The 51,571-nt window shown below is 40.6% G+C and overlaps 3 protein-coding genes across 4 annotated transcripts; all 3 read left to right on the plus strand.

The window, feature by feature from the left end:
- Positions 1-16,517: 16,517 nt before the first annotated feature.
- ptger1a (prostaglandin E receptor 1a (subtype EP1)) lies at positions 16,518-27,082 on the plus strand (the record flags this gene model as incomplete). Its single annotated transcript, XM_079160043.1, has 3 exons — positions 16,518-16,559; positions 23,954-24,832; positions 26,816-27,082. The coding sequence occupies 3 exons, from the start codon at positions 16,518-16,520 to the stop codon at positions 27,080-27,082; spliced, it is 1,188 nt and encodes a 395-aa protein (XP_079016169.1).
- On the plus strand, positions 22,385-39,950 carry LOC306695581 (interleukin enhancer-binding factor 3-like). Of its 2 annotated transcripts, none has more exons than XM_079158852.1 (20): positions 22,385-22,521; positions 29,509-29,651; positions 30,159-30,270; positions 30,744-30,937; positions 31,062-31,230; positions 31,371-31,572; positions 33,348-33,439; positions 33,944-34,039; positions 34,190-34,301; positions 34,393-34,490; positions 34,572-34,680; positions 34,780-34,920; positions 37,054-37,244; positions 37,611-37,730; positions 37,874-38,005; positions 38,153-38,302; positions 38,542-38,668; positions 38,793-38,831; positions 38,988-39,314; positions 39,506-39,950. In XM_079158852.1, exons 2-20 carry the CDS (start codon positions 29,542-29,544, stop codon positions 39,610-39,612), a joined length of 2,628 nt encoding a protein of 875 aa, XP_079014978.1. In that variant the 5' UTR covers positions 22,385-22,521; positions 29,509-29,541; the 3' UTR covers positions 39,613-39,950. The 2 variants fall into 2 exon arrangements, with proteins under 2 accessions (XP_079014978.1, XP_079014977.1); XM_079158851.1 differs by lacking the exon at positions 22,385-22,521 and adding an exon at positions 28,934-29,033.
- Positions 39,951-42,184: 2,234 nt separating this feature from the next.
- Positions 42,185-43,780, plus strand: acp5a (acid phosphatase 5a, tartrate resistant; the record flags this gene model as incomplete). Its single annotated transcript, XM_079160047.1, has 5 exons — positions 42,185-42,275; positions 42,401-42,600; positions 42,694-42,818; positions 42,902-43,247; positions 43,331-43,780. The coding sequence occupies 5 exons, from the start codon at positions 42,185-42,187 to the stop codon at positions 43,568-43,570; spliced, it is 1,002 nt and encodes a 333-aa protein (XP_079016173.1). The 3' UTR covers positions 43,571-43,780.
- Between the last annotated feature and the right edge of the window lie 7,791 nt (positions 43,781-51,571).

The following is a 51,571-nucleotide window of genomic DNA, read 5'->3' on the forward strand; positions in this document are numbered from 1 at the left end:
AGATAATCATTACACACTAATTTGTCAGTAATGAATAGTGACTAAGATGGGGAGCTCTAATGAACATTGTAGCTGTTGATTTTTATGTTGTTTGGCCGCAGAAACAAGCTCTCTACATACATCCATGGCTGATATGGTGAAATTGTTGGCAAACAGTTGTCTCTTTACACATCAAGCAGACATGGAGCAACATGAGCATTAAGAGTCATGCGTGTAATGTCAAGCTAATATTATGTAAAATATTCATAATCTTTTAGCTCTGGTTTTGGTCTCCACCAATTCCTCCGTGAAATATCCGCTTCTAGCTGCTAAATGCTTCACCTGCAAGTGGATGCGGTTTTTTGGGGAAATGTTCCTCTTAAAACAGCTGAGAGCAGCAAGCGAAGCAGAACAAGTTAAGAGAACCAAAACAAATATCTGAAAGATGCTGAACAGCAGAGTTGTTTGTCACTACAAGCGACCTCTATATTTGATCAATTGAAATGCAAATATCTGAATTATATAGTCACTTTAGGAATTACAATTTCCCCTGTAATAGGATTAATATGGGATCAGTAAACACATCACATCATTCAACTCTACGTTAATGTTTAATTTATTCAAGAAGGGAAAATGCACATTCATTTACATGAGCCATCATGTAAATGTATCCAGATTCAGCCATACAGGCTAATTTTCTGCAGGTTGATGGCATTACAAGAAACACACAACAGGACATAAGCATAACCCCAGTGTCGTCAAAAGCAATAGTATATATACAAAAATTAATTTAAAAAAAGCTTGTGTTCCTTTTCTTTCCTGTAAAGAATGAATAATATGCATACATGTCAAATGAGAGCAAATCCAGATTAAGATGAAACAATCCTGCAATGTTTTTCCAAACAGTTTTCATCTGAGGAGAGACCTTTGTTCTGCAGCAGGGTAAAATACAGTAACTTTGGAGGGAATTCCTACATTTTGTGTCCAGCATGCTGCATAATATTATGCATAGTGTACTGTATATTCAGTGTGTCACAGCTCAGAGTGCTAATGACTCACCACCACTATCTTCACCAGTAATTAGGAAAATAAGTACAGATAAATGTGGCTAAATGAAGGCCAACTCTTACTTAAATAGGTGAGATTGATTGTTGTTCTTCTGAAGCAAAAGATGTCTAAATAGCGCTGTAATTTTCATTATCTTGTCACATAATACTCCTAATAACAGTACATGCCATTTATCAAACTATTTGGCATTACCATAGTAGGCAATTTTCATCACTGAGCTATTTTAATCAATGCGCATTTCTTTTAGGAAGTGGTTATTGGTTCCACAGATGAGTGCAGATCAAGCTTTTTCTTTTTTTCTCGACAACTGCATTCGATTTGTATTGACTGCAGAGAGGAACTTAACAAACTAAATCAATTCTACTGCCCATTTTCATTGAAGAGGAAACCATGTAAGTAATTGCAGTATTTGTAGGTCATTTCTCAGAAGCACATGAGAACAGTGAATGCTTTGGTTGCCTTATTTCACTCACTGGTGAGCTTAATACTGAGCAGCAACAGGATACCAAAACTGCATTTCTTAAATAAGCTGCCATGCCCAAATAGCCTGTGGTTGCTTTTCTGCTTTGAGTTTAGAACATGAACTTTTGTACCAGCACAAGAATATTATTTGGCCTACAGAATATATCCTCTCTGTCAGACGTGGCCTGGGCTGATGTTGACATTTTTACTCGGCAAATGCAAGAAAACAATCTGTGGCATTAAATTAGCGACTCGAGAGAGAGCCAGGGCAGATTGCCAGTACGTAACAGCACTGACACAGATGGACAGATATGACTCACATTCATATCCTCACATAATATAGAGAAAGGTGATGTGGCAGAGCACCACATTGCTTCTTTCAGGAGATAGGTGCTCGGCAAAAGTCACTCCACGCAAAATACCAGAGGATAGAGGAAATCGGCAACAACCCAGTATCACCTGAAACCACTTATATAAAAAAAAAGAGTCGCTGCTTTCCTCCTTTATGACACATTAATGCATTTAAGGGAATATAGAGACCCCAGTCCACCTGGTTTGTGGTTGGACCCCAGTTGTCCCTGTTGTTAATAACTGTTCTGAATGTCCAGGTTGACCATATAAACAGATGTTCTGCCAGAAGCTCAGAAACAGGTCTCAGTAGCTTTGAAACAATAAATATCTTCTGTATAATCCCTGACATTTTCCAATCTCTCTGTCCAACTCTCACTCCTGATTTATTCATGATTCTCCTCCCCTAGCACCCCTCTACATTAACCAAATACAGTATATATATGAACGGGCCCAGGGAGAATACTATATTTCAGATGAATGAGCTGAGAGATTTGATATTCAAAGCAAAAGGTCAAAGTCCCTCGATTTACACCCACTACTAATAGTTAAATGACACTAACACTGTATAATCTTACATGAACCATTTTTAACTTGGTAAGATACTGTGACAGGACACACTCAGACACTGTAGCTCTGCTCATTACAGAGGAGCGCCTCGGCCAAACAAAGCATGGAATGTGGGAAAGCAGTGAGCATTATGGTCTTGAAACCCCAACCAGTAGAACTTTTTTTTGTAGCAGACTTCTAAAAGAGTCCAAAATCATGTTTACAAGCAATTAGGAATAAAGAAAAGTCATGAAGAATTAAGGTGATAAAACAAGTTTGGCTTTTTGAGCTTGTTCAAAGCTGGAGGGCCTCCAACAGAAGGCTGAAACTAATGTGGCCAGCTGAAACTAATACTAATAAATGTCAATCAAACATATTTAGTACACGCCCACACGGTCGTGATACGAGGTCCAATAAGACGGAGAAGTGAATAAACCGGGGGGACCGTGAGTGTACAATAGGCTCTCTTTATCTTAGATTAGATATAAAATGTATTGATCGCACACAGGGAAATACAGGGTCACAGCAGCAGAAGTACAAGAACAGATAAATTACATTTAAACTCTGAAATACTATATATTGATCATCTACTATATACAACTAAAGCATAAAAAAACACCATAAATAACTGATGTGCGGTAAAGAGTAACTATATAGAGCATTATGACAAAAATAGTCACAAATAAAGTAAGAAGACATCGACGTTGCAATAAAATATTACATAAGAAAATGAGAGAAAGACATTGGCGGGTTAATAACGTAAAGCAGAAAAAGTAAAAAATGTCAAACTTGAGATAGGTACGGTCAAACAAAAATCAGGACAGCAATTCATTTAAATGCTGCAGATTTGTTTTTCCATGTGTTCTGTCATCCTGAGCTGAGTCTAAATCTGAGTTGACATACAAAATTATGTCTATGTCTGCTATTTATACTTAGATTAAAATCATCAGGGCTGTGCTGCACTGTGAACTCTCTGCCTGTAACTGATGCAAACTGAGCCTTTTTTTTTTTTAACCACAGGACAAGTAAACTGTACACACTGACTCAACCAAGTAATGCAAGTAAAGTCCAGGAAAGTCATACAGTACAGTACAATTGAGTGTTTAAACAATGATAGTTTTGCCTCTTGCACTCATCGACACCTCAGTATGGTTCATCAGAGAGGGAGTCAGCAGAGCGACACGCAGACGGTGAAGAAGGTCCAGACGCAGTCGATAAACACTGAGTGAACAAGTAACACATGCGTGGTATTTTGAGGTTAAGACCCAGCTTGAAATTTAATTTGTGTCTGAAAATAAACACTGTATTATACCTCATAATTATTCCAAATACAACTCCTAATTTATTTATAAGCATAGCAAAATCAAAATACCATCAGCGCAGTGTTACAGCAGTCCCACATTCCAGACACACCTTTTACACCAGGAGCCCTGTTTATGATAGATCAGATCAAAGTAATTTTGTGTAAAACTAAGCGTTAATCGTACTGAATAATAACAGCCATATTTGTAAGTTTGACATTAGTTGCTCTACATTACAGTAAAAGTACACATTTGGAGTTTGTAAATAACTCTCACCCCTCAATGTGTCACATAAACACATGACTCCTCCAGGGTGCTGTGATGCTCAGCAGGACAGCACAAGCTCCAAATATGGAACCAAAAATATTTGGGAGCGACCAAAATCTCTAAAAGCTGGCTGTATGATTTTGTCTCTGTGATGTTTACACTGATGCCTTGTTCAGCAGTGAGCACAGGCTAATGTGGCTGCCCGCCTCGTCTCGATCCCGCTGAGGGAACGAGCAGAGTTTGGCTCCTGAGCAGCATTTGACTCATGTTGTTTGGTAACAGATTGTTCACTCTCCTCTTTGATTTGTCTCACCGTGTTCAACGTCTGCGCTCTGTGGTCCTGGACCTCAAGGAGAGCCTTAAACAATCAAAGCATGTTAAAGCGGAACATATTTTTAAACACACCTTTTTATGTAAGATTTAAGCACAAGAATAAGCCTTCAGTTTGATTCCTTTTTCCATTAACAGCTTTATTTCCCACACTGACCATTATATGAGCAAACAAACCAATTGTGCACCATTGATAATCCTAAACATGTAAGTAACCAACACACAGGGACAGGGTAAGTCATGCCATAGATAACTCACTGCCACCAACTGACGAATGGTTTTTGAATCCCTGTGAGGTTGCAGGCAGACACTAATGACCTTTTCATGATGAATCTTGTTTACTCCCTGACGTCAGCTCTGTATCGGCAGACCTGTTGGTGGCATTTAAGTAATGGCTGGTAAGAAACGGTTCTATTTGTCCAAATTCAAGGCAGGACTGACTGCGTTCACAAACAAACAGGGTGGCTAACAGGTCAATTAGTCTCAATTTCTGACAGTGTCAACGCTGTCACACGCTGCTACTGCTACGCTTCAAAATCTCTCATGAGCTGTTTATAGACGGTCATGGAAGTCAGCCAGCAGACCCCACCCGCTCCCTTTGAGACTGGATGACAACAGTCCAATAATACAGTGTCCTCTCTTCGCCCACAGTACACAGAGGTCAGTCAACACATTTTTTTAATATCATGTCCTCGAGCTAGAAAGTATAACCGCCCCATTTCTGACCTGCAGACAGACAATGTTTTTGCCTGTGAAAGTTCCTATAAATTCCCACAAGCCACTTAAGGACATGCTGCACCTCCCAATGTGCAAGTGCTGAAAATATTAATGTGTATTGACTTATAAAAACAAAACCATCAAGCCTCATTCAAGCAAGAATCCACAGAAAAATAGAAAACACAATCTGAAATTGCGATACTGCAGATCTCATGTGGATTGTTTCAACAGAGTAGAGTGCAGCCAATGTGTCGGCCAAACTGCCAAACTGAATGAACACTGCTAACATCCATGAAACTTCCAGATTTTCAGCTTCACACCCACTGAATCATCCATGTAGTTTCTTGATTTTCACCATCTCTTTCACCTCTCTGCTTCCTCTCCCCTCTCCCCACTGGGATCTGTGATTCATGGGTTCAAGTATTTCAGAAGCCCGTGGAGAGCCGAGGTCCAGGGTGAAGCCATCAGTGTGGTTGAGAAATGCAGAGCTGCTGCCTCGGGTGTGAAATATTCTTACTGCGAAAACAAAGGACTGAAAATTCCCAGGAAGACAGAATAGAGAAAAAAAAACACTGTAGCCTACATTCATCCCTAGTGCACCTGTTGCACACCTTCATGTTAGCTGATCTAGCTTGACGGTTTAGTAAACCTTGTTTCTGTTGTCAAGCAAGGCATGCAGTTTACAAGGCATGCATTTTAAGAAAAGCTATAGTCATGTTTTGAACAATGGCTCCTTAATTTTAGGTAGACAAACATGGCCTCTTAATCTCCAGTCTGCGGCAAGTATGAAGGCAAATCAATGTCAAAATCCGTGAGCACAAATGAGGTCCCACGCCTGCATACTTGCAGCCTGCGTAGAGAGAACCATGCTTTGACATTGATTTTCCTTCATAGTCAAGAGTTAATGTTAGTTGTAGCGAGCTCGCTAATTTAAGCTAATGTTAGCTCACCAAATTTGGCTGTTTCAAAGTGTATCATTTAAAAACATAAAGAATCTTGCAAAAAGGTCTTTAATAAATGCACTTAGTGGTACATGATATCATGCAAAAAGGTTGAGGCTATAGCATGTCCCAGAGAAGAAGTTAGCATCTTCGCCAGTTGATTAACCACACAGGGAAAAAAAATAGAGAAAAGGATTTGTTCTTTTATTGCAATGTAATAGAACTTGTTAGTAGGCTACTATATATGACAAGAAATAATGGCAAGGTCAGACTGGTATTTCTTTCTAATACAAACCTGGTTGACTCCATAACTTTAGTTTTGTTTATATTTTCAAACACTATGTCAGCTTACTGCTATCTCGGCTAACGTTGACTGGGGTGGGGAAAAGCTGCTAACGTTATTCTCTAAAGTTTAGAGAAAGGGAAGCCAATCCTGGAAGAGTTTAGAGTCTAAACTCTTCCAGGATTGGCTTCCACGCAGTGAGGATTGGATACTACAAAGTGGATGTGTTAGTTGTGAACGTGTCTTTTTTTAACGTAACCCGTACGTAGCCTTACAAAATAATGTAGTTATTTTTCATGTACTCCTTGGTCTTAATTGGTAGTGGTAGTCAGCTAGTTAGCTGGACATGCTATATGCTCGTATTAGAACTGATAAACTTGTTTAATCCATTCCTTACCTCCAAACCTTTCAAATTCAGAGTCAACTGCATAATGAGGATACCATACTGAAGGACACATCTGTTTCCATCTTTAACTTCGAGTTCAGCCTCAAAGATTGTCAACACGGTCACATAAATTGGAAAATTTATATATAATATCTAATGGGTTTTCAATGGCTGTTGCAATAAGTGTGGATATTCAGCAAATGTGGGCCAGAAACTACCTCCATTACCTGTTTTGTTACAGCTGTAAAGTTAAAACAGTTGGTTCATTCATCCCTCCGTATTAGCTTCATTTAGATTCCAGATATTTCAATAAAACCAGCCAGGCACAAGAACATACAGAAATAGCCAACATTAGCTGTACAGGCCATTTCATAATGGTTGGCTGGTCACTATGAGGGTGATCGCTTTGCACTTCAATGCATGCTTTATTTTCACACTGCCTTTTTCCAAAGCTGAACACCAGAGCACAAAGATGGACCTGAGTTCAAAGGGAAACGATCCTGTCAGATTGGAAAGTGCTGTAATACAGATGTATATAAACAGCTGAGTTCAAAAGTCTGCTGAATGTCAAAGTCACTCTTCAGTTCCAGTTCCTGAGAATTATATTCAGAGTTTGTTTGGTATTTATTCTGACACAGTCCTAACAGCAACCATAAACATATTAAAGCCATTTGTTTTTAAGTTAGGATTTAAAAGAAGCTACTTTGAAAGGGCAGAGCTGAATGCAGTTTGGATAAAAGAGTTCACTGCTCTGTTGTTGTATTACCTCATCAACATTCATCCATATACTTAATCTAGCAGCATTTAATGTGGCATATAAGCCACAATGAACGACTTTCTATGCCAACGCATTGTTAAAATTACAGTAACTCAGACAGGACTGGCTCACCTGTGTCGAACCAGCGCTTGATCTACTTCGGACTGACTTGAACTTCACTGAGAATTGGAGAGTGACAGTTGGCACACAAGAACTAGAAATATTCACATTACAGTCATTTAGCAGACGCTTTTATACAAAGCAACTTACCTATCACATTTTTACACCATAGGCACAGCTACAGGAGCAATTTTGGGGTTAAGTCTCTTGCTCAAGGACACATCGACATGCAACTAGTGGAGCCGGGGATCGAACCGCCGATCCTTTGATGAAGGACTGCCCTGCTCTCCACTTATCCACAGTCACCCGGAATGTTGGGATATGGTAGGAGCGTTTTAGGTTATCAGCAAGTATGAAAACTAAATTATTGTCCTCAATAGAATTATTAATGTCAATAAGGTTATTAACAAATGTTAATAATAACGGGGCACCACCCGGAGATCAGGGACCAATAGCCAAACTATAAATTGACTCTCAAAATGGGTGTTCACTCAAAATGTCAATAGTCAAAGTACTATTCCACATTCAGAGTGAACAGTGAAGGTTTGAATTCGAGCACAGGCCACATATCCAGCTATAATTACAATACCTCACCGCCGCAGTAAAATACAAGAACTGTTTCTCTATCACACAGAAACCCGACTGGCGAACTGAGATTCGGCAGCCGCGGTTCTGGTCTTTTAACTGATAATTACAGTTCCCAACCTTACTCGCGGTGACTGATCTAGCCACAACACTATTACAGCAGCATGAAATACAACAGTAGTTTCATCACAGCACTAACGGAACTGGGCTATAACACAGCAACAGTACAGTAAACTTAGAACAAAACAAAACAAGGCAACAAAAACACTATGACCTATTCTCTGCCCAGACACAAGCCTCTTACTCTAAGATGACTCTGTAGCGGTCAATGTGGTTCATCAAACTTCTTCATTAAATTCGGGATCCGGAGCTTCAGGCTGCACGGCGAAAAACCCTCCGTATGGTAAGTAAAGGGAATTTTTCTTCCTTACGACCTTCTTCTGCAGGTTAAAGTTGTCTTCCTCTCTTTCGGGATCCAAAACAGTCTATCCAAAACAGTCGATTTTTATAGTCTCAGTAACACCACAGGGAGCCCCCTGTGGTGCCTGTGGCCCTTGTCCAATGAGACCTTAGTGTTTGGACCAAAACTCACACGTAGGTGAGACTTAACGTCTGGTGGGGCTAGGTGGGATTTTAACCCAAATCAGGCTGTTGACTACCATGTAGGCCCATGTAGACCCAACTCCCTTTGTTCCAACCACATGGTGAAGTCCCAACAGTAAGGTTTTTGTTTGAAACAGAGCTGTCACTGTGAGACTGATCATGTGCTCAGCAACTCCAGGAAGACCTTTATGCTCAAAGGATCATCATAGCCACACTGAATCACTTGTATTAATCACATTTACAAAGTCATTAATAGACAGATTCTCAATTCTGTCTCCTTCTTTATGATCAAAGGTTTGATGTTGGCATTCCGAGGGATTGTATATGGGTCATGATACTTTTCCCCTTATGTGAAATGCATTGAATGCCCAAATGATTTGGACTGCGTCCTTTTTTGTATGACTAAAATGTTTGTTGTTGCAAATATATTCCTTCCAAAAAAACATTTGTCCCTCAGCATGAACACATTTCAGCATGGCCAGATTCATTACAAGTGCTAATTCAATAGAAGAGATGATAACAGGGCTATTTATTATCATAATCTGGCAGAGTCACTGGCCATATCTGGTTTAGACTGAAACATACGAGTCAGCGGTACAGATCTTTTCCTTTGTCTTCATTCTTTTGCAAGTGTAATTTACTGCTTTAAATACAGTTTTCTATTATTTTGTGAAGCCAGTGTTGATTTTGTTTATATAGTTGTAATCTAAAAACTGTTTGGTTTGCTTCTATGTTTTAAAGGTTTTATAGATTACGTCGCTACATTCAATCTACAATATACATTTGTTGATTGGTTTGTCACGCAATAACCTATATCATGAGGCAAAATATATTCGTACAATCTCAAACTTCAACATTACCATTGCAAACTATCAGTACTTACGATTGAATACCCCCAAAACTGGCCATATTATAATCCTTTCCCAAACAAGGTGGAGGATACACATGGATGTAACTTTAAAATGAATGTGTAAGTGGAACAACAGACAGGGTTTTTAATAATGATAGCATTTCGCCTCAAATATGAATGGAAGAAGAGAATGAGTAATGGCACTGCTGTAGTGAAATCCCAAAACACCATTCATAAAATAATCTATAGCTAAAGATACGTCACAGCGCCTAGAGCCATCTGATTACGTGCCCACTGAGAGTACGAATGGAGGCCAACGTCTGGAGGACGTCTGATGCATCCTTTGTCTTCACGTTTGTGAAGTTAATCTTTTGAAGTTTTAAATTTAAGACCTTTCTAACTGTGTTTGGACTATTATCCATTTTAATATGTATTTATCACAGACACCTGCTCACAGTATGTGTGAAATGTGAAAAATCTCAAATTTTACCCAGATCTTGTAAACGAAACATTTGTTCCAGATGTTTTGAAGTATGGGTCACTTTGTGAGCACTCTGTGTTTTTAACAACCATCTGACCTGTGTGTGTTTTAAAACCACCCATCCTCTACTCATAAACTATTTATCCTGACCCATGGAAATATGAAATATGTATGTAAGATGTATATTTTTCTGAATTTGTTTCGTATTACATACAGCACAGATTTAAAGGGTAACTTGAGTATTTTTCAACCTGGACCCTATTTTTGCACGTTTTTTGTATTTAAGTGACTAATAAGGATCAATTCTAGGGGTCAAAAATGTAATGCTTTAACCAGCAACCACGAACGAGCTGCAAGGACAAGTGAGCAGTATCAATGTAACATTACGTCCACTTAGAGTGCTTGTTTTTGCCACTGACAGGCTCGACGTTGTCGAAATCATCTAAAAGTTCAACCATGACATTGAAAATCTTTTTTTTCCCCAAAGCTGTCGTCACCTCACAAGATTTCAGAACAAGACTTCTCCTCGAGCGAGACTCTTTCCATAGTGTTGTCAGATTTATAATAACCAACTCCAGCCTGTCAATGCCAAAAAAAAAGCACTTTAGTGGATGTAAATAGGATTACAGGCAGTGAGCAGCTGTTGTCTACACTACAGCATTCTCGTTCAATACTGGACCAATTCCAGTCTCTAAAAGACAGTTAGACACAAAAACATGGGTGACAAATACAGAAGTTACCCTTTCGAGCTTGCTTGAAACAACTTTTTCACCACATAAAATGTGTGTTGTACGAACCTTGTATAGACATTGCAGTGATTGGCTCAGAGTCTGGTTGTGGTGCAGCCTCTTGTGCCAAACATGTGGTTTAAGTTTAGTGGGTGAGAACGCCAGTGCACACCGACATCCTGTAACTTTGTGGTAATACAGACATACATAGTCTACAACTAGTGGTTGTGGAGTACTGCTATGCCCCCAAGTACCCTTTCACTGATATTGTATCAGTGAGTTGAGTTTGCTGCTTTAACTTTCCATTGGATTTTGTGGAAATAACAAAATAAAGTGCACAAAGACAAATCCCTCTTCAGCTGCTCCTCTATGCTGACTAACTTCAATGCTGAAGTTGAAGTTCAACACTGTTGGGTTTCCATTGCAAAAGTTGCAGTAATCTCCTTTTCTCTGCAATGAATGTGATTTTAAATGAAATAAATCCATACAAACTCAGAGATTGGAAGTTGGGAGTACAAACTAACGCCTTGACTCACTCCTGGACCAGCCTCTTTTGTCGAGCAGTGAAATCTATCCCATGAAGGTCTGGGGCTTCTGGGAAATGATGTTCGTTAAAGGATTAGGTCATAAGTACGTAAAAGTTACTAATTTACAGAATGAGGAGTTAATCTTTCAGTTTCACCCTTTGTCATGATCTTGGGTTTTTGCTGAGTCTGTTTCCTGTTTCATTTTGAAAGTCATCTCCTCTCGCGTCTTGTCTTGTTTACGTCCAGCCTGTGTTTGTTTCCCGCCCGTGTGATTGTCTGCTGCCTACGCCCTTATGAGTTTCACCTGATTGCTCGTCAGCCCAGCTGTCACCCGTCTCTCCTTATCTCCCTCCTTTCCTTGTGTATTTAGTCTCTGTTCTGCCCTCGTCTTTTGACTGTTGGAGGCTCTTTGGAGATTTGTGACCTGCTTCCTGTTTGTCAGTTACCTGCCTTGTGTGCAAGCTTTTTATTTATTAATTAAACAATTAAAACTCTACCAGTCAGCCTGCTGTTCTATCTTCAAGTCCTTCTCCTGCACCTTTTCTCTAAACCACTACACCCTTTCATGTAAGACTCAAGTAGCACATGCTACATATTAACCTCCTCCATGTTTCTCGTCAAGTTCCAGCCCTTAACTTAAACATTTACAGTAGGTATTGTAGTAATTTGGCAGAACTGCTTCAGGCCACCTACACAGTATTGGCTGCATTTTTGCCAACGTGAACATTGCACACTGCAGCAAATTGACATCATTATCTCATCAGACAAAGGCATGAACAAAAGTTCTTTGAGCCATGGAAACGATTAATTACAGCGTGTGTGGATGTGATGTGTCTTTGTGAGCTTCATAAAGAACAGAGGTCTATAAAAGAGGATTATGTGAAAACAATGAGATGGACGTGTATTGGTATTTAGAGTCAACAGATTTTATGACCGCTAGATCTATTTACAGGTTAAATATTAGGATTATGTCTCATCCTTCCTAATTCCCTCCATGACATAATGTTCCTGCGGTAAAACCTTTTATAGAATCGTCTAACCACATTGTTTATCATCAGCTAAAGTGTCTACCGTTGGCTCATAAAACCCCATTTTCATACAGATCTTCATTTGTCTCACTGCGAGCATGTGTGCCTATGAAACTAGAACCTAAATGTCAGAAATCAAAACACACCATTAAAAAGCACAAAGAAAAACATCCCAGAAAGTGCCACTTTTTTTCTTTTATGTCTTTTCCAAACTGTGCTCAAACAGACAATAGCTCTACAATAAATGATGTGAGTTAAATCACATTGCGTGTGTAATGGATATCTCAGTTAAGGTGTATCATCAGAGGAAAAATGAGACCAAAGAACTGACTTTTTAACTTAAAATGTAATTAATCATCAATCATAAAATACACCGTCTCTGTATCTTACGATTGATGATTAGAGCGCTAACCAGTCCAGTAAGTGAGGGTGATGTTAAAAGTATTATGTTTCTGGAAATATATGTGTCAGAGTTCAGCTGTGTTCCTCACTTCAGACCATGTTTATCACATTTAATTGACAGTGAACCTGAGTAACCATCACATCAGTCTGAGCCCCTACTTTGGAGATGATGTCCCAACCCAGCTGTTTGTGTTTCAGAGAAAACAGGATCCTCAGGGTGTCTGCATTGTTTGGGAAATCGAAGGAAAGTGATAAATTCCCATAACTTTCTGTATTTAATTCCCAGTCTGAGTTTGGTGTTGATTTAGTTTGTGATGTAATGCTCTGCATCCACACTCCAGATGTTTAAGATTAACTGTACTACCAACTCCAGGTGAGTCAGAAGGTTACGTTTTTTTTAGGAGGTTCTACTTTGGCCGGTTCATTGAAAAAAGCAATCTGTCCTGAAACCCCAGAACATCCGGGATTCACTGTATGCTAGTGTGTTGTAATTATTTAATTATGTGAAAATCAAGTTAGGGATCCAGTTGTAAGACCTTATTTCAGTTTTGCGTTTCCATCTTGCATATTGTTTAACTAACTTACCTCAGCAGAAGTTGGGCCAGGTAGTGCTCCATAGAGATACTCTACATTTATAGCATTTGAATGCAATATAAAAACACTTCATACATTGTTTATCCATTGTTTCAAGCATATATATGGACAAATCCATACTACTACAACTCCTCCTGTGAACCATCCATAACTCATATAAACAGATAATTAATGATTGAAAATATAACAGCTGTATCTATATAAATATGTCTCCACATTTTCTATTCATTAATGTGCATTATATTGATTAGTTATGCACTTATTTTGACTATACCTATTAATGAGGTGTGTCTTTGTTAATAATTAATTACCATTTCCAAGGTCGAGATTAAACTTTAAAGCTCAACATTGTTTCATGAGTTTTGAGCACATTAATGAACAATTTTAAACCTGTGTATGCAAATATTATTTATCATGGCTATGGCTTTGTAATACCATGTTATCAATCATTCATTAACTTAATACACCAGTTCAGTGCCTCACAGAAGTTGTAATTAATGACATATACATAAATTAGCACCTACAAATGGTTCGTATATCTGCTTTTATACCTCACTTTTTGTTTTAATTAATTTAACTAATGATCTACTTTCACAAATTAAAGAGGCCACAATTTAGAAGGTCAACTTTGACATTTATTAGAGTCATTGGAGCCCCTCTGAAAAACTATCAGAGTAAAGAAGGCCAGACTGGAGGTATAACATCACAGGATTAATATCAGCTGCGTTACGAAAATCAGTGCGCTGGCATGTCACTTTCACTGTGTCACCACAGAACAGCATGTACCTTGTGGAGAACTATTTGCTGAGTTCGGTGTGGGGAATGCAGCCAAAGATTTAAGGTCGAGAGTGAGAGTTATCTCTCCGTCCGCCTACACTGTCTCCCGTAGCGTCACCGCTGTGTGCGGCGGCCTGCACTGAATCATTCATACGCTGCTGTACACTTATCTCGGCATCATCGTTCAGACTGCAGACAAAGACAGGGAAAGTAACAGGAGGCAAGCTTCTCATACTTTTCCCAATCAGGCAACCTACAGAGCCATTTACCCTTGAATGTGAAGAATATTTTTAAGATTTTACCCTTTTGAGTTCAGTACTTTATGTGACAAAGGACATGTTGATCTATGATGGGAGCCACTACCACAGCACTTGAATCCGATGAATGCCATTGATTTCAGCCCTCAAGCCGCAGAGGACCACCACTGATATTTCATCATGAGAGACTGATGATGAAATGAAAATGAAATGGAGGGAGGGAGGGAGATGGACTGAGGAGATGAATGGCTTCAAAAATCCCAACCAACCCACAGCTATAACCGCCCCTATTATTGTTGGTGCTGTAAATCTCTTTGTGTGCGGAGCATTTGATTTTAAAACAGTGACATGTTATATGTTTAATTGTGGTCTTTGCTCCCTCGGTCTCCAAGGTTAATTGCTACCTGATCAATAACCATTTGCCTGTCTCTGAGCTGGTCATTAAAATCAATCTAACCAGTTCTAAAGAGGTTTATTAAAGGGAGGTGGTGGTAAATGCTTAAAGTGAGCGCCATAAAACTATATTTAGTTATAAGACTTATAAGACTACATCAAACAACAGCTATGACCCAAAGAATGATAGCTCAATTAATATTTACACAGAAGAAGAAAAGTGTCTGGTGTACATGGCCACATTCTTGCTCCAAATTAAATGAGGATGTTGGAAATGTATTTCTGTCAGTCTGGTTACATATTTTCCTCGAGTTGGTTTTGACAGATTAAAGATATGGTTGCCTTTTGGCCTGACTATGAAGAACATCTGTTTGTACACTGCCATTCAGCATTTTTTTACAAGGTTGATGGGAATTAAATGTTTCTCACTTGCTACTTCAAATCAGAAATGACAAAGAAGAAGAAGAAAACAGAGACTAATGGTTCTTGTTTTATTTCCTTTCATGGCTCTCTACCATACGGCCCTGTGGATCAGCTTTCAGGCTTGTTCAGTTTGTCTTCATTGGATAGTTTTTTATATCCTCTCAGCTTCTCTTGCTGGTTATTCTGCTATATTTGAGCCCCCAATTGATAAATAACATCAAAATATTTCATGTGAATTTTCAGTGAATTTTCTCAAGTATGGCAGTGGCGTGACAAGACGTGGAAGATCTTTTGTTTGACCCATAACCTCACTCCCAGTGTGCGTTTTTGCGGTCTTTATACTTCCTGGTTCATGGTTAAGTGGATTACATACCAATTGATTTTGTGGGATATCTACAAATGACCGCTTATTCATTTTTGTAGGGTTAGCGATGAACGCGGAATGAGAACAGCCTGACAGGATATTACATGTTAATTAATGAGCTTTAGTGGCAGAAGGCACATTTTGTTGCCATTGCGCCAGGCTAGCTGTTTCCCTCTGTTTACAGTCTTTATGCTAAGCTAACAGTTTGCTAGCTGTAGCCTCAAGTTTACTGAATTAATTACCGCAGTAAACGAATATGTGTTCTGTGTTTTTAGTGTATAGCTTTTTTATGATGATTTTTATGTTTCTAAAGTGTCTTTGAGAATTTTTAATAGCGCTCTATAAATAAAATGTATTATATTATTATTATTAATATCAGTATGGTATTAATCTTCTCAACTAACTCTCAGCAAGAATGGGAATATGTATGTTTCCAAAAATGTCCAACTATTTCTTTGAAATTGTAAGAAAGAAAAATGACACAAATCTGAGAATTCAGCACAGAAAAGAGCAGTGATTTCATCCACATCCAATAAAACACACAGCTTTCTCTTTGCAAATACCATAAACACAACACTAAGTAAAAGATTCTCTCACAAATAGCATTAAATGGAATTTAAATCAAAAAGTTGATAAGAAGTAGTAGACTAACACATTGTTTCTGGGCACGTTTAAAGCACTTGTTGGCGGTTGCAGGTAGGAGGTTAATGTATGTCCCTGACTGAATAGCTGATTGAGTAATTGTTTGTTTGTGTGTGGGTGAGTTGATACTGTAGGTGGGTGTTTGTGTCACCATCTTCTATTATTAGCTCTGCTGACTTGATTAGCAGGTTGAGGTTCTTAAATCTTGCTCTGCTGCAGATCCACTTTAATTACCACTTCCCCTCTTTTATTCACACTGACAGGACCGCTGATCAATCACTATACAGAGGCCAGTCCTTCACTTTTACTACCGCAGACGTCAGCAAATCAACAAAGCGCACCACCCATGTGGTATGATGGTGGGCGCTGTCAGCGAACAGATCGTTCACCGCGATCCGGTATGTTGAGTCTCCCTGCAAAGTGCCAAATTGCATTGAAAATGTGGTTGTTTTTCTTCTTTGATATAAAGGTCTTGGAATGGCATTGTGTGAAGTCTTCTTTATCGAGTCGCACAAAAAAGTCCTTCAACTGAGGATTTATGTTTGTCATTACTCATGCATTCTCTCTCCAGGCAAATAACCACTCAATTCAAAACATACCACAAGCACATCAGCCAACTCAGCAAGAGCCTGAGCTTATATATTTATTCAGATTTTGATTAAACATGGTTTAGTGATCCGATGTAGATCATTTAACACTGATTTGGAAAACTGTCGCTGGTTTTCACTATGAAAAAAAAAGATTTATGAGAAAAAAAAGCCACAGAAATGTTACGGTTTTACTATTTGCAAAGACAAGGAATGAAGTTTGGAGAATTTGACATCCCAGAACTGTCAGGAGATGTAGTGGATGTACTTTCTGGAACCTGCAGACTTTCAAACTGTTGAATTAAATCATATTGAAGGTTAACTGTAGAAGGAAATATATTAACCTCTTTTCTGTCTTTTACAAAAAGGTCACAGTGTTCTGCTTGTTATCTTGGAGAATTTACTGCATGAACATTTTACCAAAATTAGAGTCCAGAGAATTCAGACTTTTCTGTGCATAAAGTATCCCTGATCATGATTGTCTTCAAAGGCTGGTGTTTGATTTCAAGTTGTGAACTGAAGCGTATTATCTCCAAAGATTTTGTAGCACATATTGCAAATGGAGCTGTTGTGGGAACAAGTGCATGGTGTTTGAGGACGTTTCAGAAGATGGTTCATGACAGGAAAAGTGAATGGAAAAAATGCACATGAGAAGATGAATGCCTGAAGCAAGCCAAGCAGTAGAGACAGTGCACGCTAAAATGTGCATGTGTGTGAATAGGTGGCCACAGAGGCTGGCTTCCCAATCATTGGAGTGTTTTTTTTCTCCTTTTTACTTTGTACATTTCATGACACCACTTTGTTCTAAGTGTTCCTCTCCCTCCAACTCCCTAAACCCCAACAATTAAACCCTGACACAGATCATACATTGTTACAAAACAACCTAATTGTGTTGGCTTTGCTAGTCTCCAGTTACTCTGCTCTTGAGGCAGATACTGCTGATGCCTTGTGCTAAGTCTTTGTCTTTGCTGCCCTGTTTTACTTTGCTGGCCAAACCAGTGATGTGGTGAAAGAAACAAAGATAAAAAGGGGAATTCATAATCTTGCATTGGAGCGTTTTTTTCGGAAGACAAACACCATCACACACATAGCCTTCATGTTTCATGTGCACAATGGAGTTTTTACCAGTTACTGTCATTGGTTTGCAAATCTTCAAGGACATGCAGTAGACCCAACACGAGTATTCATAACAGAGGGAGACAGTTCATCACGTCATTCATTTGACCTCATTTCAACACTGACAACAGAAGACGAATTACATTGGTGTTTGTTGTGAGCAATTTGTCCAGCATTTGTGAATATTGAGTCAGGACAACTTTATAACCATTATCCAATTACCTATTGTATGTGTGTAACCATATTTCAGCACGACTAAATAAACAGAGAGAAGTCAATAACGAATGATGCATTACAATTCTATTTTGTGTCATGTTGCTGGTGATGATCAATGGAAACAGGTATCACAAAGTGGCATCCATCTCCAGTTTACAGCTCTGATGCAGTCACAGAGTAGAGCGGATACCTTTGACATAGCCCACTGCATTTTGGTCAATCCATGCGTCTGATCTATTGGACAGTAAACAAGATTTCAGTAAATTTCTTCAGCAGCTTGAGAGGCTATACTTAAAAAGCGGCAGCGTTTCCGAGCACCAGAGTCCCTTTAGAAAACCTCTCATTTTACAGCAGCAGGGTCTGACAGTCTGCCCCACGCAGTCCTTGTTCTGGTTCTCCTCTTCCTCCCTTCACTATAGCGGGCCCAGCAATAGTGTCGGTGGTGTTGGTGTTTGCTACCAGCTGAGCATTTTAGCATGCTAATTAGCACTAATCACAAAGAACAGCTGAGGCTGATGGGAATATCAATAATGCTGCTGCCATTTGGTCAAACCAAAGGGACAAACTGAAATGTTGACCTGATAAGTCAGGGGATCACCAAAGTCATTGGAAGTCTTAGGGGATCATATATGTGTGCACCACATGTTATGGCAATTCATAGTGGTCAAGACATTTCAGGCAAAACCAAATATGTCAACCTCATGGTGACGCTGGAAGAAAAGTCAGGGGATCCAAAAAGTTACAGCTTGGTTACAGTTTATATCTTGTATTTATTGTGGCATTTTATTTCTAGCATTATTGTTATAGCTGTTGGACGATATTAAACGCGTCACTATAGAGGCGCTGCTAATGCCTCTTATTATTATCTCTGCCTCAGCATTTCCCCAAAATGTTGAAATCTGCATTGCATCACTGAATGAACTGTATGTTACTACTGTATCAAAGAACACTGATTAACGTTCGTACTTCTTAGTTGTATTGCCCCTTCGAACAAGAAAATCAGCTGTGATTGACCTTGTATTTTGCATTGCCCAGAATGGATGACCACTAGGATTTCAACATCATACACGTTTTGTTATTTTTCTCGGCACAGCTCTCTCTCTCTCCCATCTTTGCAGAGTTTGATACACACAGTAGGTAGAACAGTAACCAAATATTATAAATGATCTCTGAGTTCCAGCCAGACAGTCAGACGGCAGTTTTTTAAACAATTTGCACTACGAGAAGTGTGTGTTTCATCAGAGAAAAGTAGCTGAACTTGTTTCTGTCTTTGACATCTTGTTTGTCTCCTCTTCTCTCGGCTGAATATTCTCATGCAAACAGTCCACTGTTTAATTCCTGGCCAGTCGTTTCTGAAGCGCCCAGACAGATAGCATGTGGCTTTCCACTCATAATAGCCAGCATCTCGTTAAAACGTCAGTGAGGAATGCAAAAGTACACGACCACCATACGTTTACATGATATCATTGCTTGATTGAAAATAGCACCTTGCACTTGTGAAAATGACTGTCATAGGTTTAAATGTCCTTCTAGAAAAAAAAAATCTGATATTAGAGAGCAAACCAAATTCCTGTCAAATTCAGAGCAACTCAAATGATAGGAAATACTCAATCTCTCTGAAATACAGGCATCTGCTCTGCAGAAAGTTTTGGCAAAATGGGTCGATTAGAGGAACCGTTGTGCAACAGTTGTGGTCGGGGAGTGTTGAGTCTTGAAGCCAAGATGAGATACTTGTGTGCACATGCAACAAGAAAAGCCTTTTCTTCTATCTTACATTTCAAACTTCAGGAAAGACAGAGATCTTACTCTTAAATGTTTCCAATCTGAGGAGCTCCTCCATCCCAGCGTGCTTCAAAGATCATCAGGTATGCAGTCTGGTTGTTTTTTTTGACTTTGTGGTCAGTGGAGGAGAAGGAGGGTGTAGATGGAGCCTCAACCCCATAAACCCCAGACTTAGTATTGGAAGAGCCAGCGGGCTGCAGAGGCCAAATGGCACCATTTTTAAGAGTAATTGATGAAGAAAATGGGCGCAACAGGGTCTCATTTCAGAGCCGGAGGAAAAACACACATGGCGGCCAAACACTTGATTGTTGCACTTAGAGCCTAAATGGGCACCAAGAAAGGAAGACAATCAGACAAATAATTGGCTCTTTAGCCCAAGAGCAGCACACACTGAAACGTGCCTATTCTGATGTGCCGATAAGATATATGAAGCCAATATAATAGAAAGCAATTTAGTACAGTATTCACTTCCCAATATTCTATGTCTATACTGTCTGAATTCCTTGTGTGGGGTTTTCACAGTCAGCTGCTTCAGTGTTTGACTCTTTCTCTTAGTTTTTTTACTGTGATATGTCTGTTGGAATAAAAGAGGCCAATTCATTTGTAAACAGTTTAATTTTTTTTTTTTTAGCCACGCTAAAATATCCTAACAACTATTGGTTGAAATGCATGAGCTTAAATTCATGTTCACCAGAGAATGAATCCTAATGACTTTGATGACTTTCCTCTAGCGCCACCAGGTTTCCTTCAGTGTCTTTTGGCATTTCATGCTTTTATTAGAGAGTCAACAGCAAAATGAGGGAGACATAAGGAACGACGTGCCAACAAAGTTCTTCAGCAACTGTTGGACAAATAGCCATAAAATGTTATTCATGGTTCCCAGAGGTTGAATCCAACTGACTTTGGTAATCCTCTGACGTCTCCTCTCGCGCCACAATGAGTTTCTGAGTGACATGTTTCAACAACTATGAGACGGATTGCCTTGAATTTTGGTGGAAACATTTATGTTGTGCCATGTTCGGATCTGCAACTTTCCCATCACTCTCAGCAGTACTTTGTGTTTAGTGTGCTAATTGACAAATGGTAGACGATGGTAAATATGCTCAACGTTATACCTGCTAAATATCACCAAATTAGCATTGCCATTGTGAGCATGTCAACATGCTAACTTTAGCAAAAAAAGTGGTTTTATGTTCAAACTAATTGTTTTTTATTCAGTGAATCCCCGCTCACTTTCTGCTGCTTCACCCCTTAATAAACTTCTCTTTCAACAGACAAGTTCTCATCGTACATATGAACAATGTTTCTCTAATAGACATTTATCATATTTTGTCAGTTTAACGTCACACTAGTACATCTTCAAAATACAGCACAGACTTATTACACTGTTGTGCAACAGTACCATTCCTGCAGGTGCCTCTTTTTCAAATAAAAATGTAATCAAATTATATGTCTGTGCCCACCCCCACCCTCTTTCCTGTGAACCAGCAGACATGTTGCTCTTAACCTGTTTCCAAACCTCAACTTGTGAAAGAATGTGTCCAGCTGCTGCCAGCTCCCTGAGAAATGAAAACAAACATGAGCACCTGTCCCCAGTCTGCAGGAGAGCACCACAATTAGAAATACACCATGCCTCATTCATGGTTTCAATCTGTCAATCAGACATATTTACATGTTTTCCTTAATGCAGCTGCAAAAACCTCACAGTCCTTGACGAACATCTGGAGCTTTCATGAGGAATAATATGACTTCTTCACAGTTTTCTTATGAGTTTCCATAACATCTAGGCATTTGGATGCAAATGCTAAACAAAATATCTGATAATTCGACCAAAAATGGTTTTACTAAACTCTAAATAATAATGCCACTAAGGTCATTTATTGAGAAAACTGAAATAGAAACCCCCTCTAACAGCAGACTGGTCCACTGTGTACTGGAGCTCTTTGGATAATTGATACCGCAGAGGTTATTTTGAGCACAGAATTGCGCATCAAACAGCGAAAAAAAAAAGAAGTATGAAACTGGATCTATTAATTAACGTCGATCCATGCAGCAGAAGCAAAAGGCTGAACTCTGTCTTCATGTTACAAGGAAACAATCCTAACCTTGTGAGCTGTTTCTTAACCAAGTCAAGGTGTCTTTTACTTTGTAGCTTTAAATATTTGGTGTAAATCCTAAAGGCAAAACGGGCCAATTTGAGATCTGACCAGATCATTTCTTAGAAATGTAGGTGACACACATAAAGTGCGTAACGACATGTCAGTGAGCGTATAGTTAATGTAAACAGAGAGCAGCGCCGCAACGCGCAGGAGAGCGGATGAGACTTGACTCAGGCCGGGGGCAGAGCAGAAGCAGAGACGCCCCCACAGACTGAAGACACACTACAGAGATATATAAAACGTGACTCGGTACTTGAGTGTCAGTGGGGATTCGTCGTTATATTAAAGCCACCATGAAACAACTGGACAGATTCAGCCATGGACAACACTCCGCAGAGGACATCGATGCATTGGACTTTATCAAAAGAAAAAATGATCTGTTTGTGGACTTTGCTGAAATAGTTTCATAGACCCTGTTTGTGGAGTATCTCTGGATATCTGACAAGGAAAGATATTTACTGGTTGTTCAGCTGGACCGAGAAGGATATCTGAACTACAAGGTGAGACATTTCTTCATTTTAATGATTGAAAAAATAATAAAGTAGATCGTTTTTGGCTGAATTCAAGATTGCACCTTTGTCAATATATATGACAATTATTTTATAAATAACGTTTAGACTTTATTATTACTGTTATCATACATTTCCTGTTCATACTTTCTTTGACGCTACTTTAGTGCAAAATATTCTGCAAGGTGCAACATAGCGCAAATCTGCCATCTAACGGCTTATCTTCCACAACTAACAAGGACAAAACATAAAGTTTATTTTCTAATCACTCTAACAACCATGTTCTGATGTCAGGATCTGTATCAGCTATTAGGTTTTCTTTCTTTAAAAAAAAAAAACTTTATGTACATTCTTAGTGAAATCATATCATCCATTTTGCATAATGATATAACAAAAAAAAAGAAGTAATAAAATAAATAAATAATAAATGGATAGTAAAATAAGCTAAGAAAATAAATAATCAAAACAACAAAAGAAAATAAGATACTAACCAATTGGATTCAGGAACTATACATCCACTTTTTCGTCACATTAAACTCCATATTATAAGAAAAGAAATAACTCTATTTATCCAGAATAAATGTGATAAAATAATCAGATGTTTACTATATATTATAATCATATCTGTTAGCAGTTCCCAGTAGTTGCCTTGTAAGGTCACAGTATACAACATTGCTCAGCCAAACTAAACCTGAGTGATCAGAGTCCACTCTCCATCATGTAACACTGCAGCTCAGACAGCTACTGTGATGAGTTCGTTCAGGCTGGACACACAGGGTTCAAAAGGACCTGGCAGGCTCAGAAGAGATATTAGAAGAAGATTTGTGGGGAGACAAAATAAATGTTACAGGTCAGATCTTCAGTCACCTTAGGAGAATTTGTAGAAGTTATGTTAATCTCTTTAAGTTATTCAAAGTCCCCACATCTTAATATTGAAAAGGTACGAGGTAATACACATAAGGGTTATGAATTGAATGCAAAGACAATTTAAAGTTTCAGTGCTTCTTGTGTGTCTGGGGGGTTGAACACCATTCTTTCAAAATAAGTTTCCTCATTAGGTGTTTTGTTGTTGGTGGTGGAGAGCGCTGTCTAACATAATGCTCCAAAATCTCTCATATATGTTCATTTAGCTTGAGATTTGGTGACTGCAGTCATATCATACGATTCATATCATTATATTTACATCAAACCATTCAGTGAATACTTGCTCCCTGTATGAAATCTGCATTTCATTATTTCTTCACTCATTTCTTCAGGAATGTTCACCTCTATTTATGTGTGGCTTTTGCTGTTTATAATAATACTTCCATATCATCAAGTCACCAGTATTTTATTCATGTTGATCCACAAGTCATATGCTCGGTACAAATGTGATCCTCTTTCTCTTGCAATCTCCCTTAACTATGGACCTCTTGACCCTCAGAGTTCAGTGATGTTAGCTTTGAGCCACTACAACTCCTCAGTCTCCCCGCTACTCCCTCGTTTCTCCAATGACAGCGGAGGGAAGGTGGAGGCCAGGGTGGTTGTTGAAGGGCTGTCGCAGCAGGGAAACCTCACCCTTGTGCAGCCCACCACCAGCGGCATCATTGTCGTCATATTGTCCATGACACTGGGCATCATCTCCAACATCGTGGCTCTCTTCATCCTGGCCAATGCCTACTCTCTCCAGCGCCGGCGCACCAAAGCCACATTCCTTCTGTTTGCCAGTTCACTGGTGGTCACAGACTTCATCGGCCATGTGATCCCTGGTGCCCTGGTTCTCCGACTCTACCTCTCCGGAGGTGTGCACCCCGAGAACTTCAACGACTCTGATGGGATGTGTCAGTTCCTGGGTGGCAGCATGGTCTTCTTTGGCCTGTGCCCACTCTTTATGGGCAGCGCCATGGCGGCTGAGCGCTGCCTGGGTGTCACTAAGCCGCTGCTGCACTCATCCCTGGTCACCAAAACCCGCACAAAGATCTGCCTGTCTGTCATCTGGCTGGCAGCTCTGTGCGTGGCCATGCTGCCGTGCTTTCAGCTGGGCTCTTACACCTATCAGGACCCAGGGACCTGGTGTTTCATTAAAGTGCTCAGTGACACTCGGGAGGTGGATTTGGCGTTTGTGGTGCTGTTCTCTGGACTGGGTCTGACCTCGCTGGCCGTGGCGCTGGTGTGTAACACCATCAGTGGAGTGACGCTGGTGCTCGCTCGGCTCAGGAGGCAGCCCGGCTCCCATCATTCAGCCAAGTCCCATGACATAGAGATGGTGGTGCAGCTGGTCGGCATCATGGTCACCTCCTGTATCTGCTGGAGCCCTCTGCTGGTGAGTACAAGTCCTTGTACAAGTACAACGAGAGCGAAGCATGCAGTCAGGTCAAAATGACATCACCTGTGAGTTCCAGTACCAATACTACCACTATTAAGTATGCCTGGAAAATATGTAGTTTGTCCCAATACATAGTATGTCTAATGCAGCATGCCAAAAAATACCAGGATGTTCTTCTGCATCCAGTCGTATTGTGCAGTATGCAAGCCAGCGTGCTTTTCTGGCTATTCTGACCCACAATCCTCTGGTATATGAGCACGATGGCCAAAGTTCAAGGTGCTATGCTTTGACAAAGTAGTATGTCCTAGTTGAATGCATACTGCATGCAACAGCATGTAGGCTGCTTTATAAGGGCAGCTGCAGTTTGTACTAAAAGAAAAAGTATGTGATTTGGAAAGCAGTGCATATCGCCTTTCTTCTAGAAACACACCGGCAGTCTGAGAGCACTCATTTGGCTTGCATAAGTAAACATACTATGAAACATGTTAGTTTAGCCCAGATAAACTACAAGTTTGTTATCGGTACAGATCGCTATCAGCTTTAGAAATGGTGTCAGGTCAATATAACATAGCAATAGTTAACTTACAAAGTGGGTTTCCACTTATGTAAATGACTAAAACTCACCGCAGGACTGTAAGCGTCCTCTACTGTCTTAGTTAGGACTGTAAGGACGGGACACTTGAACACCTTTCTTATTGGTGCTGAAAGTTTTGTGACCGCATGTAAAGTGCTCTGATCAACCAGCTAACTGAAATCTCCTGTGTGGATGGGCAGGGATTTTAAATAATTTAGTGCCTACATTTTTGGACAGGATTATCTCCCAGGATTATGTCACTTCATGAGAGAGCAAAATTAGCACCAGATTAAAAATATTGTTGTCGTTTAAAACAACAACAACATACGACGGCGGTGATCTAGTAATGTAGCCTCTGAATTAGCACACTGGTAAGGACCAGAGAGATATTCAGCTTCTTTATTTTCTCTCTCCACTTTACTTGGTGGATGAACAATTGTGAAAGACAGGGACTTGAATAGACCTGAAAAATAAAGAAAAAATATGTTCTTATCAATGGAAAACAGTAATAATGATAATAATAAATACAAATAACGGATCCAGTGTACAATTAACAGGAAGAGAGTGTCTCATAGAAATAAAATATAAAAAAGTTTAATCTATTTCTATGGAGTGTGTAACAAACACTGATGGCAGATTATGCTGCAGGCTCCTTCAGATACCTTCAGTATTAACACAACCATAAAGCCTTTCATCTGAGTATCAGCTTAATGGAGTCAAAAGGCTCAGTTCCAATATACTTGATCCATCTACCATTAGATCACCTTCAGGGCCCATGAACACCTCTTGATTCATGCACTCTCTGCCTCGCCTGCAGCTGTGTGTGTGTGTGTGTGTGTGTGTGTGTGTAGCGATCACTTCATTAGTTCAATGGATTCACACTAAAAACAATTGTTATTTACAATTTAAACTGTCTTGCATGTGATTGAAGTAATCACATGACGCATCTTTCTCCCTAACATAATAGTAGCTGTTAATAATATAAGTATTGCTATAAATATTGGTGATCCTGCCATGTTATGACTTGATGTCAAAACCACATTAGACTCTAGTAATAGCAGCATTAAGGGCCAGTTTTAGTCCTTTTTTAACCAAAAGGGAAAGCTGAGCCTCACCTGTTATCAGTTCAGGTGTGTGGCTTGTTGGGTGATCCATGTCCTTGCTGATATGGATGCAATAGTAATATTTAATGTGATAATGTAAAAACTATATTGGTGTATTCATGTCACAAAGAATACCAAACTGAGGGTGCTCACCCATCTACTACTGTGTTTCACAAAACAAACCAGATCACTTTAAGAACTAGTTTGTTCTTATTACTAAAGAAAACAGTTATTTTTGAGTGATTATAGCTTTTCTATCTGTGCAGTGTGTTTGCTCTTTCATCAAGCAAATGTTTCTTGCAGATCTTTGGCCTGATGTCAGTGATCCGCTCCTACACAGGATCTATAGGAGAGGACTTGTCCAGCTACAAAACCCTGATGGTGATGGGCGTGAGGCTGGCCACGTGGAACCAGATTCTCGACCCCTGGGTCTACATCCTGCTGCGCCGCACTGTCCTCCGCAAAATCTACCTCATCGCTAAGTGCCAGGCAGGACAGAGGGGTAATATAATAGGCCGCTGGGAGCCCACCTCTTTTCACAGCTCAGAGAAGAAGGTCAACCAGGTTTGAGCTGAGAGGAAGACTGATAAAGTATTTTAAAGAATGTACTTTGTAACCAGGTCATTGCACTTTTGAAGGACTCGCCTAATAAAGACGTTGAGAAGGAGAGGCCAACATAGAAGCATGTTGAAGGAAATAAACTGTGGCTGCGATGGTGGAGTCGAGCAAATTAGCAGTTTGACATTTCTCAGCTGGTCCACTGTGGAAATACTTTGTGGATTAAATCAAAATATCTCTTTCAAGCCGTTCTTTCATCAAAGTTTACCAGTGACTTCATTGTCTGACCTTTCAAATGGAAGCTAGCTATTGCTATGATTTTGCACATAAACTGTCTATTGTTTACTAATAGTAAGTGAACATTCCTTATTATTATTCTCATTTTAAACTCATGGTGAAGGCAGAGATGTAGGCCACAGTATAACCACGCTCTGTCCTGAGAGACTCTAACGTTTGTTATTTGGTTTTATTTCTCAACTTCATTTTCACCAGCTTTGGAAGTGAAAGATAAACAGTTCGTGGCTCTAACATTAGATAGATGTAGAAGAATGGAGCTCAATCAATGTAACCACCAGAGGCAGTATTTAGATTGTAATCGTAATGTTCATTATTCTGCTGAATGTATTTCATAAAGGAATGTTAATATTCAAATATTGTGGAGTGTTTGTTTGTTTAAGTGTAAATAGGCTTTCGATGTGTTTATGTGCTTTGTGTGAAGTAATGTAAGATTGTATGAGTTAATACTTGAATTGGATACCCTCAATTTACAGAGGATATGTAAATAACTTTAAATTGAATGTAAATAAAACAATGCAATGTGACCGTACTCTGAATTTGTGCATTTATTTTCTTTTCCTCAAATTTCCTGACAAATAGGTAGAGAAGAGTGGAGAAAGAGGATATTTGTCGGGTTGATAAATATGTTGCACTACATACAATGTTAAAGTTATGAAACTGTTGTATATTTATAATTATTCTGGTAACTAAGCAGTGTTTTAAGTGTGAATTGAACTCCTATAAACAGAAGTTGTATTCATTTGATCTGTTTCAGAGTCAAATGGCAACAGATAATTGTGCATTCCAGTACTTCAGTATTATCTGCTTTCTTGAGTATTAATGATACAAATCTGGGTTGTTCATGATTTCAATCTTGAGGGCAGTGAGATCTGCAGCAGGGACTTCCAGCTGATTCATTCTGGACTTCACTTTAGATGCAAATGATGATGAATCAAGGACTATCCACAAAGGTCATGTGGATAATAACATAATGAATCAAGAAGGTTGATGAGCAAATCTTTTTGATTCAGGCTAAATTCAGTTGCTGTTTAATGTGAGCTGTTTCCTTACAGGCGATAAACTCTGACTTTAGAAGAGGTGCAGGGCTTCAATGAAATACTATTATTACCAGCTTCCTATTTAATCTGTCTCCTCCCCTGCATCATCTCTTTCCAACCACATTTGTGGCAGAAACATTTTTTCCTTCCTCCACATGCCTGGCTGACCTGGAAACAGGTAGTGATATCTGACTCACTTTGAAGTGCTCATTTAACACTGTGCTGGTGTGTCACACGCACAAACACATCCTGCATTCTGTTCAACACCTGGACCATGTGTTATAAAAATAAATGTGAGCCTACAATTTAAATAAACAAAAATACATGTACCTATTTACAAAAGGTTACCCAGTAGTATTATTCACATGCAGTATTATTATGCAGTACAGGTGTAAATATGTTGTGGTTCAAGGAATTGCTCGTTAAAGTCTTCTTTATATCAGCGTGTGACCCACTCTATCACAGTAGGTGGCGGCGTGCACCTCAAAGTCTATGTTTGTAGCGCACGGCCAGTAAAACCAAAGAAGAAGAAAAATAGACGTCATCGTCAGGCCTAGTGACCCTTTGATGGTCGGTAGCTAACGTTACGTTACCGAGAAAAGGTCTATTTTACTCGCTCGTTGGCAACGGTAAGCGTTAACTACTCAAGCGGATCTTTCACAGAAGTCAGTGGTGTCGACACCTCCAATGACACGTTGACAATGACTACGCTGACACGCTGGCCAACGTTTGCTAACGATAGCTCGCGAGCATCAAGTGGGCAGTCAGTGCTACAAACATTGACGCTAAGCTAACTAACGGTAGCGTTCTGTCGCAGTACTTTGGGTCAACACAGCATATTAGGATGGGCAGGAAAATCACGAGACCGTTAGGCAGCTGTGTGAGATCGCCTGTGTTCATTTGAGGCGGACTAACCTAGCAACACTGATGCTCACACGCTGCTCAGCCCCGTTTGTATCCCGGAACTGATTGCGTAACGTTAGCTTGTTAGCTGTCAGCAGACACGCATATGTTAATGTCATTTATTGCATGTCATTTGATTGCATACTGCCAATGATCTACCATTCATGCGCAGACTAACGGGGGTTGTTTTCTTCTGAAAAGGGTGCTAGCTTTCGATCCGAAAGTCGTGACAGCATGGCGGCCGCTGCAGCGCAGTGGGACGAGCACCAGGCGTACGACGAGCTGCTGTACTGGGACAGCCTCATCCAGCAGGGCCACCGCCTCCTCCCGAACGACTTTGACAGGTAACGTAACGCACAGCGTGTGGGGAAGGCTTTCTGCTCAGTAGCCTTACATTAAATCACAGATAGCATATAGATAAAAAAAAAAGAGAGAAAGTGATAAAAAGCAAGGCAATTTGATAGCCCAATTAATTATATGCTAACTCTATGTACTTTATATTAATATACATATAACAAGTAAAATGTGCAAGAGAATACAACCTGTTTAAAAACAAGTTAATAATAACATAGTAAGGGGTAAAGGGGAGTAAAGGGGAAAAAGCTAAAGCAGCAACACCACGAGCAGACACACATTAATAGTTTCAAATCTGAGCTGATCAGTAAATGGTAGATTTACCTTCTCTTTTGTTTTGTTTTTTTGCCGAAGTCCCCTTTACTGTGGGTCGATCAAGCCTTGAAGGGGTCTTGCTAAATGTTCAAAGTGATGATTGTGGTGTTACTGCTTTGTTGAAGCACCTGCTGGAGCTCTTCTTCAGAGCCGTCCTCACTTTAGTGATTTCCTCTCCCCAGATACGAGGATCTGCGTTACTGGTATGACTGCCTGTGCTACGAGGAGGAGCTGAGGCAGTACCACGATTACATCGCTGTCATCGAGGAGATTGAGGACCATCGGCACCATGAGGTTCTTGTTTCACCTGTTTAAGCCCCCCCCCCCCCCCCCCACAAAGACTTGGTCATTTATAGGCTTTTTAATTTCAGTCACTTATTCTGCTTCTTCACTAAGTCTGAACATCTCATTTATTCCAGTTTCTTTTGCACACGATGGCTCTTCCTCTTGCACGAAAGCGCTATTTGGTGCATGTTTCTTTTTCCAAGTGCTTTAAGAAAAATAAACATGCACTTCCTAACTGTTTCTATTCATATTTGACTTCCTAATTCTATTTTTTCTTATTATATGAGATTGGAATACATCCAAGGAGCAAACAACTGATTGAGGAACGCCAGAACTGCTTTTGTTGAATAGTCCTATATTCTAAGCTATTTCTGTAATAAATAGATTAGGATTCCAGTATAAACAAAAGATAGATTTTCTCATCTACACTGTTGTTCATTTCTCTAACATTAACCGTTTCTTATTCTCATTTCACAATTAAGGAAGCTGCGGTCCCACAGGTGCGCACGGGGCCACATGATCGTCACGTGATGGCTAAACACTCTGAAGTGTATCCTTCACCAGAGGAGCTGGAGGCGGTGCAGTCCATCGTCTCCCGCGTGGAGTGTGCCCTCAAGACTGTGTCCGACCAGATGGATACTCCGAAAGATAGCAAACAAAATACAGAGCCAGGCAGGTGAGCAACATGTCTGAATGGGCTTTGGCAGTTGTCCCAATGATTTAACAAGTTTATCAAGGGTTCAACATTCTCTCTTTATATAAATAATTAAGTTATTCTTTTCTCCTCTTCACTATGAAAGTGGTGACTCACAAGAGCGTGTCCTGCGTGGGGTTATGAGGGTCGGCCTGGTGGCCAAGGGACTCCTGCTGACGGGAGACAAGGACTTGGAGCTCGTGCTGCTTTGCTCCAAGAAGCCGACCATCACTCTGCTCAATCAAGTGGCTGAAAAGTTAACTGCACAGTTAGAGGTAGGACTGAGGACCTACATTTGTTTTACGCCATTCTCCATAAACATTTCACAGATTTAAAATTAGATTATTGTTGTTTTGTAGGTATTGAGACTCACTCTCTTCTTTCCCTAATGATTTGTTCTTTTTTTTTTCAATAGGCAAGTACAGTGGGGACATATACAGTCAGCCAGTGTCCAGAGGATGCAGCACTTGTTGTGACGAGCACAAAGGAGTCGGCCCTGACGCTCACGATCCACCTGACATCACCTCTTGTCAGGACAAAGCAAGAGAGTAAAACTGCAGAAGAAGAAAAGGAAGATGAGGAAAAGGAAGAAGAAGAAGAGGAAATGGAAGTAGAAGGTACGTATGTTGGTTGAGTCTTCAACATCAGCTGCCACAGCCTGATCCGTGTGTCCTCAGTGTGCTGGCACTGTACTGCTCCACTGATCTGTAACTCTGCACTGACAACTCCAACACAACAAATGTTGTCCGTCTTCATCTCATTGACCCTCAGTGGAGCTTGTATAGTGACTGTCTCAGACCGATGCCAGTGATCAACCAATGAACGTTGGCTCTTCACTGACTCGAGAGTCCTGTCGTCGTTTTGGGACAAACTGGCGTTTGCCAGCACTACATTTCCTCTGTAGTCGCTGATGCATTCTGCACATGTTGTTGATAACAATGCCACAGTCATTACCACAAAAACAAAAAACGCTGTTTATTCTTGTTGAATGGTTTTCATGTTTAAAGTGAAGGCTTTTCAAGAATAACAAGTTAAAGCGCGCATTGCATGTCCTTGATGCTGAACATATCAATTTGGCACCAGCTGCAGCAAAACTGATAAATGCATATATGTGTTTATGAAACTGACAGTAAGGACATCGAATAGAAACAATCAAATCCCTGTTTTTTTACAGATCAATGTGTTGGTTAGTGGGGTGTTTGTGCATGAGATGTATTTATTTGGTAGTCTAAAGCTTCAATAAGGTAATCTAAAGGTCTCGGGGAATGCTGAAGCCCCACAAACAGATCCATACCGGTCTCAGTGCAGTTTTAGTCCATTTACTACACTGCAATTAAAATGGTGTAATAACTGTAAACATGAATTTTGCTGCCACAATCGTTAAGACTTGATCACGTGCAGTGCTGACACTACCCAATGCATTGATTCACTAAGCGACGTGTCGCTAATTACCATTAGCAAAGAACAGTGTTCAAACCATTCAGCTCGTAGCTCCTCCGATCAGCTGGTGCTCCATTCTGTGACACCGCTGTAGGCTTCTTTCCAGCTGATCCCATCAAGTCCATTTCAGTCTCATTCTCCCAGTTTATCTTACATTCATATCATATCAACAAGTTAAGCTTATCAACGTGGTATTTTTGAAAACGTATATAAATAAAGTGTGTCAGATTAAGTAGGCCACATCTTCTTCTACAATGTGTCAGATACACATTTAATTAACATTGAAGTACATACACAAGTATTGGATCAGACTCAACATTGTTATTAGTGATATATAATCTAATTATAGTTGCTGGTAAACACAGACCCTTACTGACAGATAATACCGTAATATCCCTACATTTAAACTTTCCTGAATGCTTGAACATAGCTGGTATGGCCACTATACCGATTTCCAATCTCTCATGAGGCCATCGCTTTGAGATGAGGGACTCCATCAGTTTTGCTGCAGTGTGGGGCAGACGTGAAGATTATCTAAATGCTTGTGATTTACCTTTTAGTTTGTGAAGTTTTTAGGAACGCTGGACCTTTGACCAACTGGACACACTGTCTCAGGAGGGGGGAAAGCAGCAAACCCAAGCTGAGAGGCGGAGGGAAGGGGGTATTTATTGTAGTGCACACATTTACAACATGCAATACAATGTTGTAAATGTGTGCTGTGTCTTTTATGACATATTTTACTTCCACTTTTCACTCACTGGAAAAGTGAGCTGGCATCTGTGACCGGTGACTATTGTTCCCGATGGGACCAAAGATTTCCACATTAAGTACTTAGGACCCCCTTTCCCCGCCGATGCCGGTTTGGGGACAGCTGCTACTCCCTGAGCTGCGAGACAGAGCCGACCCCCTTGGTCAAACTGTACCTTTTCTTCTTACCCCACCTCGTCAATAGCAACGCGAACAGTCAACGATGCGCCGGACGTTCTGGACAGGCAGAAATGCCTAACTGCCTTGTCGTCTCTCCGCCACGCCAAGTGGTTCCAGGTTTGCATTCACGTCCTTATTTGTACATAAGGTTGAGCTATTTCTTTGAATTGTCTCTATTTATTTTTGATTTGGAGACAGTAGCACTTCTGAAATGTGCCCCCAGTTGTTGTTGATGTAGCCCGTAATCTTGTGAAAGAGGAAAGTGTGTCGGAAGTTTCAGAGTTTTCCTTATTAACTCCTGAAGAGTGATCTGCTGATCCGTACCAATGACACATTTGGATAAATCATTGGTATAGACGTCAGCATATGATTTGATTTATCAAAATGCCCTCTTGTCATGCTGAGCTCTCGCAACTGTTTGTCCACAACAAACGGCATGTGGACAAAGCTGTGTGCTCATATTTGTCTTCACAGTTGTTGATTTGGAGATGGTTAAGTTGTTCTGACCTGTCTGTGCTTTTGTTTTCGAGGGTGGTTTTGTGAAGCCTCAGAGCACAGGGTGGAGGTGGCATCCGAGGCGGCAGCGCCTCTGACTCAACTGGCTTTTGTTTGTGTCTCCAGGCCAAAGTCAACAATCTAAGTTCTGCCGTCCTCGTGATCCGGATCATGAGAGACTTGTGTAACCGTGTTCCTACCTGGACGCCACTCTCAGGATGGGTGAGCTTTCACATGTTTTGTCATTTAAGATGTAGTTGTGTATAAACCAGTCTCATGTTTTTTTTTTTTTTAGCCAGCTCCTCTCTAGCTCTTTAACTCAAACTCAAACTCAAAAGTAGTGTCTATACTCTGCGTCTCATCTCCACACAGCCTCTTGAACTGCTGGTAGAGAAGGCTATTGGTACGTCTGAGAGACCAATGGGAGCAGGCGAGTCACTGCGCAGGGTTTTGGAGTGCGTTGCATCCGGAATCCTCTTGGAAGGTGAACCTTTTTATTGAGCTGTAAAACCAGAATGGACGTTTGTACAATGGCATCACCATTAATGCATTGTGCTAACTGTATCTGTGCAAAGACGGGCCGGGAATAAAAGATCCATGTGAGAAGGATACAGTCGACGCCAATGCATATCTGACTCTGCAGCAGCGGGAAGACATTACGCAGAGTGCTCAGGTAACAAGAGGATGACAAGGCATGCACCAAATCACACTCCTATTTCTGTGCATAGTCTCTTACTTTTTACATTTTGCTTAGTTTGCCTTGAGGCTGTGTGCATTTGGACAAATGCACAAGGTGTTGGGGATGGACTACAAACCCATAAAGCCACGGAAATCAGCGGGAGCCAGCAGCAGAGAAGGCACAGGTACCCGGCAATCTGTGACCGTTACCTTCTTCTGTGCGGTTCACTAAAAGCTTCCATGAAACCTTCTGTTCTTACGCTTGTTTCTGCTGTTCCATGCAGCCCAAATACCACCTGCTGGACACTTCAGCCTGCCATCCAAGAGACCGTACACAGAGGTGGAGAAGGAGGTGGAGGGGCCCCAACTCAACAGCAAACAGAGGAAGTTCCTCAAGTTCCAGAAGCGCTTTCAGAGGAAATCATGTTAGTAATGAATATGAGAGGCCCTGGTGTAGGCGGTGAGACCCTTTTAACTGTGAGATGAGCTGTGGATGTAATAACTCCATGACACAACGTGAACCCTTTACAGGTGTTATAATATATAACTGTATACTGTCAGTTCAACTATTACACTGTGTAAGTGTAATTTGAATCTTAGCTCTTTTTATTTGTTTGTACAAATACACCATATACATCCACATGCATTGAGGTGCCAGTTTATTATAATACTGCTAAATCTAATGCAATCTAGGGGTGTCCCTGACTAATTTACATAGTTGAATCTGATTGGTGAAGACTTGCCTATCGTCCAATCATGCTTTTTTTGTTTGTTTTGCTCATTGTTTGACGCTATTTATTGTGTATAGTGTGTGTGTGCGCGTGTGTGTGTGTGTGTGTGTGTGTGTCGGTGCGACGCTGTCCGTAGCACTAAAACAAAGTAGAGGAGATCAATAGACGGACAGAACAGGATTAAATAGAACTGCCGGCCCTAAAGGTATTCCCCCATTGAAGCTATTCACAGACGGGACGGTGAACGAGAGAGAGCGCTGCAAGTTGCAAACATTTGTTTCTAAGCGCCTCCAGCTGCTGATTTGAACAGAAAAAACATTCATAAATTCTAAATATATTTAGCGCTCTTATACTACGTTTTTATGTGAGTGCTCTGATTTAATAAATGTATTCTTTGATTTTGAAAGTCGCCTTATGTTGTCATTTTGCCTTTCTGAGGCTGTCGACAGGAGGCGGCTCCGATGGTCCCACAAATTTGGATAGTACAACTTATGGTGATTTATTCCTGCACACTAAGGAGATTGATTGAAAGCACGTGAGTTATTTTCTAATTTGTATTAACAGTATTATTAATAGGCTGATATTTAGACCAAGATAGGCAATATATCATGGTTTATTGGGAGAAACCAAACATAAAAATCAGACATTCAGCACCCCCATACAGTCAGAATGGAATGATCTTGTGTTTAATAACCAGATTTTCCCGCCACTGCGACGATTCAACCGTGAGATTGGCAGTCGAATCAGGCTCCTTAGATCTATTCAAGGTCACCCCTAATGAAATGTAATGTCTCTGTCCTTAATAAATTGGCAACACAATGTACATAATTATGATTAATACAGAGCAGCAGGTTTTTATATTTTTGTGTATTTCTTAAGTAAATTGCTCAGAAGCTATACGATTAGAGTTACTTGTGCTTTCGTTGAAGAATTCAAAATGATTGTCGTCTTAGATCAGGGGTCTTTTTCAGGCCAAGGACCCCCAAACTATAGCAGGGACCCCCGACTATATATATATATATATATATATATATATATATATATATATATATATATATATTGTATAAAATTGTGTTTTATATTATACTGGGCCTCGTCCCATGTATAAACATACCTCTTTATTGTGCATTCAATACTAAGCTTTTCAAATAATACACAGGTTCATATATTCATGTTTTTATTTTAAACGTGTGTAAGGTACAGTGAGTAGGGTGGCCGTGCCACTGCCATTTAGAAACATACCTTGTCAGCTGATACCAATGCCAATATCAACATTGTCAATTGCATGATAATCATGCATACAAGCTATTCAGATTGACGTTTTTATTTTAAACATAAATGTGGAAACAAAAAAATGAGTGATGGCCTATGGCCACTGCCATGCATAAACATACCTGTTATCTTGCATACAATACTGAACTATTAAAATAATGGACAGATTCATGTTTTGTTTTTTTAATTGTCTAATCAACCAAAAACTTCGCGGACCCCTGTTGAAGACCTCTGTCTTAGAGTATTAAAGGACGTATTCGCACATTACATCAACCACAAAGTGTGTGAGTGTCAACAGTGCATGTTAGAGGTTAACACTGGAGATCCTGTGCTCTGATGACACTGGACCCTCAGCTGTATGTGTTGCTTTTCAGTTCATTGAACCAGGAATGTTTTGACCCTGCTAATAGAAAAAGTTCTTCTTTTGATGGGCTTGAGAAATATGCAATTCTTTATTTTTTTTTTTTTACTTTTCTCTTTGCTGGGTTAATCTCCACATTTAATTTCATCGCTTGTGTTTCTGACTTTTCTCTCTCTGTTCCTTTTTCTCTGTAGTCACAGATGATTTCAGCATGAATGCCGTGATGCGTCTGAACCAGTACAAACCCGGCCTGGAGTACCGACTCATATCTCAGACTGGTCCGGTCCACGAGCCGGTCTTCACAATGGCAGTGGACTTAAACGGGAAGCCCTACGAGGCGACGGGTCCCTCCAAACGAGCTGCCAAACTTAATGTAGCCACCAAGGCAAGCCTTTTGTGTTTCTCTCTCTGCCATCAGTAACTTTAGTACTAAAGCTAGTTTCCTAATCAGCCTGCATGGCATCCGGGGTTGTGGTGTAGCGTTGTGTTAATCGCTTCGTCCTTGCTCTTATTGCCTACAATGACGAACCCAGATTTGACTTCTTCTGAAGTCTGAATTTCTGTTGTAGTTTAGTGATTGGCTCCCATACACGTCACCCACAAAATCCAAACCCCAGATTTTGACATTGCTTAATGACGCAACACCTGAAACATTTGCCTGTTGTAATTGTTGACGTTGTTTCTTCACCATTACAGCTCACAGTGTGACTGAAGGAAGAGATGTTGATGTTTTGACTTCTGTAATTCTCAGGTCTTGCAGGATCTCGGTCTTCCAACAGGCTCAGAATCTAAAGCAGAGTCTGCCGGTGATGTTGAAGGAACCCAGGAATTAGTCAAAGCTGCCAGCGCGGCCTCTTCTACATCAGAAGACGTACGGGTCTCTTTTTAAAAAAAATTCCCTTACAATGAAGCCGTCTCTGGCTTTGCTTTCCTCAGAAAGAGAAAATAAAGTGAGCGTGAGGGGTTTGTAGTCACGTGTGTCACAGCCATTGTTTGTCCATTTGCTTTGAACAGAGCGGTCAGGGTCCTATCTTGACCAAAAAGGGCAAGAACCCTGTGATGGAGCTGAATGAGAAGCGCCGAAGCCTCAAGTACGAACTGTCTGCCGAGACGGGGGGCTCCCATGAAAAGTGTTTTGTCATGGAGGTGAGTCGGCGGTATTGAATGCAAGAAACAAGACTACAGAGACATTTGTACATTTGTGTGAAGTGTGACTATGCTGACTCTAGACTCTGATAGAAAGCAATGCATGAAAATTAAAAAATCTTTATCTTTATCATTTTCTGTGACTAGGTGGAGGTTGATGGGCAGAAGTTCAAAGGGAGAGGCTCTAATAAGAAGGAGGCAAAGGCCTACGCTGCCCTCACTGCTCTGGAGAAGCTGTTCCCAGACGACGACACCAACAGAAACTCTGCAAAGAAGAAGGTCACTTACACTGACATGGTAATTCATCGCGTTAATGGGAGTCTGTATTTGGATGTGGACCATTTTAAGTGAAGATGGCTCTTTATATGTTGTTTATTGGGGCTTTAAGGTATTGTAAAAGTATACATGCTCACTTAGGGAATTGTTCCTTTTTAACTTAATGTATAAATGCATCTCTTAACACAGTAGCCACTGCATGCACTTCGCCACAAAAGCTCGCTCTTGCAACAAATCTTCTTGGGTTTCCTGTCCAACAGCACATCCCGGGGTTCGGCACTATCCGCGGCATTCCTTCAGACTCCGGGACACGTGGCTGGGGTCCCAACAGAGGTCGGGGCAGGGGCCGAGGCAAACCGTTTCTACCAGGACCCAGCTACAACAAGAGTAAATGCTTTGGCTTTCTCTAGGTGTCGGCCTAGTTTAACAATAAGATCCTTTTTTAAAGTACACTTCATACACCTGTAAAGAAATAACTAAATAGTCATTTCTCTCCTTTTTATTTTAAAAGCCAACTACAGCTATGAGAGCAACACTGGCACAGGTTATCGTAAGTGTTCACGCCTCACTTAAATACATCTACATGTTCTCCCATGTAGTCTCCTTAATATCATATCGGTCTCAAGTTATACTACTGTCATGCCCCCCCCCCCCCCCCCGGTTTCTTGTTCATTGCATTGTATTTCGCATGTCATCTCTGCTTTAGATAATCACTATGGTAATGCAGCGAGCACCACAGCCAAAGGCACTGGATCAGGCAGCAACATTGGCTACGGCACCTTTTACCCCGAGGGCAGCAACACCTTCGCCTCCCTGCCCATCGCCGGCTCCGACCCCAGCGCCCCGCAGGCGGAAAGCTACCAGTCAATGCCTCCTCCTGCTGACCAGGAGAGCCCCTACAGCTACGGTTATGGAGATGAGAAGAAGAAGATGCTGACCCAAGGTCAGAATGAGGGCCAGGGAGGAGACTACTCCATGTACAGCACAGCTTACCCTAGCTCGGTGACGGGTGGACAAGTGTATAATAACTATGGTGAGTAGAGACGGAGCAAGTTGAAATCCACTTCTGCAATCAAATAAACTGCTTTGTCTCTTCCTGCTAGTGCTTTTTATGATATATAAATGATCCGTCACTGCATTTATGTCATGTTTCAACATTGTGGCTTAAGAGCAAATACATCAGATGCATAAATTAATGCCTTCTGGTTTGATTTCACTCTACAGGCTGGGGAAACCAGTCCTCTGGGAATGAGCAGGGATACGGCACGTACCAGGGTTTCGGAGGAGAAAACCAGGGCGCATGCTCTGGATACAGCGACATGAACTACTAATCGTCACATTGTGTTCTGCCTTTATCACCGCACTATGCCATTTTTGTGTTTTTTGTTGTGTTTTCATCTCACTACTTTGACATCTGCTGAAAAAGGTTGTAGGTCACAGATGCAGACTTATCTTTTGATTAAAAGATACCCGTGTTCTTCCGTGTTCTTCCTCAACATCCCTCATGTCCGTGTTGACATGAGTGTAAAAATACATCATGGCTTGTGTTTTTTAATCTAGTGTACTGGTTCTGTATCAGTAGGTTCTGGTTTTTATTTCTGCTCGTCGCTGTGTCCTATGAAATGCTCAAATCTTTCTTGTAAAATAAATGACTTTTTTTGGAGCAATGTTTCTTAGCATGCGTATGCTAATTCATGCACAAATACAAATTAGCTTAAATTTAGATTTTAGATAATACCTTTTTAATTAGTGATTGATGGAGCTCTGATATTGAATGTCACAGTTGTTGTCCAACCATTTGTTCGATTATGAATCATGTCTTCAAAGCTGTGAAAGCCTTCAGCATCCCCTAAAAATACCAAAGATATTCCTCACATCGGTGTTACTGCAACACCCACGAGCGCTGTGAATGGCTTCTGCAGCGCATGCGGATGCTCCACGCTATCAAACCAGTCTAGCGTGTACGTAGTATCACCGTGTAGCGCGCGTGGTCTATATGTACAGCAGTGTGGCTGGCAAAGATTAGATGAAGCCTCATTGACCCCAGTGAGGAAATGAAGTTATCTAGTTGCAAGCATAGGGAAGAATATTGAAGCACAAGCACACAAATGGATACGAATATATGTAAAGTAGGCAATACACATTGGACGTGTAGTTATAATGTATGTAAATGCATACTGCCAGTTTTTTCTGGATATATATATATATATATATATATACAAATTCATGAATATTATGAATTGCTCAAATTACTTTGGGGTTTGATATTACTCTTCCATAGAGATTGTGAAAAAAGAATAGTCAGAATTGTAGTAAAGGAGGCTGAGATATCCTTTGTCTCTAGTATGAGTCAAGCTCCAAAAACACTGGGTCCTACATTTCCCATGATGCCACAACCCTGTATCTTTTCTGAGACCTTCCTGCATGAGGGTGCATTTACACCAAATCTCCCATTCATACAAATGTGGGTAGTGCATTTAACCTGCAGAGGTGGGGATCGCAGGGGATGCTCACAACCGGACCGCACGCTGCAGTGGCCAATCACGTAACCGTAGACCATGAGCTGTACAACACAGCCATTAGGGAATAAACAACGTTAATCAAGCTTCGTATGTTTGGTGTTAATGAGCAGTTATCCTGAAAAGTAAACTTGACCATGAACTGTGTTAAAAAAAAAAGAACGCTGCTGTCATCTGCATCTTGCATGCTAGCTGCTCTTCATCTGGCCATGTAAAGATGCTGGATTTAGGACTGCAAAAAGCTAATTCAAAGTTTAAAATTGCACTGCCAATGGCTTCTAGCTGTTCACCAGATAAGTATGTGCTCAAAGGTGATAAGAGGGCAGTGAGTCCTGTTTTCAGTTAAAATGAGAAGATAAGGGATGTTGGAACCCAAGTTTAATAAGACAAATAAAATAAATAAAAAGACTGCTGTCTGTCAGACCACACCATTTGGTCGCCCGGTCAACATTTATCATACTTTAATTTAAGCATTGCTAAAATAAAATCAGTAAACCACCTCTCTTGTTCCCAAATTATCTAAAAAGATGAAGGAAAACAGTGATTAACACGGAAGTGGAAGAAGTGGAGTCTGGACACCAGTTATAATAACCATTGCGGATCACATGCGGCCCAGATGACCCTGCCGTCCTCAGACTGAGTCAGGGTGTGAGCAATGATCATGTCCCTGCGGCGTGTCCCGGGGCTGGCCCTCCTGAAGCCTCCCCTCCAGGAATCCTGATAAAAGGCAGACAGGAGGAGCGCTGCGGGGACGGAGAGTGTCCCATCAGGTCATCCTGAGCTCACCCCACCAGTTATCAGCTGTGAGTGATTTCTTGCTGTTTTTAACTTTGGCTCTTTGACATTATCATCTCTGCACACTGACACCTACTCTACTCAAGTAGTTGTTCTTGTCAGCCAGCTTTGTTTTCTTTTTGATGGGAGAAGATAGAGGCATTTGCAACCTTTACGTTGTCTCTGTTGAGGCTGATGGTCATTTGATCTGTGAACACAGCTTCTTTTTTAAAAGTGGCAGAGATGCAATTATATGCTTTGACAGAAATTGTGACCCCTGACCCCCTCAGCCTGACAGACATGGCTGCTTTGATTAGCTTCTATTAGCTCCAGCTGGGACATGTCCGCTTCAGCCTGCAGCCAATCACAAGGTTTCTTCAGGCATAAGAGCAAGAGAGCGTGTTGTTGAGAAACAGGGAGGAGAGAGAGAGGAAGCATATGCCTACATGGTACGCTGCAGTTGCAGCTGTGGTTTGTTTCTGTTCTCGTTTCTTTGCTTGTGCGTGTGTTGACTCTCATTTTTTGTTTTGACTAAGCGTTGTTGTGACTTTCTTCATTTTTGCTGTGTTACTTCTGCTGCTAACTGTAGATCTATTTTTTTATTTTAAAGATGGCACTTACACTGGTATCCATCTTAATTGCTGCCATTCCTGTGGCCTATTGCTATCCCACTGCCTTCCAGGACCTGCAGGAAACTAGCTGTAAGTATCACTTCTCACGGGATTTCATGATCTCTTGTGAATAGAATAACTATTAAATAATCAATGTGAGGTCTTGCCCTTCAGACCGTCTGCTCCTTAAGAGTTTGTTTTGTGCTCCCTTACAGCAAACCGAACCTCCATTAAGTTCCTGGCTGTAGGAGACTGGGGCGGGCTGCCTTATCCCCCCTACATCACTGCTGTGCAGAAGTATACTGCTCGAGAAATGAGCAAAGTAGCAGAGCAGATGGGAGCTGACTTTATTCTGGCCCTTGGCGATAACTTCTACTACAGAGGCGTCAACAGCGTAGATTCTCCTCGGTTCCAGGTCAGTTGTGTTAACTGGAGGTCTTAAAATGAAGTGTTAAAAGCAACATTGTGGTAGTAAAAGTCCTGCTTTCTCCTCTGAATCTTCTATCAGGACACTTTTGAGTCTGTGTACACGGCAAAGTCTCTCAAAGTCCCTTGGTATGTGCTTGCTGGCAATCACGACCATGCAGGGAGCGTCAAAGCCCAGATCGAGTACAGCCACAAATCTGACCGCTGGTGAGGACCCATTTTAAAATGTTAACGCTTCAAACAACAATGGAAACGCTCAACTCTGCTCTCTTCCGTCACCTTTTTTATAGGAAGTTCCCCTCTTACTATTATGAGCTGAACTTCCACATCCCCAACACTGGGAAGACTTTGACCATCATCATGCTCGACACTATAATGCTGTGCGGCAACTCTGACGACTTCGTGGATGAGAAGCCTAGAGGCCCTCTGCGTGCGGTGGATGCCAACCGTCAGCTGACGTGGCTGCAGGAGAGACTGGCTCGGTCCAAGGCAGACTTCCTGTTGGTGGCCGGCCACTACCCTGTGTGGTCGGTGTCTGAGCACGGGCCCACAGAGTGTCTCCTGCAGAGGCTTCATCCGCTTCTCATCAAATACAAGGCCACTGCTTATCTCTGCGGTCACGACCACAATCTGCAGGTTGGTTCATGCAAAATGTGAGCGCCTTTGGTAGAACGCTGCCTTTGCCTCCCTTTTCCAATCATGCCTTTGTCCCCCTACAGTACATTGAAGAGTCTGGTGTGGGCTACGTGGTGAGCGGCGCTGGAAACTTCCTGGATCCTGACATCCGTCACTGGAATCGTGTTCCCAAAGGTTCTGTGAAGTTCTTCACCGGCCAAGCTTCAACACTGGGAGGCTTCGTCCATGCAGAAGTCACCAAAAACAAGATGTACATGACCTTCCTCCAGGCTAAAGGCACTTCTCTCTATCGCACGGTGCTCTCCCAAAGGGTCTTTGAGTAGACTAGCTCATCAAAGCATCGGTGAAATTGTCAATTGCATAAAGTATTTGTCTGCAGTGAGTAAATGCCGTTAATACTCTCTTTTTAAACTTTGGCATTCATATTTAAAAGTAATTTGTATTTTAAAGGGAATCTCTTTGTTTAACATGTAAAATAATAAATGTGGTTTGTTAAGAAGTGTCTTGTCGGTTTAGACTCGTGGTGCTGAGGTTTCTACCACAAACGGAGATACTTTATTATTCTTGGTAACTGGGTACAATGTCCTTGACCCGCTGGCATATGGAAGTGCTGCGTCAGCCCAAGCATTTGATTCATGGTTGCCGATGTAAGAAAGCAGTTTGTACGGAAACGAGAATTTATGAGGCTTAGGCTGAATTCAGTCAACTCTTTTGATCAATGAATTCACTTTACTTGTCAATCGCATGCTATTGACTTCTTCATTTAAACCAGGACACGAGCTGAAACGTTCTCGTTTCAAGTCGTAAATTGGCTGGTTTGTACTTTAGCTAAACTTGATTAATCTAAATGCTGCCTGTACATATTTTTTTATCTGGGCCTCGCCTGCTCACATGGAGTCGTGTCTGAGTAGGAATGTACTCTTGTTTGCGGTCTATTTAGTAACATTGGTCAAGTATTGCAAAAATGACTGGACAAACAGTGGCTGCTTTGTTCTTGGTCAATCAGGTGACTGTAAATGGCTATATGCCATGAACTTGCAGTTTATACTGTTACTCTGTAGTTATACAATGTGGGAAAAATAAATTGTAACACAAATTCCCAATTGGTTCACTCAGACTGAATTGCATGACTTAAACCTTTCCCAATGAGGATTAGTTGTAGTATAGATAACTATGGTTCAAGTTTGCTTTTAGATAGATGGATACCAGGGTGAGCGAAATTACTCGTTTTGACGTTGTCTTATTTGAACTGGCTTTGCCTGATTTCCACATGAATTATGGAAAACTGGTACGCAGTAAGAGCTGTGTTTTAGAATTCACTTACATGTGCACATTGTCATTGCATTCATTTGCAAATGTCTCTAATACTTAAAACAAGGCCTTAAATACATGGGTCATTCATTGGTCTCATGCTAGTCATACGCACAGAGTTGAAATGCTGACGTCAGTTGGCGGCTGCTGCTGGACGGGAGAAGTCCAGGCCTCCAGTCACTGCTCTTCAGTCTGTCACAGAGAACCACCTGGCCTGCCAACAGAGGATTAGGCTGAATGACAGCAGATTGGCAGTGACCCCAACCAGGATAAACTCAACCAACGATATTAAACTGGCAGCAAAGCAGAACCGATGAGTTTATATATATATTTTTTTCTACTTCCTCCTGCCAACATGAATTTATCTAAGCAGGATTTTTGGCTCATCTTTTATTCTGACCACTGTATGTTGAGTAATAGCTTCACAAATCCCTAAACTGGTCAGAACACGTCTTATGTAATTTAATGAAATACCATATTTTTTTGTCCTTGTATATCTTGTCTTAACCACAGTCTGGCTTTTATAGGGTTACTGACTCTTCAAGTGTGTTGCTGATCCACCTTCAAGTGTGTTGCTGATCCACTTAGGATGAGTTACAATCCGCTGGTGTCATGCATTGTCAAACTGAGCTGGAACCGAGTCAATGTCAGTAAGAAATCAGCCGAGGGTAAGCTGTCACCTTAGGATAAAGGACCGGTAAGGATCTCTTAACCCTGGCTGATGTAAACTGACTGCAGAGCAAAAGAGAGCCTCGTGTTTGCGCGTCACGCCAGGCAGACTGATGATCAGACACTCAGTATTTTAAGTAATTCTGCATGTAAATGTTCTCTCACCTGCAGGGGTCCTCAGTGGGTGCCCTAAGGGGTTTGCAGCAACAAAGAAACCGTTTAAATTAATAAAGTGGCAAAAGAAATATATTTCTGTAACCATGTATCAAGCTAATGAAAAACCAAAGTGAAAAGGGTTAGACAATCATCCTCTTATTCTGCAGAGCTTTAAAGTGGCTGCTAACAATCTGCATTTTCATACATGACATTTCTAAGCAACAAGAGTAACCAATGCCCACATTTTCGAAAACGCCTGTCAAACTTAACAAGTCAAACAAAGACAAACAGAGCTGGCAAAGAGGAACCAGCTCAAATGTTGAAACTCACCCAGGGAAATATGAAGAACGAGGTATTCATCATATTTGGAATCGATACTGGCACGAGCGATTGGCTTTTAACCTAACAGGAGCCATGTTCCTTTTATTGAGGTTTTCATGTGTTTGTATCACTTTCAGCTATCAATGTTGAATACCTCGAATTCTGCTGATGCACTTATTCAGCACAACTCTACAATTTTTGTGACCACATTAGCTCTTTGAGAACCCTGCAACCCAAATCCCCAGGGCCAGAAGCAACCCTAGAAATTGAATAAAAGTTGTGTGACACCATTACCTATGGTTAAAGTGAGGAGGGCCTGGAGCCTTCTGGTGTATCACCTATGACCTCCTTCTTTAATGGCTCTATCTTAAGCTTTAACCCCTCTGCTACACATGAAGAGCTCCATCTCCCAGAGTTTAGAGCACAAACATGTCCTTCCTGAGGATATAGGATTAAAAACCTTCTATCTTCCATCAAGTCAGAACTGAAAAAGCAATATTTAATTTGTAACACGTTGATTTATGTCTAAAATCTTGCCTATCAGAGATAATAAATTGGATTTGTTGGCTGTCTTTGCATAACCCAGACTGAATCCAATGAATGTCGTCATACAAGCAGAATAACGTTGTGGATTTCAGAAGTTCGTCCGCTCAGATTAGGCTGCTGCCGATTATCTAACTCCGCAGCTCAAAAGTAATAAAAGGATGCTGTATTAAAGGCTAAACTGCTCGTCTAATCTTCTCTCCCTAATCTCCGTCCCTCACTGAATACGGGCACTCTGGCTTTCACAGATGGAAAGAACAATGTTAACTCAATGAGAGTTCCCCAAAATTATTAAATAAAAACATATATCATGTTAATACTTTGTTCGTCCAGAGAGAGAGACAATAAAGGTGGAATAATCTCCTTTTTAATTATGTGTACAAAGTGAAAATGAGAAATGGATGAAAGTGCTGATTCCGTGCAAATTGTGTAGGTGTGTGTGTGTGTGACGCCACAGCCTTTGTGTTTGTTTAATATCCCAGAATTTCTGCATCTCAGTCAATATCCTGTTCAAAATCTGTCTTTTTGAGTTGTGTAACAGTGTGTGTGTGTGTATGTTTTTGGTGCCAACTAGCAAGAGAGAGCTGCACGCTTTCTGCAGTTGCATAAACACACACTGTCATATCTGAACAGAACTGTCCGAATAATACAACTATATTAGGGCCTTAATGTAGAACCTGTGTCACACTCACTTTTAATGCTGGATTTATTGTGGTTTCTATTACTTTACCGAAATAGATGCGTGTGGATGTTCACTCTATTTCTGAGGCTTCTATTTACAATAATTAACTTTAAGCTTAGTCAGTGCCTATAAGGGCAGCACAGTCACGTTAACCTGCTCACCTCCACTAATTGAATTAACTTGACTCTATTAGTTAGTAGGTCGATCCTCCTCTAAGGGCCGGAAATATATTTAGTATCAGAATAAGATTGCCGCTAACATTAGCGGACACAAGTATTCACCTTTATTTGACACAAGAACTCACACTGCTCTCTTCATTTTTCATCAGGTATTCCTTAATCGTGATATTCTGAAAATAAATATGTGTAATGCATTTGAGAATCACTTAAGAGAGGCGTTTAGATGTGATTTTGTTCAGCACCTAACATGATAATACATTTTGGTTATTTGACATTGCATATGGTCACAAGATCCACACAACTCAATCCCATCTGAAGTTTGTGGAATGAAGTAAAGACAATTGCAACGGTCGGATCACGACTGATGATCAATCATGATTCTAACTTGGCACAAATCCACAGTGAATGCTATCCGTTTGTTTTTGTCTTTTGTCACAAGTGGACACGTCAGTTACTCCGACAGATGTAAATCCGCTCATCAAAAGTCTTAATGCATACTTGAAAGTCTCTGCAGGCCATTTGATGTTGCTGGATTTGTGACACTCACTGATTTTCATAAGATCTTTCCCAGAAAATGTTAAAATGTTTCCGACACCTCTAAAAAACACATAAAATAATGTGTTTCAAAGATCGAAACAAGGAGCTGAAGACGCTCAACTAAAGAAGTAAATCAAAGTCACCAAAAGGGATAAAAAAAAGGAACACTTTGAAAAATGTCTTGGATCCTTTGTGTTGCCTCATGCGTCACTCTCCTTCGGGATTGGCCGATTGTGGGACGGGCTGTTGACGCTGAGGGAGTTGGGGAAAAAAGAAGGTATGTATGGTATGACAGCCATCAGAGGGCTGGACAGAGGGCTGGACAGTGGGCTCTCTTCTCGGAGAGGTATGGGGATGATGACGTCGTCCTGGTCCCACACGTGGAAGGCATTCGGGTGGGAATGGCTGAGGGTAGGTGGGCCGACTCCCTCCACCTCGCTCTCTTTTTTCAGGTCTTCCTCGTATGGGCCCAGCAAACAGTCTGTGGACGGATAGAAGAGGGGGAGAACCGTATACTTGTATTGAGAATAATGTATTTGCACATCTTTGAAAAAAGAGGCTTCACTGTCTTGTTTAGGTACCAGCACTACTGGAGAGTAGTCCAGCAATTTATGCTCCATCACCAAGAGAAATGACAACATAATGACAACATAGTTTTATTTAATAACAAGAAAACTTTATTTAGCTTTTTACTGTAAAACGTTCTGAAAAATGTTTTTCATTTTGAGCACAATAAAAGACAAAAAACTAAAAGAAAAACACTAGATATTAAATTGTAACTCCAAAATGTTAACAGAACATGCAATTCATTTGAAAGAGAGGAGAATCAATCTCTGATTCAACATGTGTAATGAATTGAGATGAATCAGACATTATATTTATCTAAATGAGCAAAAATTAAAATTACATTTGCTGATCCTGTCCCAATGATAGACTGTAGCCGTAAACATAGCCGTCATCTTTAAAATATAGTTATAATATATAGCCAATCAAACTAACACCTACATCAACGTTCAAGTAACAATTAAAAACAATTTATTTGTGCCATTACTAGTTCCGAACTGCATCAACATATTTGCACACTGTTGTTATGCAGTAAACAGCACAAGAAGACAAACTTATTAAAAAGTAAAAGGGAGTTCTGGTATACAACTGATGTTAAATTAACACGAGGCAGCTACTTCTAATGGACTGGAGTACCTGTTATATCCAGCATCAGGTCTTTGATGAGGTGACCCACGATGGCGTAAGCCACAGCAACTACGACCAGAGCGGCCACAAGGAGGTAGAGGACAGACTTAGGGAGCTGGATGATGTCCCGAGCGGGAGGCTTGTACTCCTTGTACAGAGGCTCCAAATTTTGTACCAAGTACTGGAATGAAAGTCCGCCTTCGCTTGTGTTGTTCAAGTTGTCCATATTCCCAGAGTATAAGCCTCCACTTCCTCCAATGAGTAGTAGTTATTTTATTGTGTTCAAAGCAAAAATGTTCCCAATTTGATTCATCCACTTGCTCAGGTGTTGCTCGAGAGACAGAGTCGAAGTCTACTCCCTAAAAAATGAAATAAAAAAGTTCATATTCTATCCTTTGACTAACTTTAATATAAGGCAGATGGAAGAGAGAAGCCACTTGACCAACATGAAAACAGACCAGTGAATAAATTCACCCACCTGTCAAGACCAAGTTATTGCAGCTTCCAGATTAAGCACATTTGGATCTTTGCAGTGCCGTTTCACATCTTGTGAAACAATGTGTTTCGTGTTTAGCATCATGTTGTAATCCTCAATTCATCCTCTACCAGACATCAGGACATGTCAGACAGCCTCTGTGCCTCTGTGTGCTGCGTCCTCTCTGTTGAAATAATCCAGACTGTGGGCGGTGACACAGAGGAGAGAGAGAGAGAGAGAGAGGAAGGAAGGGATTACATTTCCAATCACAGCAACCATCAATCAGTCCCCCTCATCCTCATCCTCATCCCACACAGATTACTTAATCCACAGTGAGTTTTGCTTTCCCCCCCATATTGCTCTCTCTCACACAAGAGAATAAACTAAATCTATGTCAAGAAATTCTAAATTGTTTTTGATGAATATATAAAATCCCACAGACTTCCTGACTGGGATGGTTGAAATTAGATTTGTCTCAACTCAGTAATATAATCTCTTTGTTCTCGAGAAAAAGATTTGTTTTTCTGTCCATATTCTAAATGTATTGGCGTTGGTTGAACTGGTGAATATACTAGAGGAAAGTAACCTGAGAGCTGGCAATTTTGAAATAAAGTTACTTGTACTCGTATTTCCATGTTCTGCTATTTTGCACCTACCCGATCTAATTTTGCATTATCAAACATTTTAAAAGAAAAAGAAAATAACAATATTAAAGTAGCATATTATGGGGCTGCATAATGAGTTTTTATTTTTTAATTGCAAGACTGTTAATCTCAATTTCAATTTGTACTGACTTTCTTTCACTAAGTATTTCTACAGTGAGGTGTTGCTACTTTACTTCTTCCACCGCTGCTAACCAGGTGAGAACATATCATCATTGTAACCATATGCGGTTGCTTTATACATATAATGTATACAGTCTATGATTTTAACAGAGTAAAAAACTATAAAAACAACATAAGCATTCATACGAAATCACGGGACTAACGTTAGCACTTAGCTAGCTAACCAGCTAGCCAGCTAGCCAACGAGCTAGCCAACGTGCTGATAGCTTAGATACAAGTTAACGATACACTCAGGGAGCAGTTACCGGCTGTCTAATAACTAACGAAATGTGACAGTCAACGCATGTGTTTGCAACATACTATAACTAAACAATCGTAACCGTTATGTGGTTTGTAAATGTGGAGCCATGAGGGTTAATGTTTGCTAAAACCAGTGAACTTCTAAAGCTAAAGGAGTTTCGTGCTAACGTTAGCTGCAACTTAGCTAAGTGTGAATAGAGGCATATCTCCGTTCAGCTTTTACTAACGTTATATTATATTTAAAGACAGGGAACGTTTTTCCTCTTCTCTTCTTTTCACTGACGTTATTTGTGCTTTTTTAACAGGTGTGTGTTTCTTTCAATCCAGATTTAGCACTGTGAAGTCAAACCAAAATGGATTTTTTCTTTGAAGACATATCGTGTATGCCCTCTTCACATGATGAGGTGACCAGTCATCATATGACACTAGACACCGAGGAGTCCCAACACATGGTATTTTTTAAAAGTACAGCAACTAATGAACTCGTGAAAACACAAAATACTGTGTGAAGAAGTTATTACCTCCTGCTAAATTGGGGCAACATAATGTGTATGTTTTGTTTCAACCATAAATGAATGCCATGATGAATAATAAACCCAAGTTCCCCAAAGTTACCATCTCATTCTTACAAGATTTAAGATATATTTTACAGGGATCTGTGAAATCCTACAGTTAATGTTTACTGTCAGCCACCCGGTGATGATGTGTTTTTTCTTTCATTGTCGTTGGCAATACAGTCAGGAGACGCGGACTCATCAAAAGGGAAGTCCTCCAACAAGAGCATGCCTGAGAGTGAAGAGCAGCATACCAGGTACAGCTTTACCGATACAGTCCAATCCATCTACTGAGGTGACAATTCACATAGGAGGTTCTTCTTCCTGAGCAGGATAAACGGTACTCGACTGCTCCTCCGTGTAAAACACAGTTCAAACTGCATGTATGTCAATATCTGTTGTAGCTCAATAGATGACGTCAGCAGAAGACTTCAGGATCTGGTGGAAAAGATAAATGACAGACGCACCACTGACCAGAAAGTGTTGGACAGCTACCAGCAGAAGTTAGTGGAGAAGGTACAAAACGTGTGTGATGGTTCTGATCCACTGCTGTATACATACTTATTAAATACTCTGTTCACGACTTCCGTGTTTGGCCTAAATGCACCGATAATTAAAATT

Source organism: Pholis gunnellus (genome assembly GCF_910591455.1).
Source record: "Pholis gunnellus genome assembly, chromosome: 5".
In the NCBI taxonomy this organism is placed as follows: Eukaryota; Metazoa; Chordata; class Actinopteri; order Perciformes; family Pholidae; genus Pholis; species Pholis gunnellus.

What these genes read in the sequence shown, in the direction of transcription:
- LOC306695581 (XM_079158852.1), top strand. Translation starts at nt 29,542, where the DNA reads ATGGCGGCCGCTGCAGCGCAGTGGGACGAGCACCAGGCGTACGACGAG. An exon ending in ATCCGGAATCCTCTTGGAAG is followed by an intron (nt 34,302 to 34,392) that starts GTGAACCTTTTT and finishes ATCTGTGCAAAG; the next exon opens with ACGGGCCGGGAATAAAAGAT. An exon ending in ACAAGTGTATAATAACTATG is followed by an intron (nt 39,315 to 39,505) that starts GTGAGTAGAGAC and finishes TTCACTCTACAG; the next exon opens with GCTGGGGAAACCAGTCCTCT.